General features: G+C 41.4%; 1 protein-coding gene across 1 annotated transcript; it reads left to right on the top strand.

The window, feature by feature from the left end:
• Positions 1 to 16032: 16032 nt before the first annotated feature.
• kcnj9.L (potassium inwardly rectifying channel subfamily J member 9 L homeolog) lies at positions 16033 to 69534 on the top strand. The gene is made up of 3 exons (XM_018226642.2): positions 16033 to 16344; positions 64056 to 65012; positions 68977 to 69534. The coding sequence occupies exons 2-3, from the start codon at positions 64076 to 64078 to the stop codon at positions 69294 to 69296; spliced, it is 1257 nt and encodes a 418-aa protein (XP_018082131.1). The 5' UTR covers positions 16033 to 16344; positions 64056 to 64075; the 3' UTR covers positions 69297 to 69534.
• The last annotated feature ends 2555 nt before the right edge of the window (positions 69535 to 72089 follow it).

The raw sequence follows: 72089 nt of genomic DNA, 5'->3' as shown, positions 1-72089 counted from the left end.
AGAGATTTTTCATTACACAGTAAAAGAAAAGAGTATGGAAAGTAATGGCAATTATCTTCCAATTACAGGATTGTGCCTTCAGATATAAATCAAATTTCTAACCACCTTTTATGGAACCTACATTTCCATCCGTCTAATCTGAAGGGTCTGATAGGAAAGCAGCTTTCAGTCCACCGCCATAATAGGCCGCACAGGGTGTTACAGTTAAAGGGGTTGTTCACCTTTAAATTAACTGTTAGTATGATGTAGAGCGTGATATTCTGAGACCATGTCCAATTGGTTTTCATTTTTTACTATTTGTGGTTTTAGAGTTACTTAGCTTTTTATTCAGCAGCTCTCCAGTTTGTCATTTCAACAATCTCGTCGCTAGGGTCTAAATTACCCTAGCAACCATGCATTGCTTTGAATAAGCCGGTAATGCCCGTCACTTGAGCAATAAAGGCATTTTAACTTCTATTACAATTGTGGTGCTGTTCATTTCGTACTTTGACTGCATTTGCTGGTGGAAAGTGGCCACTGGAGAACTTGCACCCATCCAAAGAAAGTAAGAAGATTTAACAAGGTTGTGCTGACTATTTTTGTCTGCATATTGCTTTGAATAAGCCACTGGACTATGTATAAAAAGACGAGTAATAAAAAGTAGCAATAACTATAAATGTGCAGCCTTACAGAGCATTTGTTTTTAGATGGGGTCAGTGACCCTCATTTGAAAGCTGGAAAGAATCAGAAGACGAAGGCAAATAATTCAAAAACTACAGGAAATGAAAAAAAATCAATTCAAAAGTTGCTTGGAATTTGGCATTCTATAACATACTAAAAGTGAACTTACGGGTAAGGGCACATGTGGAGATTCGCCACTTCTTCTGGGCCCCTAACCTAAAGGTGAACTACTCTTTTTGTATATTTGTATTTTAAAGTTTCCTTTTTGTTTACTCTGCTTAAAGGAACAATAGCATCCAAATATATATGTTTATAATGCAGTATTGCCCTGCACTGGTAATACTGCTTATTACAGAAACAGGACTATAGTTTATATAAACAAGCTGCTGTGTAGCCATGGGGGCAGCCATTCAAGCACAGGATACACAGTAGATAACAGATAAGTACTACTATAGTTTATATAAACAAGCTGCTGTTTAGCCATGGGAGCAGCCATTCAAGCACAGGATACACAGTAGATAACAGATAAGTACTACTACAGTTTATATAATCCAGCTGCTGTGTAGCCACGGGGACAGCCATTCAAGCACAGGATACACAGTAGATAACAGATAAGTACTACTATAGTTTATATAAACAAGCTGCTGTGTAGCCATGGGGGCAGCCATTCACGCACAGGATACACAGTAGATAACAGATAAGTACTACTATAGTTTATATAAACAAGCTGCTGTGTAGCCATGGGGGCAGCCATTCAAGCACAGGATACACAGTAGATAACAGATAAGTACTACTATAGTTTATATAAACAAGCTGCTGTGTAGCCATGGGGGCAGCCATTCACGCACAGGATACACAGTAGATAACAGATAAGTACTACTATAGTTTATATAAACAAGCTGCTGTGTAGCCATGGGGGCAGCCATTCAAGCACAGGATACACAGTAGATAACAGATAAGTACTACTACAGTTTATATAATCCATCTGCTGTGTAGCCACGGGGACAGCCATTCAAGCACAGGATACACAGTAGATAACAGATAAGTACTACTATAGTTTATATAAACAAGCTGCTGTGTAGCCATGAGGGCAGCCATTCAAGCACAGGATACACAGTAGATAACAGATAAGTACTACTATAGTTTATATAGACAAGCTGCTGTGTAGCCATGGGGGCAGCCATTCAAGCACAGGATAAGCTGCTGTTTAGTATACAATGGGATACTAGAGAGCCTGTCATCTACCATGTATCCTGTGCTTGAATGGCTGCCCCCATGGCTACACAGCAGCTTGTTTATATAAACTATAGTAGTACTTATCTGTTATCTACTGTGTATCCTGTGCTTGAATGGCTGCCCCCATGGCTACACAGCAGCTTGTTTATATAAACTATAGTAGTACTTATCTGTTATCTACTGTGTATACTGTGCTTGAATGGCTGTCCCCATGGCTACACAGCAGCTTGCTTTATATAAACTATAGTAGTACTTATCTGTTAGCTACTGTGTACCCTGTGCTTGAATGGCTGCCCCCCATGGCTACACAGCAGCTTATTTATATAAACTACAGTAGTACTTATCTGTTAGCTACTGTGTATCCTGTGCTTGAATGGCTGTCCCCATGGCTACACAGCAGCTTGTTTATATAAACTATAGTAGTACTTATCTGTTATCTACTGTGTATCCTGTGCTTGAATGGCTGCCCCCATGGCTACACAGCAGCTTCTTTATATAAACTATAGTAGTGTTTCTGAAGCAAACAGACCAGTTTTAACAGTGTATGGCAACATAATATACATAACAAAATATATATAAGTTATATAAATAACTACTTTAAAACACTTAAATTTTTTGGTGTTACTGTTCCTTTAAGAAAAATTGCCCTAACTCATTGCTTCACCCTGTAAACCCAGTTGAGTGCCCGGCTCTTACATAAAGCAGATTAGCGTTTTTTTCCGATTCTGTTTTTTCCCCCAGTCATTACAACAAATAACAACTATAAAACAAATGTAACAAATAGGAAACAGCGGACTTCATAATTCAATTAACTTTTTAGCATTTTTAACATCAACCTGCCAATGTGTAATTGGGGGGGGGGGGGGTCACAATTAGAGCCTGTGCTGTGCTGATACATTCACTAATGGGGTAGCTGTCATTCTGAGGGTTCAATAAACAATTACTTACAACTAAGACTTTTTAATTACAGTGAGATACAGAAACAAAACAAGACTCTCATCAAGGGTAAAATGTGGAGACTAGAAACACCTAGCAACCAATCAGATGCCTCCTTTCAACCACTAGTTCAATAAAACTCATTGGTGCATTATTATATATCACTAGCCCTGAGTCCTGTAACCCATAGCAACCATTGGGTTGTTCCCATTATTATAACTGTATTAAATGAACAAGACAAACAAGATCTACTGATTGGTCGGGGAGGTTGTAAAAGGCCGTACAAACATCAAACAGGGATCAATGCTCCCCCCACAAATAACTCCATTGACGGTTGACTTAGTTATCCATTTGCTTCAAGCTGAGCCTATTGTTTGCACAAATATTTTGACAGCTACAACCATGATAGCCGGGACTCCTCCTTGCTGGAAGGCTTTAATTAATGAATCAAATAGTATATGTGAGCAGAGCCATGCATCTGGGTAATGGGATATGGCTCGGAGATTACAAGGAAGTAATTACATTTCTGTAGAGTAAGAATATAAAATATAATAATAAAATACATGTCACAGCGAGCAGGCATATTAATGATATTGTTTCTGCTGCCTGCGTGTGAATGAAAAACATGTTTTTAATTTTTCCGGATGAAATGCAAGAAGAGCAAGTGATGAAATAATTTACTGCATAAAGGAACCCTTGCAACGGTGGTTCCTACACGGTGGAGTAGCCTTCCAAAAGCAGGATTAGGGGTGCGTGCTCCATGAAATGACTGCAAAGGAGGGGCTTGATCACAAAGCTAAAGGGGAGCTGGATCAAATTTTGGACTGCAAAGGGGGTTTAAACCCAAACCTCTGCTTCATATCTCAACCTTTTATCATCCCGTCCTATATGTATTTTTCCTTTTTTCCTCAACCAAAAGTTATGAAACATGGTCCCTCCTCCAGCTCCCCGGTGATATGTGGAAAATTGCAAATTTTCGATCCACTGACTCAGCAACATGGGTCTTTAATCCAATGGAAAGTACAAGTTCAACTTGCTTTCCCAACCTCATGAAAGGATCAGTATCATCATGATACAATTAATGTACCAACATGTTGTGGACATTATGGAGAATATTCAAACTCAATGTAGACAGTGCCTGGGACAAAGGACCTCAGCATTGTTTGATCCATTTGTTAATAATGACTTTGGCAGTGTTACTTGGGTTGCCTGTGACTGTTCTATGTATACAGTGGGCTATACTCTGGTATCTTCTGGTCCCTTTAAGGGAAGACAAATGTTTTATAAACTCTCCATGCAAAGCAGCTTATAAGGGTTCTTGGCCTCATACTCTACTAAATATGTCACTCACCAACCCCTTGGATGTTGCTCCCAGTGGCCCCAAAGCAGGTGTTAATTTTTGAATTCTTGGTTTGGAGGCAAGTTTTGGTTGTATAAAAACCAGACAAACTTCCAAATAGAGTCTCCTGTAGGCTGCCAGTCCACATTGAGTCTATCAAATACCAGGGTTGGACTGGAGCATTTGGGGACCCACTGGGGCTGCAATATGAAGGGCCCTTCTGGTAGTCAGCGGGCCCCCTCCCAACCTCCAAACTCCCGCCCTCACCATGCGCATGCGTGACACCTGTTCTCTATGGGCCAGCTTATTGGGGAGCAGCTCTGGGCCGACTGGGGCCCATGAGAGCTGGGTTTTTTCCCGGTGTCCCGCCGGCCCAGTCTGAGACTGTAAATAGCCAAACACAGCCATTTTTGGCACCTACCTGGAACTTGTTTCATGCGTGTGTTGCTCCCCAACTCCATGTTTGAATGTGGCTCATGGGTAAAAAAAGTTGGGGACCGATTTAAGCAGCGGTCTTTTACCATGGTTGACACCATGAGTTTGGGAAATTACTGTGATACTGGTATTCAGAAATTGTGGGGACCCTGATTTTCCCAACTCCATCCAATCCACCCAAACTCTGGCCCTTTCATTGTAGTCCAGTATCCACTGGTGATGGGGCCCCTGCCTGATAGTTACCTATTGGGTCCAACTGGTAGTGGTACATTTATACTGCACCCTATGAACCTATCATGTTATCCTGCAGTCCTAGCATGCTGGAGGGAAAAAGAGTCTGCAGCCGGCCCAGACCCGATCCCTGCCTGAAACCATTGTTACTGCCCCTGACCTCCCTCCTTTGCCCTGGTCATGGCCATGAGAAGAAAAAGGTACACTAGGTGGGGTGGCTGGAGGGTGGTTGTGGCTGGGGCAGGTGACCCAGGGGGTGTGAGGGCCCCTGAGGCAGGACCAGTCCTCAATCCGACACTGTAGAGATTGTAATAAGGGAATAACCCAACAGCCCCAGGGATTGTTCCAAATTAACCTGACACAAGTCCTTTCATTGATGGAAAGTGACACTATCCCTTTAATCTCAGGGGTATTTCAATGGATGAAGGAGAAAAAACTGAAAGGTCAGTATCACAGAGGCTTTGTTTTCTATCTCAACAGGAAATAAAGAATCATATTTAGTGGGATCTGAGTTAATACATACAGTATTATAGCTGAAGCACAAAGTATAAGCGATGCTTGAGTTCCATGCATACTGGCATTTAATGGATGTGCTTGCTGCTCCACACTCCCTTTATCACTGAACAACAGACTAAAGGATGAACAAGAAAGAACCTGAACAGAACACAAAGCGATAGAAAAATAGCAATAATAATCTGTCAGCTTTGTGTTTGCTATGGACATTAACTAGGAAGGCATTCCTTATGATTATTGCAAATTTTAGTTTACCTTTAGTATATATTTGTCAATCCAACTAATCCAACCAATAAAATCACTTGTATCGGGCTGCCACCTTTTAGTTCTGTCCCTACCAGCCGGTGGAGTAGAGGTTGGGGGCGGGACAGAGAGGTGGGGCTGTGACATTTTGGGGGCGGGATTATGACATTTTGGGGGCAGAGTCAAGGAGTTTTGCAAGGAAGGGACTGCAGCCCTTGGATTAGATGAGTAGGGGAGCGGGGGAGAGGGGCGGATCTGAGGAGGGCCAGGGGCGGAACAAGAGGGATTACAAATTTGCCGGCTACCAATGGCACACGACAGGGGTGCCCTTTGTCCCCCCTGCTCTATACTTTAAGCATAGAACCCTTAGCAGCCAGTATAAGCCAGATATTAATGGACTGAGGATAGGTACTGAGCATCTTAAAGTAGCGTTATATGTGGATGACGTTATTCTGACCCTCACCCCGCCCCAGAGCTCTCTTAGAGCACTTCATGAGCTTTTGGAAAGATCCAGCTCAATTTCTCATTATAAAATTAATATAGCAAAAACTGAAGCTTTGCCTATACATATGCCTAACGCTAGTAATGCTATGAGTTTGGGCCTACAATCTACCTACACTTATAATTGGAAAACAGACTATATCACATATTTAGGTACTAAAATTACTCCTAGATTTGAGGACCTCTTTAAACAGAATTGTCCCACTGGCTAAGATAGTTAAAGGGATCCTGTCATCAGAAAACATGTTTTTTTCATAACGCATCAGTTAATAGTGCTACTCCAGCAGAATTCTGCACTGAAATCCATTCCTCAACAGATTTTTTTATATTCAATTTTGAAATCTGACATGGGGCTAGACATTTTGTCAGTTTCCCAGCTGCCCCTGGTCATGTGACTTGTGCCTGCACTTTAGGAGAGAAATACTTTCTGGCAGGCTGCTGTTTTTCCTTCTCAATGTAACTGAATGTGTCTCAGTGAGACATGGGTTTTTACTATTGAGTGTTGTTCTTAGATCTACGAGGCAGCTGTTATCTTGTGTTAGGGAGCTGTTATCTGGTTACCTTCCCTTTGTTCTTTTGTTTGGCTGCTGGGGGGGGGGAAAGGGAGGGGGGTGATATCACTCCAACTTGCAGTACAGCAGTAAAGAGTGACTGAATCAGAGCACAAGTCACATGACTTGGGGCAGCTGGGAAATTGACAATATGTCTAGCCCCATGTCAGATTTCAAAATTGAATATAAAAAAATCTGTTTGTTTTTTTGAGAAATGGATTCAGTGCAGAATTCTGCTGGAGCAGCACTATTAAGTGATTCATTTTGAAAAAAAATTTTTTTCCCATGACAGTATCTCTTTAAGGGGAACCTACAGAAGTGGACAAATATGGTTTGGCAAAATTGCCTCAATTAAAATGAATATACTCCCTAAATTTCTATATCTTATTGAAACTTTACCAATAGAGATTCCGGTTTCTTTTTTTAAGGACTTACAAACTACTTTTCATAAATTGATATGGGGGGGGGGTAAATCCCATAGAATTAATAAACAGACCTTAGGAACATCAACAAACCAAGGAGGGCTGGGATTACCTATACTACAGATATATTATGATGCTGCCCAATTGCGGCAAGTGTTAGCGTGGACATATTGGTCCTCTGAACTTATTTGGGTGAAAATTGAGAATGCATTGTTTTAGCCATATTGGTTCTGGGAGCCTTTAAAAATTCCAAAATTAGATATACCAATGCTTAAAACAACACGGCTAACTATAGCAGTTTGGAATAGAACAAAACTGAAATCCAAATGATGCTCTCCTTATTTCCCACTATTAGCACTTTCAGGAAATCCCTTATTTCATCCAGCCATTTCTGCTCATTTTAACAGCTTTGGGGAGGTCACTTCTCTGTTTAAAGTCAAGGATGTTTTGGATAATTCTCTGAAGAATATGCTTAGCTATGACAATCATAAAGGGATACTGTCATGGGAAAAAAACTTTTTTTTCAAAATGAATCAGTTAATAGTGCTGCTCCAGCAGAATTCTGCACTGAAATCCATTTCTCAAAAGAGCAAACAGATTTTTTTATATTCAAATTTGAAATCTGACATGGGGCTAGACATATTGTCAATTTCCCAGCTGCCCCAAGTCATGTGACTTGTGCTCTGATAAACTTTAATCACTCTTTACTGCTGTACTGCAAGTTGGAGTGAAATCACCCCCCTCCCTTTTTTCCCCCAGCAGCCAAACAACAGAACAATGGGAAGGTAACCAGATAGCAGCTCCCTAACACAAGATAACAGCTGCCTGGTAGATCTAAAACAGCACTAAATAGTAAAAACCCATGTCCCACTGAGACTCCTTCAGTTACATTGAGAAGGAAAAACAGCAGCCTGCCAGAAAGCATTTCTCTCCTAAAGTGCAGGCACAAGTCACATGACCAGGGGCAGCTGGGAAATTGACAATATGTCTAGCCCCATGTCAAATTTTAAAATTGAATATAAAAAAATCTGTTTGCTCTTTTGGGAAATGGATTTCAGCGCAGAATTCTGCTGGAGCAGCACTATTAACTGATTCATTTTGGGAAAAAAAGTTTTTTCCCATGACAGTATCCCTTTAAATTAAAGCTTCCAAATGCACAGTTACACTGGTTTATGTATTTCCAGATGAGGCATTATGTGATACCATTCACTCAATATTTCAAGAATAACTCGCCAACCGACTTTGAACAATGAGCGTACAAAGGCCTTCCTCAAAAGAAACTAATATCGAAAATATATGCTTTGGTCGATGACCCCTTTGGGATACGAGACTATAAACATTCTTATATGGTGAAGTGGGAAAAGGCACTGAATATGGAAATTGCCCAGGAAGACTGGGAATCAATGTGGAAAAATGCTAAATGCAGTGAGCTTGTACCAAGCAGAGGGAGAATATCTATAAAATATGAATGCATTGGTATTTAACCCCAGTGAGGATACACAAAACATTTCCTGAGGTTTCTCAGATATGCTGGAGATGTGGCGAAGCCCCAGGAGATGTCCCTCACATATTTTGGAACTGTGTGCAGATTCAGCCGTTTTGGGAGGAAATTTTGGGCCTTGTCACACATGAGAACATACAGAAAGATATTCTTCCATTCTTGCTGGGCAAAACCGGTTATAGGGCTCAATAAGGCACAACAAAGGCTACTAAATCATGTACTTACAATAGCTAGAATATCCATTGCGGCTAAATGGAAAACGTCAAACCTTCACTCACTAAGGGAAATCTATCAGAAAGTAAACAGTAATAAAGATTTTGAGCATATATTAAAAACACAGTTTTCTGAAAGTGAGGACAGCCTGGGAGCTAATTTCAACTGTATAGTAGTTAGAGGTACTTACAAAGATAATGAGGCAGCAGCTTGATGATTAAAATGATGTATGGCTACAACTATTATTTTATTTTATTTTGTTATCACTGTTCATGGTCAATGCGTTTGGGTTAATTATAAGAAAACGCGTATAGCATTTCTATGTGTGCCTTTACTCAATACTTATAATAAGCATTATGAACAAGAAAGTGGCTATTATGAAAGAAGCATTCTCTACCAATTCCGATCTGGTGCATAAGCTAAGAGGATCTTTTATTTAGCTATATTTAGAGCATACTGTTTGGAAGGTATTACATGGGAGAAGGAAATAAAACACAAAATGCTCTTTTATTTATGTCTGATAATGCAATAATACATGTTTTTTGCACATTGTTAAAGGGATACTGTCATGGGGAAAAAAAAAATTCAAAATGAATCAGTTAATAGTGCTGCTCCAGCAGAATTCTGCACTGAAATCCATTTCTCAAAAGAGCAAACAGATTTTTTTATATTCAATTTTGAAATCTGACATGGGGCTAGTCATATTGTCAATTTCCCAGCTGCCCCAAGTCATGTGACTTGTGCTCTGATAAACTTCAATCACTCTTTACTGCTGTACTGCAAGTTGGACTGATATCACCCCCCTCCCTTTCCCCCCAGCAGCCAAACAAAAGAACAATGGGAAGGTAACCAGATAACAGCTCCCTAACACAAGATAACAGCTGCCTGGTAGATCTAAGAACAGCACTCAATAGTAAAAACCCATGTCCCACTGAGACACATTCAGTTACATTGAGAAGGAAAAACAGCAGCCTGCCAGAAAGCATTTCTCTCCTAAAGTGCAGGCACAAGTCACATGACCAGGGGCAGCTGGGAAATTGACAAAATGTCTAGCCCCATGTCAGATTTCAAAATTGAATATAAAAAAATCTGTTTGCTCTTTTGAGAAATGGATTTCAGTGCAGAATTCTGCTGGAGTAGCACTATTAACTGATGTGTTATATAAAAAACATGTTTTTCCATGACAGTATCCCTTTAAGATTATGGCATATGTGTCCTTCACTATGATTGTATTTTTATGAAAACAAATAAAAATATAAGTTACAAAAAAAAAAACAAATTTGCCGGCTAATACATTGACGGTAAATTTGTAATTCTGGCCCCGGGCCTTGGCTGGTATTTTACTGGCTGGGCCGGTGAAATAGCGGCCAGGTGGCAACCCTACTTGTGTAGGATGATCTGTCAAGATAAAGTATGGCGATGGAGAGAAAACAGGGAAGGACAATTTAATTAATACGCTAATAAAGGATTTCTGGTGAAAACGGTAGTGAAACCAGTCTGGGGGGTTTTCTGTTGGAAAACAATAGGCTGCTAGAGAGGCGGAAAAACCTGGGGGTGGGACTAGGATAATATGCTACTTATGGGGGAATGTAATAAAAGTCGCAAAGAGCAAAACACTTTGCACAAATAAGAATAACAATTAGCATTTTGCAATGTAATATTCTTCCTCAAACTGTTATTGCATTGCGAGTTTTCATTGCACATTGCGAGTTTTCATTGCGCATTGCGAGTTTTCATTGCGCATTGCCAACTCTTAAGAAGTGCTTGAAGGTGTCGTAATCTTTTGGAGCAAACATAACGACTTTTTCAGTAAGAAGTTTTATTACATTCACTGCACATTGGCGCAAACTATAAAATTCGCAAGTGCTCTTCCACCCTCGGAAGTGGTCGCTAAACAGTTTTTCGGGTTCGCAAAAGCTATATTAAATTTGCACAAAGCAAAATTTGTTCACACAGAGGCATAACTTTTCGCATTACAAATATTTTTACCCGTTACCTACTTTTATTACATTCCGCCATTAGAGTGATAGTAGACAGAGAGGCATCATAACTAAAATGTGATGACGCCAATGCGGGGCCCCATGTTGTGCTTGGAAGGCCCTGGAACTGTGTGTGGTAGTGATGTGCACCCGCCTGATATCCGACCTCCCACCACCTGCACCCGCCCGAGGCTGACTTCCGAGTTCCTATTATAGACCCTGCCCTGTCCTGTCGATGACATCACAAAAGAGGCGGGGGAGCGGGGGAGCAGGGACGCGGCTATAAAACCAGAAGATTTTAATAAATTTGACCTCCCCCTTTCTTCCAAAACTAATTGTGTTGTCTGAGTGGTTTCTTTTGATTATCATCTTATGGGAAAATTTGGTCATGTGGGTTTTAGCTTTGAGTGACAGGAGGCAGGTTACACACTACAGACTTTATCCAGACTTTAGATGCAACACTCTAGCCTAGCGTGATGGTGGAATGTCTATACAGTATATAGACCAAGGCCGATATATAAAGCAGGTGGTAAGTACACGGCCCCATTTTAGCCTCTATCTAACTACAAGTTATGGGGTGGTTAGGGTACTGGAGGGGGGATCCACATGTGCCTCTATCTGCCCCTAATGAATAAAACAATGTCATGTAGGCAGAGCTGTAGTCCATGTTCCTCACCCAGGTTCAGACTGAGCCTACAGAGACCCACTCCCCATGGCCTCCTGAGATGCTGCACCCCTATGAAAAGGTAAGTGCTGGTGGGAATGAAAAAGGGGTTGCAACTAGGGTGAGGGGGGAAGGGGCGCCTGGGGGAGTCTGTAGGCCCCCAGGCTCAATTTGCAAGAGGGGCACCCCAAGGCCAAGTCCAGATTTGCCATCCGGGTGCCCCTCACATAGGGCTGCCACCATTTTTTTTTTTGTGAAAATGGGCAGGGGGGCCAGTGACGTTGGGAGGCGGGCTCATGACATCGGGGATGGGGGCAATGATATCAGGGGTGGGACTGATGATGTGACAATCAGTAATGTCATGTCATTTACTTCAATGTCCTGTCCGGATTTCCTAATTAGGAACTTTTCACCCAGGCAACCCTTCCAAAAACTGAGCTATCCAAGTGAAATCCGGACAGATGGGAACCCTACCCTCACACTTGTGTTCTGTCACTTCTGCTCTTCAACCACCCCCCCCCCCCGTGCTCAATCATATGCGCAAATTTCTATTACTAAGACTTCAACTTTCAACAGCGAAATCTCCTGCACACCCAATTTTAAAAACGAAATAAGAAAATCTAGAAGCAGCTGAAAGGCATGTCGCCCCTTCATTTGTGGCGCCCTAGGCCTGGGCCTTTGTGACCTTCCCACAAATCCGGGTGTGCAGGTCCCTGATGTATCATACAGCTGCCTCTTGTACCTTCCCCTGGGACCGGCCCTGTCTGTGGCAATTCATATAGAGCTGAAAGTGGGGTGCAAAGAGCTAAATAATGCCCCCTGCCTTTCCACAGTATTGACCAATCATAGAAAAGAATGCCACCAATCCACTGAAAAGATGGGACTGTGAGCTCAAATAGGTAGAATATATTTCTCTTCTAAATACGAAATGGCTCGGCTTGGGGGGGGGAGCAGAATTATAAACAGCAAATTCATGTTTAGCATGGGCTGCTTTTTATTTTTAACTTTGTTCTTTCAATTCATTGTGTCTCTGTTGCCGGAGATCAATACAGCACTTAGCAACCGGAGGAAGTAGATTCCTACAGGGGTGGATCATGTTGAGACCACGTTTTACAGCACAGAACGGGTTTGAGGCCCAACAGCGGCAGGGAGATTAAGGAGGAACGTGCCATTGTGCGGCACCAAGGAGAGGACGGGTTTGTGAATTGTGTGACTGGGACAGGCTTTTCATTTTAATTACCCCCGCTGATCGCTCTGCCGACTGAGCCAAAATACGGAGAGTGCCATTAAATCTCTGCTGTGACAGTACAAAGTCCTGCGTGAGTGAGAGGCAATTAAAGCGACATGTTGATGCAGGAGTCATGTACAGGCTTCAGAAGAGTGTGATGGAATGGGAGGTGCCACGGAACCAGCCATTAAAATAAAATCAGAGGAATTAGCAGAGAAACACATTCATGAAGTGTTATTTGCATTTATATATATATTTGATTTGATGTCTGGACTGTGAACATTTCAGCAGGATGACCTGAAGGTTCCATTTCCGGCCATGGTGAAACTCAGCAAGGGCCACTTTGCTTCTAAGAGGGGCCACATTCACTGGCCTGGATTTGTGGCAAAGCCTAAGGTGCATGTAGGGTTGCCACCTTTTTAGGAGGAATTCACTGACCAGGTGGGGGGGCAATGACAAAGGAGCTGGTCCATGATGTCATAGGGGTATGTAATGATGAAAGGGGCAGAGCCATGATGTCAACGAAGGATCGGGGATGAGAAAAAGGTACATTTCTGCTGGATTCTGGGCAGATCGAGGGCAGGCTAGAGGCTGGATTTAAATGTATTATAAATTTACTGTTTATTACATTACTGGTGAATTTGTAATAACTGCCCCTGCCTTGGCAGGTATTTTACTGGCAGTGGGGACTGCTGTCCAAATCTCCTGCTCACCCAGTCCAGGATAGAATAAGCTGAGTACTGGGGATTGCAGAACTACATCCAAAATCAGGGTACCAGAGGGGTCAGACAAGTGGGTCACACAGAGGTTTGAGACAGGCCTGGGCAGCAGAAGGCAAGTGTTTTCAGGAACAGGCCAATAATAAAAATACCAGAGAGTCAATACAGGATTAAAGTGCATTAAAGTAACTTATGGGAATGAGGCCTACAATGGGACAAGGAATTCTAGACTTTACTTTGAATTCTTGCTCCAAAGTTCCAGCATCACAATTATGTCACAAAACAGCCACTGCCACCACCATATTGGAAGAAATTAACCGCCTGAAGCTGCAGATCCTACTGATAAAGTGAAGGATTGGTCCAGTGGCACAATGTAGGAGAGAGGGCAACTGACCTGCCTGCTGGTTCTAGGCCCACTCCATGCCTTACAACAGGACAGTGGCCATACACGTAGAGATTTCGCCAAACAAGCAGATCTCTCCCCAATATGCCCACATTGAGATGGACGATATCGGACTGATCATAATGTAGCTAATACGGGCGGTCGGATCGCGGGACCGCATAAAATAGTAGATACAAAGGGATTTTTAACCCTGCCCGATCGATCGGGAAAGCCCATCAGAGGGTCCTGCACACGGGTCGATAAGCTGCCGAATCGGTCTGTATGTAGAGAGGAGGAAGAGACTCAAATGAAAAAATTAGATCTGCAAGAAGTGATGATGGAAAGCTGCAGTAGATGGAAACGCACTATTTATTCAAGGGTACAGCAAGGCACCCCCATACCCAACCTGTACCCCCATACCCAACCTGTACCTCATCTTTACCCTAGCAGACCTGTCCTGTTCAGTGGAGAAAGCTGTTCATGTATCTAGAGCAGTGGTCCCCAACCAGTAGCTCGTGAGCAACATGTTGCTCTCCAACCCCTTGGATGTTGCTCCCAGTGGCCTCAAAGAAGGTGTTTATTTTTGAATTCCAGGCTTGGAGGAAACTTTTGGTTGCATAAAAACTAGGTTCACTGCCATACAGAGTCTCAATGTTGGTTGACAACCCACATAGGGGCTACTAAATGGCCAATCACAGCACTTATTTGGCACCCCAAGAACATTTTTCATGGTAGTGTTGCTCCCCAATTCCTTTTACTTCTGAATGTTGCTCACGGGTTCAAAAGGTTGGGGATCCCTGATCTAGAGAATAAGTAATGTATGGAAAGGAAGAAGTAGGACAATGACTATGGAAAGAATATTAATTGGAGAGTAGATGACTATTGAAAGATATGTCTACCTGTACCCCACCCCTTTGAATTTCTATGTAAGTTTTTACCAATGTATAACTGGATGCTTTCATGACTTATACGGCACAATAAAAAGGATAAGGAAGGTATCAGGATGGAATAAAGGACACGAGGGAGGAAAGTGACCATCTTAAAGAAAGTTTGGTGGCTGCTGTGGAAGTAACAAGACAATGGAGATAATGTAAAGATGAAAGGTGAAAAGAAATAAATACATTGAATGGATAAGGAATTCGAATTTAGTAGTTTAAAGGAAAGTTAGTTATACAAGCAGACATGTGAAGTAATAAATCTAGAAATAAGAAGAGCAGCAGGGATGAAGAAACGTATTGAAGAAGGGAAGAAAGGAAGCAAAGAAAGAAAATTAGGAGGATGGAAAGAAAGTAGGAAGTTCAGGAGGAAGGAGAGTTGGGGAATCCAGGGAGAAAAGGACAAATAGGTTGGTGTCTGAAATAGCAATGAATTCTATGACACGTATAGAAAGGAATAGCAAGAGGAAGGAAAGGAATGGAAATGGATACGAATTTAAAACTGATGTATCAATGAGAAGGAGAATCACAATGAACATGGATAAGAGCCGGGAGCAACTGGAGAGCTGGAGCTGGAGAACCACTCGGTGTGAATGAGCATGAATTCTACTTTATAACCCTCCCCCATACTTGTAATTCTATATACATTCTATATTGTACTTCTATATAACCCCCACTCCCATACTCATATTGTACTTCTATATAACCCCCATTCATACACAGATTGTACTTCTATATAACCCCCATTCATACACAGGTTGTACTTCTATATAACCTCCATTCATACACAGATTGTACTTCTATATAACCCCCATTCATACACATATTGTACTTCTATATAACCCCCATTCATACACATATTGTACTTCTATATAACCTCCATTCATACACAGATTGTACTTCTATATAACCCCCATTCATACACATATTGTACTTCTATATAACCCCCATTCATACACAGATTGTACTTCTATATAACCCCCATTCATACACAGATTGTACTTCTATATAACCCTTATAGACAGAGTACTCCTGACTGTATATGTATATGTATGTGGCTGTATATAGAGGGCTCTCAATCACTCACTGCTCCCCCAAGTGACATACTCTTGTTCCATTCCCCATTCATTGCTCGGATGCTGCTGCCCCTCGGCTCACCCTCTCCCTTCAGCTCCTCGCTTCGTCTAACAAAAAGGACATATTCCTGCTTTTTCTCTTGTGTGATCCCAAATCCTTCATTTAGAATCCCCAGTGCCCTCCCATTTCCCAGCATAAGTCTTTGTGTATCCCTCCCTCTCTTGACCTGCTCTCCTCCTCTCCTGCCTCCGATATCCAGTGCCACTCGGGCTCCTCTCACATCCCTGATGGGATCTCCCCTCTCAGCCCCCCTCCCTCTCGCATCCTTAAATTGTGCATTTTCCTCCCATTCCTTCCTCTTCTGCCCAGTGAGAAGCATTGATCTGCAGCTCTCACAGCTCCTGTCCCTTCCCCTCCCTCCTCCCTGGCTCTGGGTAGCAGCATCCCTCCTGCCAAGCATCACTTTGGGCTCCTAACACTTGGACTACCTGTGCCAACCTCTTACCCAGCTCAGTGGCAGCTCACAACATGCACACCCATCCCTGGCACCACAATCACCTCTGCATGTAGCACCTAAAGGTAAGTCAGCATGGGCTACCAACTTGCTTAACCCTTCCAGCGCCGCCTGCAACCAGCACCTACATTCCACTTCAGCTTGCATTAACACCTTTGTTGCTGGCTGGCTTTAGGAACCGTTCCTTATTTCCATGCTACCTCCCTTTTTTTCAAAGGCACAAATCTCTCAGCTGTGTAAGGGGAGATGTTAGCAGGTTTCCAAGGGGTTAATTTCATTGATAAATATGATTTGTCTGTGCCGACAACTTCATTCTCATTAGTCTTCCTTATTGAGCGCTTGTACTAGTGACTGAACTAGTGGGCAGGTGCTGGATATGGAACCCAAAATTCAAATGTCGAGAGATAAAATATAATTGAATCCAATATACATTCATTCTAAGTTTTCATGTGTAAATATAATCCCTATAGAAAGCAGTGTCTGTTCTCTGTCGTTCTGGTTCTGACTTCACTGGCTTCAAACAATGTAGCGGAATCCAGCGGCTCAGCACATGGGCGACTTCTGCTGCATCGATTCAAGAAGTAGAATCAGCGCAGGACAGACAGGCGATGCTTTTAATTGCAATTACATGTTCACAAACCTTTAAAACCCATAGAAAGTTGCATATTATAAGATTTTCATTAATTAGGGAATATTTTATTGAAGGGTTCACATCCTCTTTAAGAAGAGGTTTTCCACCAAATCCATGTTGACTGTTGTTTAGATACTTTGCATGTCTGACATCATAGGTGACATCACAGCAGTATCAGTGACTTCATAGCTGCTCTTTCAGGTCGCAATGACCTCATTTTACTCATTGCACACAATAAATAACGATGTTGTAGATTGTAATTACAATAAATCCCCACTGCCTTTGGCCCAATTCCAATGATGGGAACTTTAGAGCCAGAGACAGGGTTTGATATATTCTGAATGTATTATCATTATTATGATTGTGTTTTATTGTTAAGAGGCTGATGATGAATGTTTTTGTCCGGGATCTGATGATTGCCTGGCCGTGTGCCGGTGACGTGAGAAGTGTAATTATGATGTATGGGGTTTTATTGCAGTTCCCGTGGTGCTCGTAGGTGATTCGTCATTTCATTCCATTTGTGACTGACTAATGTTACATTTGGTACCGCGAGAAGGGACATTTACTAACGAGCAACTGAAGAAATAAGAGACAAAACAACCTGGGCTGTTTATAAAGTAAATGGCACGACTCTCACTGCTCTTTCTTATTCACTGATCACTTTATTCATATTATATATATATATATATATATATATTTATATACCAGTTAATCTCATAAACTTTGTAGAACTTTAAATAACTTTATTTGAACCATTTCATGCTTGGTACAGACACTATAGGAAATAATGCAGAACATATATATATATATATATATATATATAGAGGTATGGAATCGGTTATATAGAAACCCGTTATCCAGAAAGCTCCAAAATTACGGAAATGGCCATCTCCCATAAACTATTTTATCCGAATAATTCTGATTTGTAAAAATGATTTTTCTTTTTCTGTGTAATAATAAAACAGTAGCTTGTACTTGATCCCAACTAAGATATAATTAATCCTTATTGGAGGCAAACCCAGCCTATTGGGTTTATTTAATGTTTACATGATTTTCTAGTAGACTTAAGGTATGAAGATCCAAATTACAGAAGATCCATTATTCAGAAGCCCCCAGGGAATGGTGCACTCCGTAGACAAAATTAATACGTGGGTGCCAGCATGGGAAATAAGCAGTGAAAAAGGATTGCGGCACTCACAGGGTTTTAGTGAAAAAACAAAAAAATGTTTTATTATTAAGCCTCAACGTTTCGATCCCCCACAGGGATCTTCGTCAGGTTTTTGCTCCTGACGAAGGTCCCTGTGGGGGATCGAAATGTTGAGGCTTAATAATAAAACATTTTTTTGTTTTTTCACTAAAACCCTGAGAGTGCCGCAATCCTTTTTCACTATATATATATATATTGGACAGAACACACTCTTAAACAACTAAGGGGGTTATGGAATAGCTCATTCTAAGCCACCTTTCAAATGGTCTTCCTTTTTTTCTTTTTTTTTGATAGTTTTTAAAATATTTGCCTTTTTCTTCTGACTTTTTCCAGTTTTCAAAATGGGTCACCGACACCCAAAAACAAATGCTCTGTTAAGCTACAAATGTATTGTTATTCCTATTTTTTATTACTTGTCTTTTTATTCATATTCCAGTCCCTTATTCGTATCCGTTCATGGTTGCTAGGGCAATTTGGACCCAGGCAACCAGATGGCTGAAATTACAACCGGAGAGCTGCTGAATAAAAAGCTAAACATCTCAAAAACCACAAACAATAAAAAACTGAAAAACAATTACAAATTGTCTCAGAATATCACTCTATACGTCAAAGTACAAGTGAATTTCAAGGAATAAGAGAAAAAGCTCCCAGCCTTACATCTGTTGCCTTATAGTCATAGTAACTCCTAAAATGTTACCAAAATGTATTCCTGAGAGGCAAAGCAAGACCTTATTGAGAGAGGAGGAGCTACTTCTAGTGGAGGTGTGGCCAATTAGACAACTGGCTGTTGAGGTCTGTGTTGCAAATATCAAAATTTTAGCTGTAAAATGGGTGGCGCACACATGAAAATTAGATAAAAATTATGACTGTGCTACCTGCTCACTTAAAGAAGAAGCAAACCCTAAAGTTAAAAAAACCCTACCCTACATACACCACCCTCAGGGAGTGGGATCTATGTAGGGTTTTTATATCTTTAGGGTTTGCTTCTCCTTTAAAGGGATTCTGTCGTGATCTTCATCATGTAGTTTTTATTTCTAAATTACATTTTTTACACTGCAAATAATTCACTCTACAATATAAAATGTGATTCCTGAACCAGCAAGTGTATTTAGTTGTAATATTGGTGTGTAGGTGCATCTCAGGTCATTTTGTCTGGTCATGTGATTTCAGAAAGAGCCAGCACTTTAGGATGGAACTGCTTTCTGGCAGGCTGTTGTTTCTCCTACTCAATGTAACTGAGCGTGTCTCAATGGGACCTGGATTTTACTATTGAGTGTTGTTCTTAGATCTACCAGCTGTTATCTTGTGTTAGGGAGCTGTTATCTGGTTACCTTCCCATTGTTCTGTTGTTTGGCTGCTGGGGGGGTGATATACCTCCAACTTGCAGTACAGCAGTAAAGAGTGACTGAAGTTTATCAGAGCGCAAGTCACATGACTTGGGGCAGCTGGGAAACTGACAATATGTCTAGCCCCATGTCAGATTTCAAAATTAAATATAAAAAAATCTGCCTGCACTTTTGAGAAACGGATTTCAGTGCAGAATTCTGCTGGAGCAGCGCTATTAACTGATGCATTTTGAGAAAAAAAAAACATTTTTTCCCATGACACTGTCCCTTTAAGCCTGGGTGAACGAAGTGTGACTCAAGGCTATGGGAGGTCCTTAAACTCTAAAATGGCAGCTTACAGGGAAGAGGCTTGGACGTGATGTACAGTTTAAAATAAAAAAAACGAATTTTGTCACATGGGAAACACCTTTCACCTGTGAAGTTTGGTTCCACTTTTAACCAGTTGGGTCATTCTCAGAATATTATACCAACAATGTGCAGCCTTATTTTTCCCAGCATGCCATATGTTATCAGTAGGATCTGTTTGTGTGGAGCTATTTGAGGAGTGCCCGGTGCAGTCACCAGGGGTCTTACAGGTGGCACTTAGTGGGTCTCCCCTTCCTTCCCATCTGTCAGTGGTGTAACTGCCCAGGAGGTATAGGGGCCCCTTGAGGCCCTAATTCATATACAATTTCATTAAATATCTCTAGAAATTTTGGGGTCTTGATATATAATTTGCTGTGGGGTCCAGTAATATCCAGTTACACCACTGCCATCTGTATAGTGCTGAGTGCAAGAAGGGTCTCCTGGCACCACCCCAAGAGCAGAGGAGTGAAATGAACAATATCTGAGGTTGGCACAATGTACCAGGCTCTCTGTGCCGCTCAGCAAGCTGTCAGTCTTTCAGGAACCTTTGCTTCTATTTAAGGCCTTTTTTAGACATCCCTTCTGCAGAGCTCTTTTACTTTGGGGGCCCTGCAGGAGATGGGGGGAGGGGGTGGGCAAGACGAACTGCACTCAACCGATTCTGCCGCTGACGTCCATAGTTGGCATAGCAGCCAGTGCAATTATGGGCACCCATTGTGATGCAAGGTTAGGAGAAAAACCTGTGGCATCTTGTTTTAGGGATGGAATAGAATTAAAAAGCCAATTTCAACAGTCACAAAATATCCATTACTTCCTGCATGGAATATAAATAAGAATAAGCCATATACTGATTTTCCTTCTCCAATGATCCAGCAGCAGTGCTGCATGGCTATTGTTAAACTGGAAATCTCAGGTATTACCAGGAAAGATACACAAATAAATTTTTTTGGCTCGGCATATTGCGCTGGGATCGATCTTGAGCTGCTCCCTATCTGTATGGAGTTTATCTGCAGGGTCCGACTGGCCCACCGGGAGACTGGGGAAAATCCTGGTGGGCTCTAGTCCTGCTGGTATGCCCAGGGTTGGACTGGTAGCCTCTACATAAAGGTAATAGGTACTAGCGCACCTCATAATCCTAATTCTGATGCACCAACAGCCTCCTTTTAGGGCACCTCTTGTGGGGTCTGTGGGTTGGTGGGCTTACATGAGTATTCAGGGGGATCTAGTGGGCCCCAGTCCAACACTGTTTATATGTTCTGAGCCTGTGGGCACTCCAGTTTCTTCCCATAGTCATAAAACCCACAGACAGGTTAACAGGCACCTGCTGAAACTGGTCACAGTGGGGCATATGGACCTGATTGTAAGCTCCATAGAGCCAGGGACAGATCAGTCTCTGTAAAGCAGTGATCCCCAATCAGTAGCTCGTGAGCAACACGTTGCTCTCCAACCCTTTCGATGTTGCTCCCAGTGGCCTCAAAGCAGGGGCTTATTTTTGAATTCTTGGCATAAAGTTTTGGCATAAAAAACAGATGTCCTGTTAAACAGAGTCTCAATGTAGGTTGACAATCCACATAGGGGCTATTAAATGGCCAATCACAGCCCTTATTGGCACCCCAAGAACATTTTTTTATGCTTGTGTTGCTCCCCAGCTCCTTTTACTTCTGAATGTTGCTCACGGGTTCTAAAGGTTGGGGATCCCTGCTGTAAAGTAACATATTGATGCCATGTAAATAAAGCATAATAAAAAAATACTGCATATAGACCTCCCTCTACTGGGTTCTTAGGGAAATACCTTGGGTTGCCAGATGAGAAAAAACATGTTAACGCACCCCTATATAACATAAAGATCATTTGATAACTAAAGCATGCGATACAATATCTTATAAAGATAATCCTCATAACAGATAAGGATTACTCATATGAACTGTTTTATACTCCCCCTCACTGGCCCATTATACTATATAACTGTCGCGGTATAACTGAAAACTCAGCTACTGTAGTTCCTTTTAATACTCGCTTCATGTGAAATTCCCATGATCCATAATCAATCTGTTGGCATGCTTCATGGCTATGTCGATATCCGTGCAGCCCGCAGCATTTGGAATTCATATGTAACCGGTGTTAAAGGCCACTCTGCATAAAAATGACTTGTTTTATGAGAGCTGCAGGGAAAGCGGAGGTTAGATGCATGTCTCAGTCATGAAATGGAATTCTATGTAAATTTGTACTGACAGAAAGCAGAGCCATCAGTTGATATATATATATATTGCCTTTAACAACTTTTTTGCTGCTGTTTAATCACTCCCATTGAAGATTGCTCCATGCATCATTATAATCACCAGCTTTAAATTCTGATGTTGTGCTAATGCTAAAAATGTTGGCCCTGTGTCTATTTTACTGCTTTGGCTTCGGATAAAACAGTTCATGGTTATTTAGCCTGTTGTGTCTGGAGTTAAAACAGTTCATGGTTATTTAGCCTGTTGTGTCTGGAGTTAAAACAGTTCATAATAGTGATGCACGGAATCCAGGATACGGTTCAGGATTCTGACAGGATTTGGCATTTTTCAGCAGGGTTCGGATTCAGCTGAATCCTTCTGCCCGGCCGAACCAAATCCAAATTTGCATATGCAAATTAGGGGCAGGGAGAGAAATCACGTGCTCACAAAACAAGGAAGTAGAAAATGCTTTCCCCTTCCCACAGCTAATAGGATTCGGATTTGGTTTGGTATTCAGCCGAATCTTTTGCAAAGGATTCGGGGGTTTGGCCGAATCCAAAATAGTGGATTTGGTGCATCCCTAGTTCATAGTAATTTAGCCTGTTGTGTCTGGGGTTAAACAGTTCAAGGTCATTTAGCCTGTTGCGTCTGGGGTTAAAACACTTCATGGTAATTTAGCCTGTTGTGTCTGGGGTAAAAACAGTTTATGGTCATTTAGCCTGTTGTGTCTGGGGTTAAAACAGTTCATGGTAATTTAGCCTGTTGTGTCTGGGGTAAAAACAGTTTATGGTCATTTAGCCTGTTGTGTCTGGGGTAAAAACAGTTCATGGTAATTTAGCCTGTTGTGTCTGGGGTAAAAACAGTTTATGGTCATTTAGCCTGTTGTGTCTGGGGTTAAAACAGTTTATGGTCATTTAGCCTGTTGTGTCTGGGGTTAAAACAGTTCATGGTAATTTAGCCTGTCTGGGGTAAACAGTTCAGCATCAGGTATTACACCTCTTACTATTAGCAATAGAAAACTATAAGTGCAAAATAAAGAAAAAAAGGCAGTGTTATGTCAAATGTTAGTTGCCCCAATAACCCCTCAGGACAGCTGGCCAGTGGCACAAACCATGTGAAGGGGGGAGCGGAGGGGAGAAGGAGAATAAAGAGATCCCTGGAGAGAACATGGAGCTCATAGATAACAGAAGGCATAAATCTGGCCAACAGCAAACAGAAGGATGTTTCTCCCTTATCTCAGAGATGCACGCGGGTGTATTTGCTGGGGAGCCATTCAGTTCTGTTGGAATTCATTATGGGGTTTGTTGTGCTACAGTTCTCCGCTCAGTGAGAAAATAATCTTACAGAAAAGATGAATCACTGCTTTATGTGACTCTCATCAGCCAGGGAAAAATCTTATTTACACTATGGCTTATTCCCAGTGGAGGCTCAGATTGATCTCAAGCCCAGTGCGTGGGGACACTGTACCTTCCTGGCTCAGGAGAGAATAAGATTGTGGGGCAAAAGAATGGAATGTGCCCCGGGGAAAAACATTCTGGGGAACCATAACTGATATAAAGTAGCACCGTCACACTTATGAACCTTTACTCCTTTAGAACTGAAGTTACACCAACTCCCCACCAGCCTGATTATATATGATTATATATAGTTACTGTTACCATCTTCTACTACATTATGAAATACAATATGGGCTATTGCTCAGGCTATTAACTCTGCTACTATAGGCACCATCTCTCCCTACTATACCTGCTATCCCACAGTCACACTCCCTTCCCAGAGACTATTATCCACTGTTACTATAGACACCATCTCTCCCTACTATACCTGTTATCCCACAGTCACACTCCCTTCCCAGAGACTATTATCCACTGTTACTATAGGCACCATCTCTCCCTACTATACCTGCTATCCCACAGTCACACTCCCTTCCCAGAGACTATTATCCACTGTTACTATAGGCACCATCTCTCCCTACTATACCTGCTATCCCACAGTCACACTCCCTTCCCAGAGACTATTATCCACTGTTACTATAGGCACCATCTCTCCCTACTATACCTGCTATCCCACAGTCACACTCCCTTCCCAGAGACTATTATCCACTGTTACTATAGACACCATCTCTCCCTACTATACCTGCTATCCCACAGTCACACTCCCTTCCCAGAGACTATTATCCACTGTTACTATAGACACCATCTCTCCCTACTATACCTGCTATCCCACAGTCATACTCCCTTCCCAGAGACTATTATCCACTGTTACTATAGGCACCATCTCTCCCTACTATACCTGCTATCCCACAGTCACACTCCCTTCCCAGAGACTATTATCCACTGTTACTATAGGCACCATCTCTCCCTACTATACCTGCTATCCCACAGTCACACTCCCTTCCCAGAGACTATTATCCACTGTTACTATAGACACCATCTCTCCCTACTATACCTGCTATCCCACAGTCACACTCCCTTCCCAGAGACTATTATCCACTGTTACTATAGACACCATCTCTCCCTACTATACCTGCTATCCCACAGTCACACTCCCTTCCCAGAGACTATTATCCACTGTTACTATAGACACCATCTCTCCCTACTATACCTGCTATCCCACAGTCACACTCCCTTCCCAGAGACTATTATCCCACTGTTACTATAGACAAAATCTCTCCCTACTATACCTGCTATCCCACAGTCACACTCCCTTCCCAGAGACTATTATCCACTGTTACTATAGGCACCATCTCTCCCTACTATACCTGCTATCCCACAGTCACACTCCCTTCCCAGAGACTATTATCCACTGTTACTATAGACACCATCTCTCCCTACTATACCTGCTATCCCACAGTCACAATTTGTTCCCAGTATAATCCTCTTACACACTGCCACAGTGACTGTCTCTTATACATTATTGAAGAGTAATGAGACATCAGCTGCAGGTGGGAAAATCATCTGCAAATTGAAAAAATATCTATTCCCCCGAAATGAAAGCAAGTGGAATTTCAGCGCCTGGAACATGCAAATGACTGGAAATCCCAATGTAAATTCATTCTTACTGACTCATAATTTCATTTCATTCCCACGATTCATAATTGTATATTTCAGATGTTCTTGCCTTGAGGTTCCCAAACAAAGGAAAGAAAGCTCAGCCTGACATCTCGGATGAGACCCAGAGGATTCCGTGAGATGCCAGGCATATATAGTAAATTTAGTAGAGAGAGAACCAGTTACAAACGTATCATTTCTTGATAGTAAATCTGGCTCATAACCTGCAGCATGAAATTTCCCCTTGAATTGTGACATCACTTTGTTCCTGGATATTTCCATGCCCGTGTTTCCTAATGATAAATACGTGATACTTATGGGCAAGATCTAATGCAATCCCAGGAATACACCTTGGGATGTCTCACAATGAATTCAGTATAACACTAATTTATGTCTTATAATTACTTGCCATGTACCCTCCTCCGGAGAGGAAGCTCAGGTACACATTGCAGGTAGTATTGCCAGTGGGGATAGAAGTTGCTACTGCCCATTAGGTATAAAGGCAACTGTCTATTTTACAAAGGGCAGATTATTCCATTCCAGTGGTCTCCTAGGATCCTCAACATCTCAGGAAGGCTCACATTCCTGGCACAAAGCTGTTAGATGCAACTTTGTAGGCCATCCGCTGCTCTTCCCAACAAAGGAAGCCCTCGCCTTGCTCTCCCATGAAGCTTTGTAGCAGTGGAGACTCTTTAAAAAGGGTTGTGGCTCTTCATTTCTTGGTGGCTACCAAGTTCAAGCTCATCCTTGACCCCTACTCTACTCACATTGCTCCTTTGCTGGTCAACAAGCCCAACCAGTTCCAAGTCAGTTGGTTCCTCCTCTGGGAAAGCTGAAGAACCTGGGATTTAGGATGCGCCCCCCAAAAATATTTGCCACCACTAAATATAACTCTCACTTCTATGAGCATTTCATAGAGTCTGTAGTTCTTTATTAAATCCACTTGTCTGTGTTTTTAAAGAACAAGTACTCCTGCATGGAGAGATGGTTCCCCTTGGAACCATTCCGCAGTTATTACAGCTCCGCCGAATAACTTTGAGGTTTGCCAGTCGAAAACCCTAACTAACCACATGCGATCTCCGGAGTCTAATGCTGATACATAATTCAGGACTTTTTTTACCTGATAAAAGAGCCCGAGTCACGAGAACGTCAATGAGCCAATTAGTAACTGTGTCATCTGTTCAATAATCTGCTCTTGGGCCGAGGATGATGGCTGGTGGCACTAGAAATCTTAGCAGTGCTAAGACGTCAGGATGTGTAAAGATTTGTTAGAAAATCAATTGAATTTTATTGTCAAGTCAACGAAAACATAGCTGCTTGGTGAGGATCAGGCTTAAAGGGCAACTAAACCTTAAAAAGAATTAGGATTTGCCTCCAGTAGACACCAGCTTGTGCTCTGGGCTCTGGGCTGCTGTCACTTACTTGAGCTTAGGGACCAGCTCACAATATCATGTGTATATACAGAATATAACAGTCATAATTAATTCAGATTCTTATTTCATGGCAGCATAGAAATCAGTGCAGCCTACTTCAGAATTAAATAGTCAGCTCTGTGGCATCAGCTTCTATAACAGATGAACCTCATTTTCCAATTGATGATTTCCCATAAGCCCTAAGCTTAGTTTCTCAGCTGCAGCCTAGAGCACACTGAGCATGTGCAGTGCCACTGACACACAAAAGAAGATCCAAGATAGTGATCTCCTGTAGACATCTTTGAAGGCCTGGATCATTACTGCTGATCCTGTGGGTTCAGTTTATAAAATACAACATTTTGAGCCATATTCATTTTAAGGCTTTAGTTCTCCTTGAGAGGGGTTGTTAACTTTAAGTATGATGTAGGGAGTGGGGACAATTTGCAATTGGCATTCATTTTTTATTATTTGTGGCTTTTGAGTTATTTAGCTTTTTATTCAGCAGCTCTCCAGTTTGCAATTTCAGCCGTTTGGTTGCTATGGTCCAAATCACCCTAGCAACCATGCACTGATTTGAATAAGAGACTGGAATATGAATAGGAGAGGCCTGAATAGAAAGACAAGGAATAAAAAGTAACAATAACAATACATTTGTAGCCTTAAAGAGCATTTGTTTTTTAGATGGGGTCAGTAATCCCCATTTGAAAGCTGAGTCAGAAGAAGGTGGCAAATAATTAAAATACTGTAAAAAATAAATAACGAAGACCAATTGAAAAGTTGCTTAGAATTAGCCTTTCTATAACATACTTAACATACAGGTGAACCACCTCTTTAAAACACCATGTCAATAAAATATGTATAAAAAGATGTATTTTCTGGAATCTTATGTATGTCAGTTTTGGAGCAGATTTCAGTCCATATGTTGCATCTGAATATAAATGAATAGGGGGTGCGTGTGTTTGTGTGCAACGACCCACATTTATTAGATGCCATCATTCGTTTGGTAGTGTTAGTTCCCCTTTAAAAGAGCAGCTGAATTCACCTTGCTTTGTGCTTGGGAGAGGAGACAACCGATTGGAGCAGTGATTGATGCACTCGCAGTTCCCTCGTCTCCGCTCCTTTGAATAACTTGTATTGAATGTAAATGGGTCAATATCATGTGCCCGGAAAGAATTCTCATTTGACAAATTGTATTTTGCCGACTGAGAGCCCTCCGACCATATGTCACTTCTGAGTGATCTCGACGCCTTCCCTTTAATGTGTGACAGTGATTGACAAGCGCGTCCATGGCTGCAGAAAAATCAGCTGTTCTACATTTTATTTATATCAGTTTCCCCAGGGGGAAGGTATTGCTTTTGGCTCTGACTGCTGAAACTATGTAGCAGAAGCCAATTAATTAAGAGAGCTGGAGGAAAACTGACTCCTGTTACATTGATTCATGAGTCACAACCAGAGAACAGAAAAGGATAAACCATTCCAATACTGCGTTCAGTTACATTAAACATCAGCCCTGGGACATGTCACTGAGAGCTGCACTGTTTGTACAGGAGGAAGTCAAACATAGGAAACAGCACATGATTGATACTCGCAGCACAGGGATCCCCTTTATTATGAGCGACAGATAATTGCATATCCAGCAAAGGGCACAGGTCAGGACTCCTCCAACAAATCCAAAAGCACAAACATCCATATCCCTTGTTATCCCACTGTAAAGATCGTTCTACATCCCCCCCCCCACACACACACACACCAGCCAGGATAAGTGATGGGGGCCCTGCCGTGTATATAATGATAATGAGCGCTATAATAATGATGTTGGGCTGTCATTATACATATTGCCTGCCATATGCCCGGGTGAGGGATGAGAAGATCAAGCACAAAGGCAACACAAATACAGTTAATCAAATAAGCACTTTTATGAGATGATCATAGAGCATACAGTAGGTCCTGTTCATGGGGTCCCCTAAATAATATTTATTCTGCATGGTATTAGTAGGAATACTGGGGCAATATGAAGACCACACAGCAAATGGCAATAGTTGGGAAAAACAGGGACATGAGGATAAGATACAGTGGGGCGGTTGGGCAGAATTGGTACAGTTGGACAAGATGGAAATTAGTGGTGTAACGAGAGCACACAAGGCCCCTCTGAAGATGTTTTTGGTGGGGGGCTCAGTGCGCATAACTACCCCAGCCTGCAACTCCACCTCCCCTGCCCCATACTTGCACAAACGTCAGCGCAACAATTTAAAGAAGAAGAGCTTTCTCTATAGTTCCACCACTGTAATGGCAATAGCAGGGCAATGTGGAAACAGTAGGACAAAAGCTGGAAATTATGGCAAGATGATAATAAAAGGGTTGTAGGGAGACAGCGGGACAAAATGGAGACATTAGGGCATGATAAGTAATGGGGCAATAGGAAGAGAGTAGGGCAAGATGGGGACATTAGGGGAAGATAGTAACAATGGGGCAACAGGAAGACAATAGGGTAAAATTGAGAAATTAGAGAAAGATAGTAACAATGGGGCAATAGGAAGACAGTAGGAAAAGATGGTGATAGTAAGCATAGATAGTGGTGGTAGAGCTACAGTAGATGAAGATACTAGGAAAAGATGGTGACAGTAGGCACAGATAGTGATGGTAGAACTAGATGAAGATATGAGGAAAAGATGATGACAGTAGGGCATGGGAAGACACTAGGGCAAGACAGTAGAGATGACAGTGGGGCAAGATGATGATACTAGAGAAATATGGAGACAGTTGAGCAAGATGGCAATAAGAAAGGCAATAGGAAGAACAGTAGGGGCAAGATGACGACACTAGAGTAACATGTTGACAGTAGGACAAGGTGGTGATAGTAGGACAATAAAAAGTAGGGCAAGATGATGACAAGACTTGATCACTAGAGCATGATGGTAAAAATACAGTTGGGCAGGATGATGACAGTAGTGATACAATGTAGATAACTGGACAAGATAGTGATGATAGGGTATGATGGAGACAGTAGGGAAATATCCTAACAGTAGGACAATAAAGAGACAGTAGGGAAAGATGCAAATAGTAAAACTTTATATCTTTGCTGTCCATCCTACAGGCTTTAAGCTATTGGAGGGAATAGGGGTGACTGCTCTGGGTTCTATATATAGAAAGGCCCTACAGCTGTTGTAGGTTGTAAAGATGAAGGGTAATAGATATATTAGGGTAAGATAAAGACAATACCACTTTGTATCAGTGTTGCCCAACCAGCAAAAATGTTAGGCACCCCCCCCCCCCCCAGTGATTACAATACATTACCTGATACCCCAGGCCAGAGCTCCTGTTTGCTAAAAACTGCACCGGCGCAGAATAGGCACAACTTTTTCACTCTGCTGCCTGTGCTCTGAGAAAAGGAGACCGAAGAGGAAAGAAGATCAGGTGACGAGATTCTACAGAAATATTCCAGGCCTGGGTATTGGATAAGTGATTAAAAATATTGATGAGCGAATCTGTCCTGTTTCTCTTCACCGAAAAATGCAAGAAACTCGGAAAAAATTTGCGAAATGGCGAAAAATTTGCAAAACACATTGAAGTCGATAGGCGTCAAAATAATTTTTATACGCACGTCTCTTTTATCCAATAGGTCAATGTGAAATGATTTTTTTTGATCTAGTTCTCCTTTAAAGGTACATAGATAGAACTGTCTGACTTTTGGAGCTGAAACTATGCTGACAGTATATATATATATATATATATGAATGCTAAAGAGTGTTGATTGGCTGGATAAAACAGCTTCTGTATATAAGGAATGCAGCAGCCCAGGCCAGTGTTCCCAGTATGTCTGGACCAGGTCTATCCAGCCTTCAGTTATACCTTTTCATCTTTGGAGCCTGTTGAAACATCTTTGATCTGCTGCCATGGAGTTATATGGATATATATATATATATATATATATATATATATATATATATATATATATATACAGTATATATATATATATATACAGTATATATAAATAAGATATTCTCAGAGACCTCCAGCAGTGCAGCACAATGACATCCAGCAGGTCCTTTCATCTTGGTCACTAATCCTCATCTTGCCGGGGTTCTAATTAATCACCAGGTCCCAGCAGCTCTAAATTAATTGGTTTCCCCAGTCTCCATAGCACCCAATGCAGAGGGAACAGGCGGCCAGTGGCAGATCGATTGAAGCCAACTCCAAGATTAAGGAGGACATTTCCCAATGGGTCAATTCCCCATCCAACAAAGGGCAAATCTTTTCCTGTTCCTCGAAGAGATAAGACAAATACAAAATTCCTCTGCACTCAACCCATTATCAATATATTTAACACAGAGACAGTTTGTGCATACTGCTACTGAAAAATGCCTTACCCTTTAAACAACACAGGGATTGTTTGTCCATATATTGCAATATATTTAAGCTGAACAACTACGTCAAAGTCATCCCATATCTGGCCAGTCCTATGCTCAATTTTCATCTGATTCATTAAGAATTCTATGGTTTAATTATACATTTTATAAAAGGGACGAATACGTTTTACCTGCAACTTACTAGCTGCTTTCAAAGTAAAACTCCCAAACTTGGCTGCCCTTTTATTAGACACCAGTGGGATCACCTGACTATAGCTGGGAAGGGTGGGAGCTACAACATGGAGATGGTCACTGCTCCTGTATAACTATAACAAACAAGGGAAAGTTGTGCTCACCACTAGTTTTTAAAATCATTAGGCGGGGGTGCAATGAGGGTGTGACCACAAAAAACATATAGACAAATACAAAATTCCTCTGCACTCAACCCATTATCAATATATTTAAGACAGAGACATTTTGTGCATACTGCTACTAAAAAATGCCTTACCCTTTAAACAAAACAGGGATTGTTTGTCCATATATTGCAATATATTTAAGCTGGCCAACTACGTCAAAGAGATAAAGCGGATAGAGATATCTGTGTCATGTTGATCTTTTCAGGGAAAGACTCTGAATCTGATGCCAATTAGGGGACACGTTTATACCATTAACAAATAGAAATGGGTATTCTCCTGTACTAAGCACAATTCAGCAGGAACAGTCCCTAAGTTTGCTCATAGTCTGTACAGAGAGATCCCATAAAACTATGGCAGCATAGGTATTCCCTGTACTAAGCACAATTCAGCAGGAACAGTCCCCTAAGTTTGCTCATAATCTGTACAGAGAGATCCCATAAAACTATGGCAGCATAGGTATTCCCCTGTACTAAGCACAATTTAGCAGGAACAGCCCCTAAGTTTGCTCATAGTCTGTACAGAGAGATACAATTCAGCAGGAACAGTCTAGGGTTATGGTGGTTGTTATAGTGGCCACTGAAAAATAATGTATATAGATAGATAGATAGATAGATAGATAGATAGATAGATAGATAGATAGATAGATAGATAGATAGATAGATAGATAGATAGATAGATAGATAGATAGATAGATAGATATGTGTGTGTGTGTGTTTGTGCATAATATATATATATATATACATTCTTTTTCAGTGCCCACTTGCTATTTCGTACTTTATTGCCCATCTGTCTGTTAGCCTTTCCAGGAAGGCGATGCTATTCCCAGGGGATGAAGGAGCGGATCAAAGAAGCTGGCATGAAAACAGATGAGACATGAGCATCCTATAGATACAGTGTAGCACTTTCATGTTCCTTTAAGTGTCATTTATTCTCCTTGGGGGACGCTGGCGGCTGGCTGCTCTCTGCATATTTACCCTGTTCTCAGAGAATCCATTACAGAAGCTTCATAGGGAGCCGTGTATCAGTCTGTTAGACACACAGCCAAGTGCTGGGAGCTGCACTGGATCCAATTAGTACTTGTAGAGCGTCCAACTGCAACGCCGCTCATGTAGTGACAGAGCTGATGGGATCGGCGCCCATAAACTTTTTTTTAGTTGGAAGGGTTACTGTCTGCTCTGTTCTCATTTCCCTACAGAAATAGGGATTGGTAGCACTAGATAGGTACCTAATATATAGAGACAAGAGGAAAGTGTTGGAAGGGTTACTGTCTGCTCTCTCTCATTTCCCTACATAAATAGGGATTGGTAGCACTAGATAGGCACCTAATATAAAGAGACAAGAGGAAAGTGTTCAAAGGGTTACTGTCTGCTCTCTCTCATTTCCCTACAGAAATAGGGATTGGTAGCACTAGATAGGTACCTAATATATAGAGACAAGAGGAAAGTGTTGGAAGGGTTACTGTCTGCTCTCTCTCATTTCCCTACAGAAATAGGGATTGGTAACACTAGATAGGTACCTAATATATAGAGACAAGAGGAAAGTGTTGGAAGGGTTACTGTCTGCTCTCTCTCATTTCCCTACAGAAATAGGGATTGGTAACACTAGATAGGTACCTAATATATAGAAATGGAGTTGGAGACAAGGGGGAAGTGAAGGGGAATGTTGATGAGCCTTTACAGTGACAGTGAAGAAAATACTGAATCAGCATAACAGTTATTCTCTTTGTTAGACACCATCACTGTACCCCCATTAAACTGATAATGGAAGCATGACCCAGCAATAAATTAAATGTTATATGGATCAATAGAATGTCCTTTACATTCCTTGAGAGACATTTACTGATTGGCCAGAATCTCCCCTGTTCTCCAGGTTTATAAAGACATTTATGGGTTATTTTAAGGAAAGCCACTAAGTTTGCACCAGGTCTAGTAACCCGTAGCAACCAGTTAGCAGGAAACAGCTATATATATAACAGGCTATATCTATATATTTTTATATTAAAAGAGGACACATTGCAGCATTGTCATAGCAGAGAGAATGGGGTGTTTTACAATAGGGCAGCTCCATAGGGGCCAACTTGCAAACAGCTGCACAAAATACATAAAGCATAAAGTTAATAACTGTAAGATATACCCACTGCCAACACTATATTAATATTACAGCAAATTATTAATGACATACCTCCCTGAAACGGGATTTCTTTGGTTTTAAAGTGCATGCCTTTATTTATTATTTGGTTTAGTTTTAGAATTATTTTTCTGACTCTTTCCAGCTTTCCAATGGGGGTCACTGACCCCATCTAAAAAAAAAGTGCTCTGTAAGGCTCCACATTTATTGTTATTGCTACTTTTCTCATTTTTCTATTGAGTCCTCTCCTAATTATATTCCAGTCTCTTATTCAAATCAGTTCATGGTTGCTAGGGTAATCTGGACCATAGCAACCAGCTGGCTGAAATTGCAAACTGGAGAGCTGCTGAATGAAAAGCTAAATAAATCAAAAACCACAAACAGTAAAAAATGAAAACCAATTGCAAATAGTCTCAGAATGTCACTCTCTACGTCATACTAACAGTTAATTTAAAGGTGAAAAGCCCCTTTAATATAAAACACCCAATGGTGATGAGATCACTACTGTGTGGTTGTGTCTCTTCCAGGATGGAACATTGAATCGGCTGTTCCAGACAGATGTACTGGGGATGGAGGAAACAAGATTAAATGTGAGATTATCGAGGTGGGAACAGGATAGGGAACATTGAGATTTAGCGAGGAGAGACGGCCGAGGAAAGGAACTGAGAATTTGCAATGAATTAATCAATGGGATTCGGGTGGTTCTCTATGTAGCTCTCAGTGCTCCATTTGTTACAGTTGGGATTGGGGGAAATGTAGATGCAGAGCTGTGCACTTTGGACTATCATATACCTTAACATAACGATAAATGTGAGTTCCAACAAAAAATAGGACAGCAAGTTAAAAATATACAAAATATTTGGCAAAGGCCTAATGCGTTTCGTGCCTGTTGGGTCACTTAAGGTGGCCATACACAGGGAGATCCGCTCGTTTTGGCGCCAAACAATCGGATCTCTCCCCGATACGCCCACATTGAAGTGGGCGATATTGAGCTGATCCAGTCATGTGCCCTGGGGCCCAATGATCGGATCACAATGGAGGCCAAATGGGCGGGCAGATCTCGGGACCACATTAACGAAAAAAGCAGCTGCGATCCGTCGGGATTTTTTACCCTGCCCGATCGGAATCTGCCCATCTTTCGGCTGCCGGATGGCCCCACACACGGGCCAATAAGATGGCGACTCGGTCTTTATGCAGCTTTTATCGGCCCATTGGTATGAAGGACTTAGCTCAACACAACAGGCATGAAACGCATTAGGCCTTTGCCAAATATGTCCTAATAAATATTTAGTATGTTTTTACATGCTGTCCTATTTTTTAGAGGAACTCACATTTATGGTCATGTTACTGTGTGCATGTACCCTGAGACTGGGGTGAACTGGGAGTATGCCCTCCTGCCAACATTTTTGGCTTTTTGCACCATTCGTTTTGTAGTTTACAATCACACACCTCTCAACATTTTAGAAATAGAAAGAGGGACAAAAAGATTTCAGAAATGTTTGACCACGCCCATTTTGTTGGCCACACCCCCTAATTACCATGTTCCGGTTATACAATTTGGCAGGTTATGAAAGTTTTGAACACATTTCTGTGGTTTTTATGTGTCATTACAGTGAATGAAGGTGAATGGCCCTTTAAGATGCAGTTTCCCCAAGAGGCCTGCTTATCTTAAATTGTTACAACTGGTTCTTTGCTTATCTTAAATGGTTACAAAAGTATCTGAGTGCACCTGCCACGTATTCTGGGTTCTCTGCCAAAAGCCGATTACTTTTTAGAAACTTATCTTTTTCTGGCTTTTCAGTGGGAGATCAAAGAGAAAGTCGGAACATTTCAGCAACAATCGGGGACTGCGGGTTGAGCTGTCAAAACTTGGACTAAAAACAGGATAGTTGGGAGGTATGCATCAATCAACATAGTTAAAGGAATTGTTCAGTATAAAAATAAAAACTGGGCAAATAGACAGGCTGTGCAAAATAAAAAATGTTTCTAATATAGTTAGTTAGGCAAAAATGTAATGTATAAAGGCTGGAGTGACTGGATATGTAACATAATAGCCAGAACACTACGCGGGTGAATGTCCCCTTTAATATAGGTATTGCTTCTATGATAAGCAAGAATTCTTTCATTTTCATCTAATTTCAGTCTTTTGCTCATGTCCAAACAATGGCAGGAACCAACTGTCACATAACACACCTCCCCCCATGCTAAAACCGCCATTGGGGACCTTATTTGCTGCCAGCCCTCCAGTCCCCCTAAAGCAATGCAAAGCTGGAATTAATAACAAGAAGGCCCTGGTACTGCAGAAATACTCTGGACCCCAGATCATGAATCATAAATGTCCATTTTTCTGTTGACCTATAACTCCCAGCACCCCCGCCTCCCACCGACCCTGAAGAGCCTCTTGGAGCTCCCTGCCTGGATATAGTCATATTTGCAGCTACAATGGCTTCAGGCAACTGCAAACAGGCAGGATTCTGGGTAATAAAAAAAAGCGTCACGGATGCGTTACGGCTGAATGATAAATGACCCCCAGTGAGTTGAAATTTGTATTTTTGCTAATATTTGCATCTCGTCTCTTTCCCATCGAGCTTCTCCCAATAAATAAATGATGATATCAATTAATATGACGGCAGCGCGTGCAGCAAGATTGATATTCGCTCCTGGGGAGGGAGGAGTGCTGTGAATTTAATGAGGATTATATATTAGATACATTCAGAACGGATAAGGTTTATTCAATAAGATGGATTATTTTCATCAATCTCATTGTTTTATCTGTACACGTTTACGCGGGGTTAACCCCCGGCTCACAACTCTCAGCTCATTAGCGACGCAGTTTCATTGTACGATTGGATTGTACTAAAGCTCCAATTGCCATATATAATTAGCTGATTTCAATCTCATATTTATATGGTGTAACCCAGTTATGGGCAACATTTCATGTGTGGCCCCTGGCTACTCACAAGGGCCACATGTCAGATCTCATGTGTTTAACAGAGCAACATCCCAGGCTTAATGGGAGGGCCGCAAAAAGAGATATGGTGCATCCAACCTATGTAAGAACTACTAGATTTAATACAATTTCATAAATAGAATATGAGTAAAGAGGACATACTCCCAGTTCACCCCAGTCCAAGGGTGAATACACATAGGAACCAAAACCAACAATGTGAGTTCCTCCAACAAAAATGTTCAGGCGGCGAGTAAAAAAATATAAAAGTTTATTAGAACATATTAGGACAAGGCCTGACGCGTTTCGTGCCTGTTGGGGCACTTACTCAATGTGAGGGCCAAATGGATGTTCACCTTTAAATTAACTGTTAGTATGATGTAGAGATGGATATTCTGAGACAATTTGCAATTGGTTTTCATTTTTTATTATTTGTCGTTTTTGAGTTATTTCGCTTTTTATTCAGCAGCTCTCCAGTTTGCAATTTCCTCAATCTGGTTACTTGGGTCCAAATTCCCCTAGCAACCATGCATTGATTTGAATAAGAGACTGGAATATGAATAGGAGAGGCCTGAACAGAAAGACGAGTAACAAAAAGTAGCAATAACGATAAATGTGTAGCCTTACAGAGCATTTGTTTTTTTTAGATAGGGTCAGCGACCCTAATTAGTGAAGACCAATTGAAAAGTTAGCTATTCTATAGCATACTAAAAGTTAACTTAAAGTTGAAACACCTCTTTAAAGCTTCCTAGGGTGGCAGCTTTAAGGGGTGGCCTCGGGTGCCTATATGGTAAAAGAAGTCCAAAAAAAAAAGAAATGATCCCCACTGCCAGCGGATACAGCAGGCAAATAATTAATACTGGTATAATTACCCTTAGCTTATAGTTTTAGGTATCAGAGGCCCTTGCATCCATCCAATGCGATAATTAAGTAGATCCAAAAATTGGGTAATGATACCATAGGCGCAGGATAATTGGAACACAAATGACTTGGTCCTATTGGCTCCCAGCAATTGTTGGTTGACCAATTAAAATGCAAGGGGGAGGGAGTTTGAGAATTTAAAATTTGCATCACTTTGTTGTTGTTCACACTTGATAAAGGGCTGAAAAGCTCGAAACATATCATGATCTGTTGAATAAAAGCACATTGCAGCAGAATTATGCTGCGCCTATGGTATCATTACCCAATTTTTGGATTTATTTACTAAACGCAGCAGCAGAGGAAGTGCATGTTAGTAAGTGTCATAATGCACATGCAAATGATGTCACACTCTACCTGATATGATGTCACTTCCTGTGCATGCGCATTGGGGCTTATGGTTGGGTGCTCTGACTTGTGGAGCCTAGGGGGCAGATTAACTAGCCAACAAAAATTCGCCAGCATCCACTTCGCAACCCAGCGCAAAACTTCGCCAGATGAAAATTCGCTCAGACTACGCTAATTCACTATAATGCAGAGTTTCGCCGAATGCTGGCAACTTTTCGCTAGCGTTACTTCGCCATTTTATAGAGTGCAAATGAACGTTAGCGCCTGTCTGTTTTGCTAACGAATTGTCGCCTGTGCCCGTTAGTAAGTTGGCAATGTCCCTGCGAATTGACGCTAACATTAGTCACTTCGCTACACTAGCCTGCATGTGTAAAATACATGGTTGTCAGGGTCACTGACCCTGGCAACCAAATAACACATGAACTGAAAGCTGTAGCGTAACCCACAGGCCCTAGTCCCCTCAAGCCAGTACTAAATGTAAGTGCGAGAGGGTGAATGATTGAATCAGGGTGTCTCATGGGTAGCGATGGGCGAATAAATTTACCAGACACGAATTTGCGGCGAATTTCTGTGTTTCGACGCAAGCGAATGAAAACTGCAGCGATAATTCGCTGGCAAAGAATCTGCCGCTTCAAAAAAATTGTCGCAAGTCAAAATTGGGGCGTGCATAAAAATTGCCACGCGTCAAAATAATTTTGACGCCCCTTGTCTGTAAATGCGATTCGCCCATCACTACTCATGGCTCCTTAAAGGGTTACAGGGGTGCAGTTGATGGGGAGGTACAATCAGAGGGTGAGCGAGCAGACGGGAGGTGGTGATGGAGATGTTTTTTGTACAACAGGGATGTGAATGAGTAGCTGGGGTGCTAGTTACACCATGTAGCATTTCCTTGGGTGCTTTGGTATTTTTTATTGCTTATCCTTCTTTTCAAGCATCTCCTATTCATGGTTCATTCTGACAAACTGCTGTCACTTTGCTCCAGCCATTAATCCCGAGCAACCAGATAGCAGATGAAATTCCCACCCTGAGAACTGCTTTGTGAACACAGTAGAATGATTCTTCCCGTCTGAGAGGTGTACTTCCCCTTTAATCCCAATGCTTAGAGTCATTGCCAAAGAAGCACGAGGCAGAACAGATGCGATTACCCGAGAGCCGGGGATGAGAGAGTCTTGAGGTCACAGATTTGGGGCTTTGTGCGAGTAATAAAAGATGTGGCAGCCCCCGGGGAGCACTTGTATTGGGATTGCTGAGATCACTGCAATATTCCTATATATTGATTTAGTGGCCAAGCACCTGTTCTACACAGCAAAGCTTCCGCCGCTCACATCAAGGAGATTTTCCTGCAGAAATGTGAAATATTAATAGTGCAACCTGCCAGGGCCAAGCTCAGACCTTACAAAAAAAGAAAACCGATGAATAATAAATACAGAGATATTTCATAGTCTGCAAAGGGAATTTTTTGAAGGTAGAATAACAGCTGAAGACATACACTGAATATTGTGCAAGTGCCATACACTGAATATTGTGCAAGTGCCATACACTGAATATTGTGCAAGTGCCATACACTGAATATTGTGCAAGTGCCATACACTGAATATTGTGCAGGTGCCATACCCTGAATATTGTGCAAGTGCCATACACTGAATATTGTGCAAGTGCCATACACTGAATATTGTGCAAGTGCCATACCCTGAATATTGTGCAAGTGCCATACACTGAATATTGTGCAAGTGCCATACACTGAATATTGTGCAAGTGCCATACACTGAATATTGTGCAGGTGTCATACACTGAATATTGTGCAAGTGCCATACACTGAATATTGTGCAAGTGCCATACACTAAATATTGTGCAAGTGCCATACCCTGAATATTGTGCAAGTGCCATACCCTGAATATTGTGCAAGTGCCATACACTGAATATTGTGCAAGTGCCATACACTGAATATTGTGCAAGTGCCATACACTGAATATTGTGCAGGTGTCATACACTGAATATTGTGCAAGTGCCATACACTGAATATTGTGCAAGTGCCATACACTGAATATTGTGCAGGTGTCATACACTGAATATTGTGCAAGTGCCATACACTGAATATTGTGCAAGTGCCATACACTAAATATTGTGCAAGTGCCATACACTGAATATTGTGCAAGTGCCATACCCTGAATATTGTGCAAGTGCCATACCCTGAATATTGTGCAAGTGCCATACACTGAATATTGTGCAAGTGCCATACACTGAATATTGTGCAAGTGCCATACCCTGAATATTGTGCAAGTGCCATACACTAAATATTGTGCAAGTGCCATACACTGAATATTGTGCAAGTGCCATACCCTGAATATTGTGCAAGTGCCATACACTGAATATTGTGCATGTGCCATACACTGAATATTGTGCAAGTGCCATACACTGAATATTGTGCAAGTGCCATACCCTGAATATTGTGCAAGTGCCGTACACTGAATATTGTGCAAGTGCCATACCCTGAATATTGTGCAAGTGCCATACCCTGAATATTGTGCAAGTGCCATACACTGAATATTGTGCAAGTGCCATACCCTGAATATTGTGCAAGTGCCATACACTGAATATTGTGCAAGTGCCATACCCTGAATATTGTGCAAGTGCCATACCCTGAATATTGTGCAAGTGCCATACACTGAATATTGTGCAAGTGCCATACACTGAATATTGTGCAGGTGCCATACCCTGAATATTGTGCAAGTGCCATACACTGAATATTGTGCAGGTGCCATACACTGAATATTGTGCAAGTGCCCGTACACTGAATATTGTTGCAAGTGCCATTACACTGAATATTGTGCAAGTGCCATACCCTGAATATTGTGCAAGTGCCGTACACTGAATATTGTGCAAGTGCCATACACTGAAATACTTGTTGCAAGTGCCATACCCTGAATATTGTGCAAGTGCCGTTACACTGAATATTGTGCATGTGCCATACACTGAATATTGTGCAAGTGCCGTACACTGAATATTGTGCAAGTGCCATACCCTGAATATTGTGCAAGTGCCGTACACTGAATATTGTGCAAGTGCCATACACTGAATATTGTGCAAGTGCCATACACTGAATATTGTGCAAGTGCCATACACTGAATATTGTGCAAGTGCCATACCCTGAATATTGTGCAAGTGCCGTACACTGAATATTGTGCAAGTGCCATACCCTGAATATTGTGCAAGTGCCATCCATACCCTGAATATTGTGCAAGTGCCATACCCTGAATATTGTGCAAGTGCCATACACTGAATATTGTGCAAGTGCCATACCCTGAATATTGTGCAAGTGCCATACCCTGAATATTGTGCAAGTGCCATACACTGAATATTGTGCAAGTGCCATACACTGAATATTGTGCAGGTGCCATACCCTGAATATTGTGCAAGTGCCATACACTGAATATTGTGCAGGTGCCATACACTGAATATTGTGCAAGTGCCGTACACTGAATATTGTGCAAGTGCCATACACTGAATATTGTGCAAGTGCCATACCCTGAATATTGTGCAAGTGCCGTACACTGAATATTGTGCAAGTGCCATACACTGAATATTGTGCAAGTGCCATACCCTGAATATTGTGCAAGTGCCGTACACTGAATATTGTGCATGTGCCATACACTGAATATTGTGCAAGTGCCGTACACTGAATATTGTGCAAGTGCCATACCCTGAATATTGTGCAAGTGCCGTACACTGAATATTGTGCAAGTGCCATACACTGAATATTGTGCAAGTGCCATACACTGAATATTGTGCAAGTGCCATACACTGAATATTGTGCAAGTGCCATACCCTGAATATTGTGCAAGTGCCATACACTGAATGGAAATCCACTTGTATCGGTTGTGTCGGGTGGTTTTCCATTATGACAATGACAATAACAATTAATTATAAGAAAAATAGAAAAAGAAACCCCACCAATAGTTGCTGTTACATAATTATCAAGTTTGACAAAAAATTCTGCTAGGTGTTCTGCCTTGACAAAGCTTTTTAGCGAAACGTACATCGGCGTTCTCTGAAATCTTCTTTGATTCAAATCGATACTCTTTTACAAACTTAATTTAAAATTAACAGTCTGGTTCTGATTTCAACGAAAGTGGGGTTAAGTGTTATTGGGTCAAATCCTTACCTTGTCTTTACAACCTCTCTCATCTTCCTTCTATTCTAAGGGGCAGACGGTTTGTAGCTTTTTAGGGTTACTTATCCTCTATAAACTTCTAGGGCAAGTTAAATACCAAGGCCACAGCCCCGGTTACCCTGTCCTGCTTTACCTTAGTGGTGTCCCAGGTTCTAGAAAAAATCCGGCAGCTAGTTTACGGGACAACTCCACCATCTATTTTTCCTATTTCTATTAACTTTTTTATGGATTGTGACTACAGATTTTTTTAACCCACTATCAAGTTTGGTCATTTTTATACTACTTTTTAATTAGCTAATGAATTATCTAGGTCGAACACTTTTAAACTTATTGCACTGCACTTTTATTTCTAGGAACGTTTCCCGCACTGCCTCAGCTGTTTAGTAGAATCCAATCCTCCACGGGTACACCGCTATCCCGATATATACTTAAAGATTTCCAAGAATGAGGAGAGCACTCATAAATAGCAATTTATGCTGTGATGTGTTTATTCAGGCTACTACTGTAGTAGCCTGAATAAACACATCACAGCAAAAATTGCTATTTATGAGTGCTCTCCTCATTCTTGGAAATCTTTATGCACTGCACTTTAATTAGATAATCAATTTTTTGTTAATTTGTGGATGAATTTATGAGGTATTATTAATTTATAGATGAATCGAATTGATTATTCTTATCAATTTTTTCACTTGTTTAGGATAACTTAATGTTATTATAACTGCACTAGCACTTTAATTCAATTTTTAGCACATTATTTATTCAATTAATTCTCCATACAAGTACGGTGGAACACCTATCAGAATTTTTTGTCAAACTTGATAATTATGCCACAGCAACTATTGGTGGGGTTTCTTTTTCTATTTTTTCTTATAATTAATTGTATTTTCTGACTTTGTCAGACCTCAACCAATAGCTGAGAAATAAAAAGTCGTTTTTGTTCGAATAAGGGCACCTAATTTGGGTTTTATTTTTAATGACAATAACAAGGGGCACTGCCAGTATGGGGTGTTCCCCGTCCCCAACAGAGAAAATGCCGTGTGTTCCAGGAGACTTGTTAATTAAAGGAAAACTATACCCCCAAAATGAATACTTAAGCAACAGATAGTTTATATCAAATTGAATGACATATTAAAGAATCTTACCAAACTGGAATATATATTTACATGAATATTGCCCTTTTACATCTCTTGCCTTGAACCACCATTTCGTGACTCTATCTGTGCTGCCTCAGAGATCACCTGACCAGAAATACTACAACACTAACTGTAACAGGAAGAAGTGAGGAAGCAAAAGGCAGAACTCTGTCTGTTAATTGGCTCATGTGACCTTACACGTGGTTTGTATGTGTGCACAGTGAATCTTACGATCTCTGGGGGCGGCCCTTATTTTTTAAAATGGCAATTTTCTATTTATGATTACCCAATGGCACATACTACTAAAAAAGTATATTATTATGATAATGGTTCATTTACACAAAGCAAGGTTTTACACATGAGCTGCTTTACTCAGTATCTTTTAACAGAGACCTACATTGTTTGGGGGGTATAGTTTTCCTTTAAAAGGCAAATGTTAGGATTTCCCAGCCTGCGGTTCTACAGCGCTGAGTTGTAATGAGCAGTAAACATCAAATAGGGAATCCCACGGCTCCTCTTTTATAGGGGCATGGAATTGGGGGGGAATGAGATATTACTGCAAACAGGGCCGCCATCAGGGGGGGACAGGGGGGACAAGCGTACCGGGCCCGGGCATGAAGGGGGCCCGGCAGCGCTGCATTTTTTTGAAGATCCGGGCCCCCCTTACGAGCGCCCGAGCCGTACGTCTTGCCTCTTCAGTGCCGAATGCGGAAGTGCCGAAAAGCCGAAGCCGATGCGCCGAAAAGACCCGAAGTCCCGGAAAAAGCCGAAGTCCCGAAGTCACGAAGCGCCGAAAAGACCCGAAGTCACGAAAACAGCCGAAGCCGAAGTCCTGAAGCAGCGCAAAGACCCGAAGTCACGAAAACAGCCGAAGCCGAAGTCCTGAAGCGGTGAAAAGACCCGAAGTCACGAAAGGAGGCGAAGTTGAAGTACTGAAGCCATGAGTTCAATTCTACTGAACACCAGTTTGTGTTTTTTTTTTTTTTAATCCCCTGGCCACCAATGTATTATTTTAATATTCTATAGGCCCCTGCCACCAATCTTTTTTTTAAAACTTTTGTTTTTGGGGCCCCAATTTTTTTTTTAACTCGTAAGGGGCCCCTTGCCACCATTGGTTTTTTTTGGGTTTTTTTTAAAAAAAAAAAAAAAATTTTCTTTTTGGTGGCCCCAAATTTTTTTAACTTGTAAGGGGCCCCTGCCACCAGTTTTTTTTTTTTTCAAAAAAAAATTATTTTTTTTTTAAATTTTTTTTGGGGCCCCAATTTGTTTTTAACTTGTAAGGGGGCCCCTGCCACCATTTTTTTTTTTTTTCAAAAAAAAATTAATTTTTTTTCAAATTTTTTTTTGGGGCCCCAATTTGTTTTTAACTTATAAGGGGGCCCCTGCCGCCAATGTTTTTTTTTTTTTTCAAAAAAAAATTATTTTTTTTTAAATTTTTTTGGGGCCCCAATTTGTTTTTAACTTGTAAGGGGCCCCTGCCACCATTTTTTTTTTTTCAAAAAAATTTTTTTTTCTCCAAATTTTTTTTTTGGGGCCCCAATTTGTTTTTAACTTATAAGGGGCCCCTGCCGCCAATGTTTTTTTTTTTTTTCAAAAAAAAATTAATTTTTTTTCAAATTTTTTTTGGGGCCCCAATTTGTTTTTAACTTATAAGGGGGCCCCTGCCGCCAATGTTTTTTTTTTTTTTCAAAAAAAAATTAATTTTTTTTCAAATTTTTTTTGGGGCCCCAATTTGTTTTTAACTTAGAAGGGGGCCCCTGCCACCAATGTTTGTTTATTTTTTAGTTTTTTTTAAATTTTTTTTTGTTGGGGCCCCAAGTTTTTTTTAACAGGGGGCCCCTGCCACCAATGTTTTTAAAAAAAAAAAATTTTAATTTTTTTTTTTTTGGGGCCCCAATTTTTTTTTAACTTATAAGGGGGCCCCTGCCGCCAATGTTTTTTTTTTTTTTCAAAAAAAAATTATTTTTTTTTTAAATTTTTTTTGGGGCCCCAATTTGTTTTTAACTTGTAAGGGGGCCCCTGCCACCATTTTTTTTTTTTTCAAAAAAATTTTTTTTTCTCCAAATTTTTTTTTTGGGGCCCCAATTTGTTTTTAACTTATAAGGGGGCCCCTGCCGCCAATGTTTTTTTTTTTTTTTCAAAAAAAAATTAATTTTTTTTCAAATTTTTTTTTGGGGCCCCAATTTGTTTTTAACTTATAAGGGGGCCCCTGCCGCCAATGTTTTTTTTTTTTTTCAAAAAAAAATTAATTTTTTTTCAAATTTTTTTTGGGGGCCCCAATTTGTTTTTAACTTAGAAGGGGGCCCCTGCCACCAATGTTTGTTTATTTTTAGTTTTTTTTAAATTTTTTTTGTTGGGGCCCCAAGTTTTTTTTAACAGGGGGCCCCTGCCACCAATGTTTTTAAAAAAAAAAATTTTAATTTTTTTTTTTTTGGGGCCCCAATTTTTTTTATAAGGGGCCCTGACCATCAATAGCTTTTTACAACTTGTGTGTGGGGGGGGGTTACTTTTTTAGCGCTGATGTCTGTGTGGTCTTTTAACTGCGATGTGGGCGGGATATGGGGCGGAGCTTGGTCGTCAGTGTGGGCGGGGCCCAGGGGGCCCCAAAAATTTTGTTGTACGGGGCCCCGTGATTTCTAATGGCGGCCCTGACTGCAAATAATCAGACAGGTGACCCCACTCTCCTCTGCTGTTCCGCAGGAAATTTGTAATCAAAGGCGATATCTACTGAAACAACATTCGGAATAAATGATTCTTTTGGGGCAATTTCATGCTACAGTTCCATCCTGAAACCCATTACTCTCGTGTTACACTCCTGAATGACATTAGGGATTAGGAGAGGCACATTTCCATGCAAAATGTCTCCCTGGCCTGGCCTACTGAGTACAGCAAAGAGTACAACAAGCTTTCCTATTTACAGAACCTCCGTGATTTCATCTCACCTGAACCCATGGCCAAGTTTATTTACTAAAAAACACACATTTATTTTCAGAATCGTGTGAGTGACATTGTGGCTGCAGATCTGGGCTCCAATTACCCCTGAAGGACACGGTGTTCTCACAAGCTGCTCCCATGATAATGAAATGCAGAGCTACACCCTATTACCCCCAAACACACATCCCAGCTACACCCTATAACCCCCAAACACACATCTCAGTTACACCCTATTACCCCCAAACACACATCCCAGCTACACCCTATTACCCCCAAACATACCCCCAGCTACACCCTATCACCCCCAAATACACATCCCAGCTACACCCTATTACCCCCAAACATACCCCCAGCTACACCCGATCACCCCCAAATACACATCCCAGCTACACCCTATTACCCCCTAAATACACCCCAGCTACACCCTATTACCTACTAAACACACATCCCAGCTACACCCTATCACCCGCAAACACACACCACAGCTACACCCTATTACCCCCAAACACACATCCCAGCTAAACCCTATTACCCCCAAACACACATCCCAGCTACACCCTATTAACCCCAAACATACCCCCAGCTACAACCTATCACCCCCAAATACACATCCCAGCTACACCCTATTACCCCCAAATACACATCCCAGCTACACCCTATTACACCCAAACACACATCCCAGCTACACCCTATTACCCCAAAACATACCCCTAGCTACACCCTATCACCCCCAAATACACATCCCAGCTACACAATATTACCCCCTAAATACACATCAGCTACACCCTATTACCTCCTAAACACACATCCCAGCTACACCCTATCACCCCAAAACACACACCACAGCTACACCTTATTACCCCCAAACACACATCCCAGCTACACCCTAGTACCATCAAACACACATCCCAGCTACACCCTATTACCCCCAAACAGACATCCCAGCTACACCCTATTACCCCCAAACACACATCCCAGCTACACCCTATTACCCCAAACATACATCCCAGCTACACCCTATTACCCCCAAATACACATCCCAGCTACACCCTATTACCCCAAACATACATCCCAGCTACACCCTATTACCCCCAAATACACATCCCAGCTACACCCTATTACACCCAAACACACATCCCAGCTACACCCTATTACCCCCAAACACACATCCCAGCTAAACCCTATTACCCCAAAACACACATCCCAGCTACACCCTATTACCCCCAAACATACCCCCAGCTACACCCTATCACCCCCAAATACACATCCCAGCTACACCCTATTACCCCCAAACATACCCCCAGCTACACCCTATCACCCCCAAATACACATCCCAGCTACACCCTATTACCCCCTAAATACACCCCAGCTACACCCTATAACCCCTAAACACACATCCCAGCTACACCCTATTACCCCCAAATACACATCCCAGCTACACCCTAGTACCCCCTAAATACACCCCAGCTACACCCTATTACCCCCAAATACCCCCCAGCTACACCCTATTACCTCCTAAACACACATCCCAGCTAACCCCTATCACCCCCAAACACACACCCAGCTACACCCTGTACACTGTACGCATCCATTTATTATGATTGTAGGTTACAGTTAGTTGATTATCGGCTGAGTTCAGGGCAATTACAATAGATAATGAAGTGATGTTCTGTGCGTGAGATCAATGTGTTGGGCTCTGCTGCAATTGCCGGTATTGAATTCTTAATTATATGTAACAAGTTCTATAAATGTTAATTAATGACATTAAAGGTAAAGAGGAAAGAGCTTGAAGGGGCAATAAAGTCCCACCTTGGGTTAAACGGTTCAATTTAAAATTCCTATAAAATGAGCAGTTTTGCTGTTATCAGTGTTTATCTTTGTTATATTGTTACTACAGGTGTAATTGAACTTTACCCTGCCCATTACCTACTAGTGTTTTGTATAATTCCAGTTTAACATGAGCACAACGAATAAAACTTGTGCTGAACACAATTTTGCAAGTTGCTTTAACCACAAAAAAAAATCTTTTTTGTTATTTTCTTTAAGAAATTGAAATCATATTTACTTTAAAACTAAATATTTTTTTGCTCTGTGCTTAATAATTACAAGATATCAGAGGTAATATTGATTTTCTTTTATTGTCACTGTGGGCTACAAGACCTAGTACAAAATGTGCCACTGTTATTGCATTTTCATAGTCAATTATGGGCTTGAGTGCAGTATTTTTTGGGACCCAGGAGGAATTTCCCTAGTACCCCCAATACATGAAAGGCACAGTCACACTCCCTTCCCAGAGACTATTATCCCACTGTTACTATAGGCACCATCTCTCCCTACTATACCTGCTATCCCACAGTCACACTCCCTTCCCAGAGACTATTATCCACTGTTACTATAGACACCATCTCTCCCTACTATACCTGCTATCCCACAGTCACACTCCCTTCCCAGAGACTATTATCCACTGTTACTATAGGCACCATCTCTCCCTACTATACCTGCTATCCCACAGTCACACTCCCTTCCCAGAGACTATTATCCACTGTTACTATAGACACCATCTCTCCCTACTATACCTGCTATCCCACAGTCACACTCCCTTCCCAGAGACTATTATCCACTGTTACTATAGGCACCATCTCTCCCTACTATACCTGCTATCCCACAGTCACACTCCCTTCCCAGAGACTATTATCCACTGTTACTATAGGCACCATCTCTCCCTACTATACCTGCTATCCCACAGTCACACTCCCTTCCCAGAGACTATTATCCACTGTTACTATAGGCACCATCTCTCCCTACTATACCTGCTATCCCACAGTCACACTCCCTTCCCAGAGACTATTATCCACTGTTACTATAGACACCATCTCTCCCTACTATACCTGCTATCCCACAGTCACACTCCCTTCCCAGAGACTATTATCCACTGTTACTATAGGCACCATCTCTCCCTACTATACCTGCTATCCCACAGTCACACTCCCTTCCAGAGACTATTATCCACTGTTACTATAGGCACCATCTCTCCCTACTATACCTGCTATCCCACAGTCACACTCCCTTCCCAGAGACTATTATCCACTGTTACTATAGGCACCATCTCTCCCTACTATACCTGCTATCCCACAGTCACACTCCCTTCCCAGAGACTATTATCCACTGTTACTATAGACACCATCTCTCCCTACTATACCTGCTATCCCACAGTCACACTCCCTTCCCAGAGACTATTATCCACTGTTACTATAGACACCATCTCTCCCTACTATACCTGCTATCCCACAGTCACACTCCCTTCCCAGAGACTATTATCCACTGTTACTATAGCACCATCTCTCCCTACCTATACCTGCTATCCCACAGTCACACTCCCTTCCCAGAGACTATTATCCACTGTTACTATAGACACCATCTCTCCCTACTATACCTGCTATCCCACAGTCACACTCCCTTCCCAGAGACTATTATCCACTGTTACTATAGACACCATCTCTCCCTACTATACCTGCTATCCCACAGTCACACTCCCTTCCCAGAGACTATTATCCACTGTTACTATAGCACCATCTCTCCCTACTATACCTGCTATCCCACAGTCACACTCCTTCCCAGAGACTATTATCCACTGTTACTATAGCACCATCTCTCCCTACTATACCTGCTATCCCACAGTCACACTCCCTTCCCAGAGACTATTATCCACTGTTACTATAGCACCATCTCTCCCTACTATATACCTGCTATCCCACAGTCACACTCCTTCCCAGAGACTATTATCCACTGTTACTATAGGCACCATCTCTCCCTACTATACCTGCTATCCCACAGTCACACTCCCTTCCCAGAGACTATTATCCACTGTTACTATAGAGCACCATCTCTCCCTACTATACCTGCTATCCCACAGTCACACTCCCTTCCAGAGATAATCACTGACTATACCCTTCTCCTACTTACCTGTATCCCACAGTCACCTCCTTCCAGACTATTCCAGTTATATAGCCATCTCTCCTATATACTGCTATCCACGCACACTCTTCCAGAGACTATTCCTTTACTATAGCACATTCTCCTATATACCCTCCCACGTCACCTTCCCAGGACTATTTCCACTGTTCATAGCACATCTCTCCTACTTCGCATCCAGCCACTCTCTCCGAGACTATTATCCACTGTTACTATGCACATCTTCCCTACTTACCTGCTATCCACGTCACACTCCTCCAGAGACTATTATCCTGTTACTATAGACATCTCCCTCTATACTGCTATCCACAGTCACCCTCCAGAACTATTATCCACTGTTACTATAGACACATCTCTCCTACTTACCTGCTATCCACATCAACTCCCTTCAAGACTATTATCACGTTATATAGCACCACTTCCCTACTATACCCTATCCAGTCACACTCCTTCCCAGAGACTATTATCACTGTTACTATAGACACATCTCTCCCTACTATACCTGCTATCCACAGTCACACTCCTTCCAGAGACATTATCCACTGTTACTATAGCACCATCTCTCCCTACTATACCTGCTATCCACAGTCACACTCCTTCCCAGAACTATATCCACTGTACTATAGACACCATCTCTCCCTACTATACCTGCTATCCACAGTCACACTCCCTTCCCAGAGACTATTATCCACTGTTACTATAGGCACCATCTCTCCCTACTATACCTGCTATCCCACAGTCACACTCCTTCCCAGAGATATTATCCACTGTTACTATAGCACCATCTTCCCTACTATACCTGTATCCCACAGTCACACTCCCTTCCAGAGACTATTATCCACTGTTACTATAGCACCATCTCTCCCTACTATACCTGCTATCCACAGTCACACTCCTTCCCAGAGATATTATCCACTGTTACTATAGGCACCATCTCTCCCTACTATACCGCTATCCCACAGTCACACTCCCTTCCAGAGACTATTATCCCACTGTTACTATAGACACATCTCTCCCTACTATACCTGCTATCCACAGTCAACTCTCTTCCAGAGACTATTATCCACTGTTACTATAGACACCATCTCTCCCTACTATACCTGCTATCCACAGTCACACTCCCTTCCAGAGACTATTATCCACTGTTACTATAGGCACCATCTCTCCCTACTATACCCTCTATCCCACAGTCACACTCCCTTCCCAGAGACTATTATCCACTGTTACTATAGGCACCATCTCTCCCTACTATACCTGCTATCCCACAGTCACACTCCCTTCCCAGAGACTATTATCCACTGTTACTATAGCACCATCTCTCCCTACTATACCTGCTATCCCACAGTCACACTCCCTTCCAGAGACTATTATCCACTGTTACTATAGACACCATCTCTCCCTACTATACCTGCTATCCCACAGTCACACTCCTTCCCAGAGACTATTATCCACTGTTACTATAGCACCATCTCTCCCTACTATACCTGCTATCCCACAGTCACACTCCCTTCCCAGAGACTATTATCCCACTGTTACTATAGACACCATCTCTCCCTACTATACCTGCTATCCCACAGTCACCTCTCTTCCCAGAGACTATTATCCACTGTTACTATAGACACCATCTCTCCCTACTATACCTGCTATCCCACAGTCACACTCCCTTCCCAGAGACTCATTATCCACTGTTACTATAGGCACCATCTCTCCCTACTATACCGCTATCCCACAGTCACACTCCTTCCCAGAGACTATTATCCCACTTTACTATAGGCACCATCTCTCCCTACTATACCTGCTATCCACAGTCACACTCCCTTCCCAGAGACTATTATCCACTGTTACTATAGCACCATCTCTCCCTACATTATCCTCTATCCCACAGTCACACTCCCTTCCAGAGACTATTATCCACGTTACTATAGGCACCTCTCTCCTACTATACCTGCTATCACACAGTCACACTCGCTTCCCAGAGACTATTATCCACTGTTACTATAGACACCATCTCTCCCTACTATACCTGCTATCCACAGTCACACTCCCTTCCCAGAGACTATTATCCCACTGTTACTATAGACACCATCTCTCCCTACTATACCTGCTATCCCACAGTCACCTCCTCTTCCCAGAGACTATTATCCACTGTTACTATAGCACCATCTCTCCCTACTATACCGCTATCCCACAGTCACACTCCTTCCCAGAACATTATCCCACTGTTACTATAGACACCATCTCTCCCTACTATACCTGCATCCCACAGTCACATCTCTTCCCAAGACATTTCCACGTTACTATAGGCACCATCTCTCCCTACTATACCTGCTACCCACAGTCACACTCCCTTCCCAGAGACTATTATCCCACTTTACTATAGACACCATCTCTCCCTACTATACCTGCTATCCACAGTCAACCTCTCTTCCCAGAGACTATTATCCACTGTTACTATAGACACCATCTCTCCCTACTATACCTGCTATCCCACAGTCACATCCTTCCAGAGACTATATCCACTGTACTATAGGCACCATCTCCCCTACTATACCGCTATCCCACAGTCACACTCCCTTCCAGAGACCTTTATCCACTGTTACAACACATCTCTCCCTACTATACCTGCTATCCCAAGTCACACTCTTCCCAAGACTTTATCCCACTGTTACCTATAGTACCATCTCTCCCTACTATACCTCTATCCCACAGTCCACTACCCTTCCCAGAGACTATTATCCACTGTTACTATAGACACCATCTCTCCCTACTATACCTGCTATCCCACAGTCACACTCCCTTCCAGAGACTATTTCCACTGTTACTATAGGCAAACCATCTCTCCCTACTATACTGCTACTCCCAGTCACATCATCCCTTCCCAGAGACTTTCCACTGTTACTATAGCACCATCTCCCTACTACCTGCTATCCCACATCACACTACCTTCTCAGTACTATACCATTTGCTATAACACCCACTCCTCCCTACATACCTGCTATCCGCACATCACACTCCTTCCCAGACTATTCATCCACTGTTACTATATGACCATCTCTCCCTACTACCCTGCTATCCCACAGTCACACTCCCTTCCCAGAGACTATTATCCACTGTTACTATAGACACCATCTCTCCCTACTATACCTGCTATCCCACAGTTCACCTCTTCCCAGGACTATTATCCACTGTTACTATAGACACCATCTCTCCCACTATACCTGCTATCCCAACATTCCACTCCCTTCCCAGAGCTATTATCCACTGTTACTATAGACACCATCTCTCCCTACTATACCTGCTATCCCACAGTCACACTCTCTTCCCAGAGACTATTATCCACTGTTACTATAGGCACCATCTCTCCCTACTATACCTGCTATCCCACAGTCACACTCCCTTCCCAGAGACTATTATCCCACTGTTACTATAGACACCATCTCTCCCTACTATACCTGCTATCCCACAGTCAACCTCTCTTCCCAGAGACTATTATCCACTGTTACTATAGACACCATCTCTCCCTACTATACCTGCTATCCCACAGTCACACTCCCTTCCCAGAGACTATTATCCACTGTTACTATAGGCACCATCTCTCCCTACTATACCCGCTATCCCACAGTCACACTCCCTTCCCAGAGACTATTATCCACTGTTACTATAGACACATCTCTCCCTACTATACCTGCTATCCCACAGTCACACTCCCTTCCCAGAGACTATTATCCCACTGTTACTATAGGCACCATCTCTCCCTACTATACCTGCTATACCACAGTCACACTCCCTTCCCAGAGACTATTATCCACTGTTACTATAGACACCATCTCTCCCTACTATACCTACTATCCCACAGTCACACTCCCTTCCCAGAGACTATTATCCACTGTTACTATAGACACCATCTCTCCCTACTATACCTGCTAAATTAACAACAGCAGATCTGTACTATGAAGTGCTGGGAAATATTCAGAATCCTTCACTAAACCAGCTAATGACCCCACAGATCATGAAATGTATATTTTAAGCCAATATGTCACACAGAAGCCATTACTGCTGCTCATATTTTTAATGAAAAAGACAGAAAGACACATTTGCTAACTCGGGCTCATCTTCTGACCGAGGGCCTTTTGTTTCCAGAGATTAACTTCCTTTCATAAAAAACAGAACAATTTTCTTGATCATTCCATCCGGTGTCCTTTTATTATTTTTAGATTGACAGCAGCCCAGACACATGTGATAGTGGCAGAATAATGACTGTTAGTGATTGATGCTCCCATTCCCATCCATCCTTCAGCAATTCTGTCTGTCTGTCTGTCTGTCTGCACTGAGGGAAAGCCTGTAATACTGAGCAACAGATGGGCTCACATTGTAAGGTAGATGATAGATAGATAGATAGATAGATAGATAGATAGATAGATAGATAGATAGATAGATAGATAGATAGATAGATAGATAGATAGATAGATAGATAGATAGATGGATGGATGGATGGATGGATGGATGGATGGATGGATGGATGGATGGATGGATAGATTAGATGACAGATAATAGATAGATAATAGATAGATGATAGATAGATAGAGATGAAAATATATTTGTGCTTTTGGCTGCTACAATATAGTGGTGCTGCATCAGTTATATTTCTCCCATAATCAGGCCCGGACTGGTAACCTGTCCGTTCGGGCAAATGCCCGAGGGGCCGCATCTATATTGTGTTCATGTGGGCCGCTCCTGATCATAAGAAACTCATGCCACTGGGGGCCCCGCACCCGACTGCAGCGCTGCCCTGCAATAATAATCCTCCACCTACTTGCTCGAAGCAGTGTCCCCCTCTTTAATTTTTCACATGGAACAGTCCATTCTCATATATACGTGCTTGTGCTGCGCACACGTGCGCAGGATTTGACCCGTGATGATGCGACGCAGGCCCCATGCGTTACCAGTACCAGCCTCCCCCAGGCGCGCTCAGTCAGGAAGGACCGGTCAAAGAAAGTGTACCGCACCATCAGGCACCAGCTGCTCGCCGGTCGAACTGCCACTGTCTCATACTAGCCTGGCTGGCTGCAGCATCCACCACCATGTCTTTGGATAGGCTATTCGGCATTCGGTCGACTCCTCTTTTTCTCCAGTCAGCACCTGCTGCACCCAAGCCTCCTTCCAGCTCTGGGCCTCCATAATATCTTCCAGTAGTAAGTTAGGGTGAAAGACTCAGTCAGAGACTCCTCTCCTTACCTCACCCCCTGTAACATGACTTTCTACTGCTGTAATATCCATGAATCATTCATAATTCATGGATAATATACAGCATAGCATGTTAATTGTCTGATGATATTTTCTGGTCTGGTACTTCCCTCACACCTCCACCTGTTATTGCACAATAATTAGTTACAGTTTTTATTTTATAAAATTTTTTGTTTTATGCCTTATTTTTTTATTCTGGCTATTTGTTGTCTTGCCTATGCCTTATATTGTTCTATTCTGCTCCTCTCCTATTCATATTCCAGACTCTTATTCAAAACAGTGTCTGGTTGCTAGGGTAATGTGGACCATAGCAACCAGATTGCTAAAACTGCAAATGGAGAACTGCTGAATAAAAAGTCCATTGAGTGTTTACATGTGGGCTGCTTTGATTTGTTTGCCCGGGCTGCTTTTTACTCCCAGTCCGGCCCTGCCCATAATGTTCTATGAGACACAGAATAACAGAGGCTGTGTTCACTGAGGCTGGAAAAGTCAGTGCAGGTGTTGAGATTAATGAGTCATTGCCTGCTGAAAAGGAGAGGGGCCTTGTGTGAGATCTCAGTGATAAAAGTAGAAGCCAAGAAGTGAGAGGGTAACGCTGAGAAAGATAAAAATAAAAGCTAAAATAGTTCAATATCTGTAATTTTCCTGGATTTATTTTCCTAAGACTGGCTGAGTCACCATCCAAGAGTAGGTTTCATATATGAATATATATATATATATATATATATATATATATATAGAGACAGCCAGTGGACCAGTTTGTTCTGTTCTCACAATTAACTTTAATTTATTTTTTGCATAGGCTGTGTAAAAATGAAATCTTTGTTTTGTGGAAAATCTTGCTGTGAATCAAACACAGGCGTTTACTGTCTTGAATTTACATTGAGTGCAGCTGACTCTTACTTTACACAAGGTAATGCCATTTCTGACCAATGTATAAAAAATGACATTGATCAGCCTTCATCAGATGCTTTACGCTCAACATGAAATTCAGGTTGTATATAGATTTATCAAGATATTGTTGAACTGTTTTAACCCTTTCTTAAGCCTGCTGTTGTTGCATCTCTTTTCTCTCCTCATACAGTACCGTATATACTCCAGTATAAGCCGTCCCGAGTATAAGCCAAGGTACCTAATTTTACCTCCAAAAACTGAGAAAGCTTATTGACTCGAGTATAAGCCTAGGGTGAGAAATGCAGCAGCTTCTGGTAAGTTTTAATCAAAAAATTGAGGGTTTCTGCTCCCATTGGAGGTGCCGGCGTCTCGTTTTTGGATGCCGGCGACCATTCTTGGACGCCGGCGAATATTCTTGGAGACTATTCTTGTACGCCGGCGACTATTCTTGTACGCCAGCGACTATTCTTGGACGCCGGCGACTATTCTTAGGCGCTGGCAACTATTCTTAGACGCCGGCGACCGTTTATGCGCTTGACCCGAGTATAAGCCAAGGTAGCGTTCTTCAGCATATTTTGGGGGCTGAAAAACTCGGCTTATACTCGAGTATCTACGGTAATAACTCCACACTTAATATGCTGCATATCCTTCATATAACGGTTGAATTGCCTTATTCTGTCCTTATAGTTTATCATTGCCAATGCTGAACTGTTTTGTCTGATAAACCAGAACTCTATTGAACTGTTTTGTTCTCCTTTAGAACTGAACTGGGCTGAGTTTATACAAATATTAGTCTTCTACAATGATATACCAAACTAACTGCTGAATGTTATTCGTCTCATAGGTCAGTAAGGTGCAACTTTTGAACCATTTTGTCCTCTGCATTAAATCAGCCCTGGCACTGATGAACTGCTGTGTTTGATATGGGTCAGACTTCCACATTGCTGAAATACTCTGTGGCTCTCATGGGCCATTAATCTAACACATTTTCTCACCTCACAAAGCAGTTTCTAATGTCGTTAAAGTGCTATATTTTATTCATATAAATACCTACTTCTGCATTGCTGAACTGCTCTATTTTTTTCATCAGAAACATAGCCGAATGCTGGTCTCGCCTCAATAAAACTCCCAGCGTTATTAAACCGACGCGTTTTCTTCATATTTATAATTGTCATTTATTCTCATTGCTGAAGAAGAAATGCTCTCTAGTCAGCAATTTGTCAGCGTTGAACTGTTTGTTCTCTTATTGCAAATACCTGTTATTAGCGCAGTAACATTCATTTTCAGTCGGTTTTGCAACTTAAAGGGGAACCAGAATTTGATAAAGAGGCCACATAACACAGAAACCCCTAATATACCCATCACAGTTACCTGTTTCTTCATAAAGTATAAATAAATGGCATTTTCTATGCTGAAATCCAGCTGTTTAACAGTTCTTCTCTTTCTGCATCACTTGAAATCCTGGCAGGGAAGGAGGGAATAAACACTGATGTTACAAATTGTACCAACTTCTCCACAGCTTACAGACAGCATGCAGGAACTACATAACCCACAATGCATTGCACTGGGATGTTCCTTTCCTTATTGAAATCCCGTGTGCAGGGAATTGTGGGGTTTGGAGGATGCAGGCTGAGGACAGATGGCTGTTGATACAAAGTAACAGTAGTCAGACAGCTCAGCAAAGTAGTCGGGTAGTTGGGCTCACTGTTATATTATTTATGTGTAATTTTTTGCATTTTCTTTACTTTTTTGTAATACATTTTTCTATTATTTTTTGAAATTGGGTGTGCTATCCATTATTTTGAGTATTTACAGCTCAGCAAAGTAGTCAGACAGATCAGCAGGAGAGCAGGGGACTAGGCTTAGGGAACTGTCAGAAACCATTAAAAATCATGAAAAGTCTGCATATATTTTATTTGATGTATATTGCAAAGTTGCTTGAAATTATGTTTACTTTTCAAAAAGCTCAAGTTGTGTTTTTGTGGAGATCCCCTTTAAGCTTTGTCTTACAATAAATTATGTATCTAAGGGATGAATTACTGTTGTCCCTTTAGGACAGGGGAGACACTGAGCAACTCTGAACAGAACGGGGACCCAGTGTTTTGCCAAATCTCTAGAGCACTTGCCACTGCTGGTGAGGGGGGAGTGAGAGGATAAGTCTGTCCCTTGTCAGGTCCATGTCATTAAAGTGTGTGAAATCCCTAAATATAAGGCTGACATTAAATGATCCGTAACATACCAGATGGCTGTCACCCGCTTCAAATGTGTTCGAGGTTTACAGACGGAAAATAACATCTATTATATACCATAAAGGAGAAGAAAATCTACAGAAGTAGTTTATTGCCAATAGATTAACCACAATAGTACAAGTTGTAACACTATATTTACATACCTCTTAACTGTCCTGTTTTTATAGGAACAGTCCGACTTTTGTCAGCTCAACCCACAGCCCTGCATTTGTACTGAAAATTTCCGATTTTCTCTGCACTGAACAGCCAGAAAAAGAAACAAAGTTTCTAACTTAATTGGCTTTTGGCAGAGAGCCCCGAACAGCCACCAGGTGCCACTAAGATACTTTTGTAACGATTTTGAGATAAGCAAATGAGTAATAACAACTTAGATAAGGCGGTCCCTTGGGAGAAGTTAGACTCACAGCTTAACAGACAGATAGATTAATAGATAGATAAATATTTGGATAAATGACGGATAGATAAATCAATAAATAGGTATAAAGATAGATGACAGATAAATAGATTTATGACAGATAGATGATGGATAGATGATAGATACAGGGGCGATTCTGGCCATTTTCCCAACCCATCCCCACGGCACTCACATTTTCAGTGCTGAACGGTCGGGGGGTCCACGTCGCTAGTGCAAAGAGTGCAATTGCCGGGTTGAAAAACAGAAAGATGACATAGATGTCAGGGTAATATATACCCCAGCAACCCCATGGCTGAAATTACAAACTGGAGAGCTGCTGAATAAAAAGGTAAATAACTCAAAAACCACAAATAATAGAAAATGAAAACCAATTGCAAATTATCTCAGAATATCACTCTCTACATCATAATAAAAGCTAATTTAAAGGTGACCAACCCCTTTTAGTCTGCTAACAATCATTTCAACATGAAATAAATTCAATAGGATTGTTTTGCCACCAATAGGGATTCATGCCTCTTTTTGGTAATTCCTTTTCATACTTCATTACTCCGGTAATTCTGAGCTTTCTGGAGAATGGATTTCCAGATAACGGATCCTATACCTGTACAGTGTGTATAATATATATATATATATATATATATATATATATATATATATATATATAGATATATATATAGATATATATATATAATGCCCCCAGAATACATGGTAGGATAAATACATTACCAACTTCTTGTATAATACAGCCATCCTTCATTTTATTAGCTTCCCTAAGTAATAATAATAATATACATATATAATATATATATAATATATATATATATATATATCAATTGAAGATGGACCAGCACTCCGTTTTCTTTGTCAAAAGTGTTTATTCAATACACTGTGCATCCATTGAATAAACACTTTTGACAAAGAAAACGGAGTGCTGGTCCATCTTCAATTGATACATATCTTTTTGACCGAGCACCCGGCAAGGAACTACAGAGGACAGAGTGCAGGTGTCTCACATTGAACTATATATATATATATATATACACACACACAATATATTGACTAATGCACCCCCTTGTTGTAAATTATAAGGACACTATGCATCATTTATGAGGATATCATTTACAGTATATTCATGGCTCTTGTGTGTTATATTCATTTTAATAGTGGCCATTGGTAATGAATGGTTTCCAGGCTGCGGATGTTGAGCTTTACATTGAGGCTTTATCCTTCTCTCTAACGATTACTCTCAAGGCCCATCATCCCCATACAGTATCACCCAGTTCATGGGCAGCTTTAGGGTTCATATGGACGATCAACCCTTTGCCCTAAACTGAAGGGGAAACTGAGAGAGCCGCTGATGCTTTTGCAGCAATGCTGTTTTCCAAGGATTTCCCAGTATTTCAAGCAAAAGCTCCACCTAGTGGCAGAATCTGTTAATAACCATGATTATTTACACCATTATTGCACATTGGCTTTAAATATAAAAATACTTTCAACAAAAGGAAAAATCATTGACTTTCGTGTCCTTTAAATAGTTAATTAGGCCATTAGCATATGCGTCTAGCTTTAGAGTATGGTAACCCTCATTCTCCAGTGCAAGCAATAAGCACTTACGCATTATGCATTATAGTTCCTTGTTCAGCGGCGCAGGGATAATACGGGGTGCACCCCATCATTAGAGACTATTGAACGGAAAGGGGAGCAGCACCTCCAGCAGGTGCATTGCTTGTGTCGGAGATATTTACACAAATAAATAAACACTTTACATTCAAAAAGAGAATAAATGATTTTTTCAGCAACGACATCCCCGTGCCAACGCCTCTGCCTTGAATAATTCATGTATTATAGAGAGTATGGAGTGGGACCTGGGGTGGGTTTATTGGCGTGTTCTACATAGGAACCCTGCAATCCCACTGAGCTCATACATACATAATGGGTAACACGGCCAGTAACATACATGTGTATTTTGTACATTTTATTCAACTTTCTGTCGCTGCTTTTAAAGCTCAAATACTTTTGAAGGACAACTAACATAATTCACTGGCACATTTAGGTTGGAGGGGTATCTGAACTGATTTGTGGATTGGAACTCTGTTATCCAGAAAGCTCTGTATTATGGAATGCCCATACGTCTCCCATAGACTCCATTTTATCCAAATAATCCAAATTTTCAAAAACAATTTCCTTTTTCTCTTTAATAATAAAACAGTAGCTTGTATTGATCCCAACTAAGATATAATTAATCCTTATTGGAAGCAAAACCAGCCTATTGGGTTTATTTAATGTTTAAATGGATTTCTAGTAGACTTAAGAGGTATGAGGATCCAAATGACAGAAAGATCCACTATCCGGAAAACCCCAGATCCCAAGCATTCTGGATAACAGGTCCCATACCTGTACTCGTCAGGTTTGCAGTCATGGCTCCATTTTCCTATAAGAGATCTATGAATTCTCTTGGTATGATCAGCATTATTAAGCCATATGATACTTCTGTAACTGGCAGAACTTTCCTTCCCTGTCTCAGCCCTTCCGCTGTCAACATTCCTGGATTTGATCCTAATGGATAATGTCTAAGCTACGGGGTTTCCCCCTCGAACTCGAGAGCAACTGTCAGCTGCATTCATTTTTAACAGCTCTGGTCCATGGGCTCTGGGTGGGGAATTCCTATACGTTGAGAATGAAGACGCGGCTGCTCACTCGCTGCTTCTAATTGGAACAGACTGCTCACAAACATCTGGGAGAGACAGCTGATACGGGAGAAACATGGCCGGATGAAGAGACGCTCCTAATAAGCGTCGAATTAGGAGCCGGTTCAGATGGTTTGCGAGACAGAAGTGATTGTTTTTATAATTCACTTCAACGAGAGTTTCGTGAAAATGCTTGTAACAAGCACAGTAGGGAAACACAACTACAACTATCAGCCTCATCAGTTAATTGGAGCTCCATATATTTATATTATAAGGGATAATGTACCCCCTACTGTAAATGATAAGGATATTAGAAGTCACTGAGGGGTTGTTCTGTGACCATATAAAGGCACAAGGCTGCAGGCTGAGTTATACAGGGAACTCTGAGTATCACTCATGTATTATAAGGGATAATGTACCCCCTACTGTAAATGATAAGGATATTAGAAGTCACTGAGGGGTTGTTCAGTGACCATATAAAGACACAAGGCTGCAGGCTGAGTTATACAGGGAACTCTGAGTATCACTCATGTATTATAAGGGATAATGTACCCCCTACTGTAAATGATAAGGATATTAGAAGTCACTGAGGGGTTGTTCTGTGACCATATAAAGGCACAAGGCTGCAGGCTGAGTTATACAGGGAACTCTGAGTATCACTCATGTATTATAAGGGATAATGTACCCCCTACTGTAAATGATAAGGATATTAGAAGTCACTGAGGGGTTGTTCTGTGACCATATAAAGGCACAAGGCTGCAGGCTGAGTTATACAGGGAACTCTGAGTATCACTCATGTATTATAAGGGATAATGTACTCCCTACTGTAAATGATAAGGATATTAAAAGTCACTGAGTTATACCCTTCCCTAGAAAGAGGGCAACTACTAACTATAGCATAACACTATCCCATCATATGTATGCCCTTGTACTAAGCATAAGTCAGCAGGAAAGTATGCAGTGACCAGGCCCAGACTGGCAATCTGTGGGTTCTGGCAAATGCCAGAGGGGCTGCTATAAGATCCCATAGAAAGTCAGTATTTAGTGGGCTGGTGGGGGCTGTTTGGGCCTCTGTGTACCTGAAATGCCAGGGCCTATTTAAATTCTCAGTCCAGACCTGGCAGTGAGCCTTTAATACACAGTAGGCAATGAGTTGTAAAATAAAATATCAGACAATTAACATTTACAAACACTTCAGGATCTAATGTGATTAAAGAAACCCCGTCTCACACAGCCGGCTGCTCCCCAATTCCGTGGATTGTTGAAAGTGGTTCCCTATATCCCGGCCGACAGTTCCTGCCTAATTCTGCCTTTATGTGTCGATCAATCAGCAACACAAAAAAGGCACCAGTTACTGAGGTATTAATAAAAGCTCAGCTCGTGTTCCAGTTTCCAGGGAATGGAACAAATAATAGTGGCTGAGCTGAGCTAAAAATGATCTGATAATTGGCCTCTCTCTGATCTTTGTTCAGGTAAAGCTGTTAGCAATTGCCCTCACTTAACAGATAATCTGGTGCCCCGAGTGCAAGCCATGATTATATGTGTATAACAAGGAGTGTTGTGTGGGTGCAGTAAGCTGTAATCTCACATTGTGCTGCTAAGGGAATCAATATGGCACCACCCACCAAGGAATGTTCTCTGTACATAAGCCCTACCTTCATAAAAAAGCCCAAAATCTGAGCCTTGGGGCCCACCTAGGGTCGGACTGGCCGTCAGGACACTGGGTAAAAACTAGGGATGCACCAAATCCAGGATTCGGTTCGGGATTCAGCCTTCTTCTGCAGGATTCGGCCGAATCCTTCCGCCAGGCCGAACCGAATCCTAATTTGCATATACAAATTAGGGATGGGGAGGCAAATTGGGTGACTTTTTGTCCTAAAACAAGGAAGTAAAAAAATGTTTCCCCCCTTCCCACCCCTAATTTGCATAAGCGGATTTGGTTTGTTATTCGGCCGAATCTTTCGCGAAGGATTCGGGGGTTCGGCGAAATCCAAAATAGTGGATTTAGTGCATCCCTAGTAAAAACCCAATGGACCTAACCCCAGTGGGCCCACAGACCCAGACACATTCAGCACTGGAAATCCTGGGCAACGCTCCCTTGCCTGCCCCTGGCCCACAGACCCAACAAGTTAAAAAATGTTTTAAAAATGAAGTGGGGTTGTGGCTTCTGCATGGGTCCTAGGGGTCAGAGGGGGTTTACAGCTGGTCGAGAGGTCCTGGTGGGTGTGGGCCCCGAGGCAGCAGCACAGGTGAACCCCAGTCTGACATTGTGCCCATCAGAGAACCTGACATCCTTGGCCCATACTAAATATTATAAGCCCTCATGTGGGTCCCTAATTCCCTGGTCCCACCACTAGATCATCTGGTATTCTGGCAACACAGTCTGATCCTGGACTCTATCTATTGTAAATATTACCCAAGACCGGCCAACCAGACTTTCTTTTTTAGACTATGTCATAGGATACAACAGAAGTAAAGCTATAATCACAACCTTCCTTTGGCGACCATCAAGTGACCATCAAGACATAGCAGCTTCATATCTCTTTCATCTTTAAATTGGGAGTAACTAACCAGTACCCAACTAGAACATTTGAGTAGATGTCGATGGGTTGACCAGAATCCAGGACTTTAAGTCTCAATCTTATCCAAAAAAAAGCCAGGCTCATCTCCAGATATAAAAGTAAATAAGATGTATAGGTGCCCCTTGAGATCCACGTACAGTAGATATTGACCACTTGCCATCGTCTAATGTTCTTCTGTCTTTGCAGGTCAGGAACTGGCAGGCATCATGCACTCTGAAGTCAACATGAGTTCTTGCAAGTTTATGAATCAGGACGTTGAGAACAGAATAAACAAGATTCCAAAACATGTCCAGGGCGGGCCGGTGGTGGTTACCAAACGGACTGTGGTCATGGCAGAACCAGAGAAAAGGCGACGGCAGAGATACGTGGAAAAAGACGGTAAATGCAACGTCCACCACGGCAACGTGCGGGAAACGTACAGGTACTTCACGGACATATTTACCACCTTGGTGGATCTCAAGTGGAGATTTAACTTGTTGGTCTTCACAATGGTCTACACCACTACTTGGATTTTCTTTGGGTTTATTTGGTGGCTTATTGCCTACATCCGCGGAGATCTGGACCACATTGAGGATTCCAGTTGGACGCCCTGTGTGGACAAGTTGAATGGATTCGTATCCGCTTTTCTGTTCTCCATTGAAACTGAGACGACTATTGGCTACGGTTACAGAGTCATTACAGACAAGTGTCCAGAGGGCATTGTCCTCCTGTTGGTCCAGGCTATCCTGGGCTCCATCGTCAATGCTTTCATGGTAGGCTGCATGTTTGTCAAAATCTCCCAGCCAAAGAAACGGGCAGAAACCCTTATGTTCTCCAACCAGGCAGTCATCTCCGTGAGGGACGGGAAGCTGTGCCTGATGTTCAGAGTGGGAGACCTGAGGAACTCACATATAGTGGAAGCCTCTATCCGAGCGAAACTGATCAAGTCCAAGCAGACGAAAGAGGGAGAATTCATCCCACTTAATCAGACGGACATCAATGTGGGATTTGATACTGGAGACGACCGTCTGTTTCTGGTTTCCCCGCTCATTATTTGCCATGAGTTCAACGAGCAGAGTCCCTTCTGGGAAATCTCCAAGGATCGGCTGGGGAAAGAAGAGTTTGAGATAGTGGTGATTCTGGAAGGGATGGTAGAAGCCACAGGTAAGCCACAGGCTGTATGACTAAGGAAATAAAACATTAAGGTCACTTCCTTTGGTTGATGGGGGAGTATATTTCATGGTGCACCTGACTGTCTCTACTTCCTTTCTGGCAAATAACAGTCTGTAGAGCAGGGAGGTGAGGTATACACTCAGTATATACAGGTTATTTGGGCCTTCTTGACTGCTTTGATGCTTTGATTGCAACCCAATGCCAAATTAAAGGAGAACTAAACCCTAAAAATGAATATGGCTAAAAATACCGTATTTTATATACTGTACTTATTGCACCAGCCTTGGACTTCAAACTTGTCACAGGGGGTCACCATCTTGGAAAGTGTCTGTGACACTCACATGTTCAGTGGGCTCTGATTGGCTGTTGAGAAGCTAAGCTTAGGGCTCGTCAATCGTCACTAATTATCCAGCAGAAAATGAGCTTCCCTGGCTGTAATATAAGCTTATGCTACAGGTTTGCTGATTATTAAATTCTGATGCTAATTGCACTGGTTTCTGTGCTGCCATGTAGTAATTATCTGTATTAATTACTAATCAGCCTTATATTGTGACATTTCTATTCTATGTGTACTGTATATTGTGAGTGGGTCCCTAAGCTCAGTAAGTGACAGCAGCACAGAGCATGTGCAGTGAATCAGCAGAAAAGAAGATGGGGAGCTACTGGGGCATCTTTGGAGACACAGATCTTTACTGCCAAAGGGCTGTGGTTGCCTTGGGCTGATACAGAAGCACAAAACATCATGTACAACATTTCTAGCTACTTCTTTAGTTAGGCTTTAGTTCTCCTTTAAGCCAGAACTGTCACATGACGAGCTAGGGGAGACCCAAGGTATCTACTAAAGATGTCACTGTAGCCACTAGCACTCGGGTCCCTATGAAGAAAATATGGACCTGTTCACAATGTAGAGCCCAAATGGTCAGCCGGCAACCAATCACAACTGTAGAACTGCTTAAAGTTAACAAGTACAGTTAATATATCCATCACCAAGACATGAATTTGTGTTGGATTCCGAAATACCAGAGACAAATTGATTATTCTTATATCCAGCCGTATAGTCGTTTCTATTATTATTTTACTGTGTTTCACGGGAAATAGAAACTTTTTTCCAGGTACCTCTTTCCCTAATACTACACATAGTTTTTAGGTGTAAACCAACCCTTTTTATTCATAGGGCCCTTTAACAGTGACTCAAACTGCCAGTTTCAGGTCAGTTCTGACCCCTAGTGTTCAGAATGAAACACATTTCCAGTGCGTACAAGGCTGAAATGTTAATTGGATTGGGGAACAGACATTTCTCCTTTCCTATTCCCAAATAAACAAAAAAATAAAATTAAAATTCCAACTAATAACTACAGTGAGACCTCAATTTTACATCCCCTGATTTTAAAATTTCCCCTCATTTTACACAAAGGGAAATTTACACCAAAAATTGTTTTTTAATTTTCATCTTAAAATCAATGTAAATTTGAAACTTGAAAAATTGTGTTTTTATGTGCCTTTTTGCTTCTTCCATACCATATGTCCTGGTGGTGATATCATTCATAATACAGGCAGGGGACCTGTTATCCAGAATGCTCAGGATAAAGGATATTAGTCTATTAGAAACACAAAATAAACCCAATAGGCTGGTTTTGTTTCCAAAAATGATTCATTGTATGGGACCTGTTATCCAGAATGTTCGGGATCTAGGGTTTTCTGGATAACGGATCTTTATGGAATTTGGATCTTCATACCTTAAGTCTACTAGAAAATCATATAAACATTAAATAAACCCAATAGGTTGGTTTTGCTTCCAAAAATGATTCATTATATCTTAGTTGGGATCAAGTACAAGGTACAGAACCTGTTATCCAGAATGCTTGGGATCTAGGGTTTTCTGGATAATGGATCATTATGTAATTTGGATCTTCATACCTTAAGTCTACCAGAATATCATTTAAACATTAAATAAACCCAATAGGCTGGTTTTGCTTCCAATAAGGATTAATTATATCTTAATTGGGATCAAGTACAATGTACAGGTATGGGACCTGTTATCCAGAATGTTCGGGATCTAGGGTTTTCTGGATAACGGATCTTTATGTAATTTGGATCTTCATACCTTAAGTCTACTAGAAAATCATATAAACATTAAATAAACCCAATAGGCTGGTTTTGCTTCCAATAAGGATTAATTATATCGCAATTAGGATCACGTATAAGAAACTGTTTTATTATTACAGAGAAAATGGAAATCATTTTTAAAAATTTAAATTATTTGATTATAATGGAGTCTATGGGAGACGACCTTCCGTAATTCGGATCTTTGTGGACAACGGGTTTCTGGATAACAGATCCCATACTGTTTTATTATTATTATAGAAAAAATGGAGTATATGGCCTTCTGGATAATGGGTTTACGGATAACGGATTCCATACCTGTACTTTATTCAAGCTAATGAAGAGCAGAGTCTCTAGCAACAAAACTCAAATCAAGATCAATTTAATATGGAAAACTCAGTTTTTCCATTGTTTACATGGCACAGCAGTGGATCAAGAAGGAACCTCCCTAATGAGCTGAGTAATTAAGCTTCTCCAGCCTAATTATAGACTGGGTTATTAATATTAAATGTAACACTTTCAACCATAACAACCACTTTTATTTTAGAGCTGTGTCACAATCCCAGATTTCTCTACTGGAAAAAACACGCCACAATTTTCCGTTCAGCTTTTAGTACGATGCAGCCGTTAGTAATTTAAAAGAATTTCCAGTTGGTCTTTTTATATGTTTTTATTCTTTGAAGTTTGTGACTTGTTATTTCTGCAGCTCTCCAGTTTGGAATCTAGTTGCTAGGATCTCATTTCCACTAGCAACCAGGCAAAAGTTCTACTGCAAGGTGACGTCTTCAGAATAAAGAACAGAAATTAAAAATATACTCACAGTAACCGTGAATATCTGATCAGCTAGCTGGTATCCAGGGTCAGTGACCCCAGAAAGATATAATAACAACAAGGCTTTCCGGTTTATAAGTCAGTGATCCCAGTAAAATATAAGGGCAACAATATAAAAATAAACTGCTTTTCGGTTTCCAGGGTCGGTAACCCCAACAAAATATAATAACAATACAAATCCAGCCTGCTCTCGGGTTTCCAGGGTCAGTGACCCCAACGAAATATAATAATATACTATAATATATATATATATATATATAATTCTAGCTTGCTTTCTTGTTTCCGCGGTCAGCGACCCCAGCGTCTTGATATTGTTTTAAATATCAGGCTGGAGAGAGGCAGGCCACGAAGGTAAAGTTCGAAAAACCACAAAACATAAAAACTGAAGACCATCTGCAAATTATTTCAGAATATCTTTGTGTATATAAAGCAGTAAACGGGATGAGAAAACGACCTCTTTAGATGCAGCTTTTTTAAAAGTAAATTGCTGAGCCTTCCATTAGTGCAATATATATCAGTTTGGACCACAAAAAAATTGAAAATTAGAATTTGAAATTAGAATTTTAAATTCAACCCTATGGAAATCCATTTATATATATATATATATATATATATATATATATATATATATATATATATATGTATATATTAGGGATGCACCGAATCCACTTTTTTGGATTCGGCCGAAAACCCGGAATCCTTTGCAAAAGATTCTGAGTTTTTTCGGAAAAAATTTAAAATTCGAATCATATTTTTAGGGTCGAATTCATTCATCCGAGGTTAAAAAAAAATTTTTTAATAAGTTTCAGTTGGTCGAATTTATGGGAGTTTAGGGGAGTTTTTGAAAATGTGCGAATTTCGAATAATAGTTGTTATAGTCAACGCAAAACCGACAGCCACTAGTTTTAGGTTTGCTCTCAAACAGGTGATAGGTCAATGCTGCCTGCTGATTGGTTGCTATGGGTTACTAGACCCACATATGTTGTAAGTGTACTAAATTTCCCACAATTCCTTCTCGTAGGCATGACGTGTCAAGCTCGGAGTTCTTACGTGGAAAATGAAGTGCTCTGGGGTCACCGCTTCATGCCCGTCCTGACCCTGGAGGAAGGCTTTTATGAGGTAGACTATGACACTTTTCACAACACGGACGAGACGCCGACCCCAAGCTGCAGCGCCAAAGAACTGGCGGAGCAAAACGCTAAAGGCGAGAACCTCCTGCTGTCCAGCGGCAAAAACAAGCCCCACCCGGAAGATCAAGTGCAGGAGATCACGGAACAGAAAGTGGAGCCCCTAGTGGCCAACGGGGATATGAGCAAGACCAAGCTGGATATTCCCCAGTAAAGAAAGGAAACCACATTGGGGCTTTTTAAAATCAAAAACTGTGCCTGTTGCTTTTTTTTGGGACCGACGTCTTATTCAGCGAGACTATTGGTTGTCCAATTTTGTGCCAAATGTGTAAACTATTCTGTATGTTGGGGAGTCCATCTCATCTGGTTTTTATATAGTAAACTTTTAGTATGTTATAGAATGGCTTATTCTAGGCAACTTTTCAATCTTTCTTCTTCCTCTTCCAGCGTTCAAGTGGGGGTCACTGACCCCATCTGAAAAAACAAATGCTACAAATGTATTGTTATTGCTAATTTTTATTACTCATCTTTCTATTCAGGCCTCTCCTATTCATATTCCAGTCTCTTATTTAAATCATTGCACGGTTGCTAGGGGAATTTGGACCCTAGCAACCAGACTGCCAAACTTGCAAACTGGAGAGCTGCTGAATAAAAAGCTAAATAAGTCAAAAACCACAAATAATAAAAAATGAAAAACCAATTTCAAATTGTCTCAGAATATCCCTCTCTACATTAAGGGGCCAATTCACCAAGCTCAAGTGAAGGATTCGAAGTAAAAAAAACTTCGAATTTCAAAGTGTTTTTTGGGCTACTTCGAGCATCAAATGGGCTAGGGATGCACCAAATCCACTATTTTGGATTTGACCGAACCCCTGAATCCTTCGTGAAAGATTCAGCTGAATACCGAACTGAATCCAAATTTGCATATGAAAATTAGGGGTGGGAAAGGGAAAAAATTTTTACTTCCTTGTTTTGTGACAAAAAGTCATGTGATTTCCCTGCCACCCCTAATTTGCATATGCAAATTAGGATTTGGTTCCGACAGGCAGAAGGATTCGGCCGAATCTGAATCCTGCTGAAAAAGGCCAAAACCTGGCAGAATCCAAACCGAATCCTTGATTCAGTGCATCCCTAGTTATTAATTATGACTCTTTCCAACTTTAAAATGGGGGTCACTGACCCCATGTAAAAACTATTGGACCCCAGCAACCAGATGGCTGAAATTGCAAACTGGAGAGCTGCTGAATAAAAATTGCAAATTGTCTCAGAATATCCCTCTCTAGATTACTTGAAAAGTTAATTTAAAGGCGACCAAACTCTTAAATTAAAGCTTTAAAAAAATATTTGATCCCATTATTTCCCTGGGACCATAAAATACCCCTTAGAGGGGTGGTTCAACTTTATGTTTGTTATAAAATGGCCAAATCTGAGCAACTTTTCAGTTGGTCTTCGTTATTTTTTTTTTTGTAGTTTTGGAAATATTTGCCTTCTTCTTCTGACTCTCTCCAGCTTTCCAATGGGGGTCACAGACCCCATGTAAAAACAAATTCTCTGTAAGGCTACACATTTATTGTTATTGTTACTTTTTATTACTTATCTTTCTATTCAGGCCTCTCCTATTCATATTCCAGTCTCTTATTCAAATCAATGCATGGTTGCTAGGGGAATTTGGACCCTAGCAACCAGATGGCTGAAATTGCAAACTGGAGAGCTGCTGAATAAAAAGCTAAATAAGTCAAAAACCACAAATAATAAAAAATGAAAACCAATTACAAATTGTCTCAGAATATCACTCTCTATGTCATACTAACAGTTAATTTAAAGGTGAACAACCCCAGCTCCAGTATAACATTTGTATCCCTCATTCACTCTCGGGTTTCCTTTATTCTCATACCTATCGATCCTTTCGCTTGCAGTCATTAGAAAAGTGTCCCCCTAATTATCTAGTTAAATTAAAGCAACCCTGACAGCAAGGGAGGAAAAGTCACACGTCATTATTCTATAGCCCTAGGACCCCATTGCTAATGATTATATTAAAGGGGAAGTCGACCTGAAAAAAAAGGAAATATCATTCCAATACACAGTCATTACAATTTTTGAAATGATGAGTTATGTGTAAATGTGTCTGTCTGTTTTTTTCTGTGCCCTCCCACATTGCCTTGTGTGTTGGGGCGAAGCTTGCAGGGCATTATGGGAATTGGAGTATTGGGTGGAGGAGAGTTGAAGCCTCCATAACCTTAACATATGAGATATTATGGAGTTCCCCAGCCTGGATGGCTCAGCCCACTGCCTTGTTAAGTCTATTACTTCCTGAACTATTTTTTTTTAGAAAAATAAAAATTTTAAAGGGCAACTTGTACACTCAATCGCAATGTTTCAGGACAAAATGTAACGTATTTCCTTTAAGTAGTAAAAAAACAAGCCCATCATCTGTTGGTACAGATGGGCGTCATTTATCAACACTGGGCAAAATTGCCTGTGGGCAGTTACCCATGGCAACCAATCAAATTGCTGCATTCACTGTTCTACCTGCAGCAGCCTAAAAAAAAGCCAAGCGCTGATTGGTTGCTACGGGTTACTGCCCATGTGCAAATTTGTTCAGAGTTCATAAATGAGCCCCGCTGTGTATTTGTGTTTATACATGTGGGTGGAAGCTGCCATAGTGTTTACTTTAAACCAGGGGTTTTCTTTAAACTTTTTTCTCAGGTGAGCCAGATTACGTCTCGGAGACCCAAGAGCTCATTTACAATTACTGCTTTTAATAACTGCTCTTTGCTATAGAAAGATATTTCTCGAAATAAAAGGGACGATGATGAGAGTTGCAGTTGGACCCACACTGTTAATAGAGACTCCGAATCACGCCCATGTTTGTGTCTTTTCATGTAAAGCTCCAGTAAGTCCAGTGCCGGAGAAGAAGCAAAAAATAAAATAAATAAACTTTTCCTATGTTAAAATAAAACCTTGTTGTTGACATTATCATTTCCTAATGTGTTACTGGCCCTTTAAC

The sequence above is a fragment of the Xenopus laevis genome, chromosome 7L, assembly GCF_017654675.1.
Source record: "Xenopus laevis strain J_2021 chromosome 7L, Xenopus_laevis_v10.1, whole genome shotgun sequence".
Taxonomy (NCBI): domain Eukaryota; kingdom Metazoa; phylum Chordata; class Amphibia; order Anura; family Pipidae; genus Xenopus; species Xenopus laevis.
Note: the sequence above shows the minus strand (reverse complement) of the source record. Positions and strands in the feature narration are given on the sequence as shown.

Excerpts from the sequence above, each read along its gene's own strand:
- kcnj9.L (XM_018226642.2), top strand. The coding sequence starts at position 64,076 with ATGCACTCTGAAGTCAACATGAGTTCTTGCAAGTTTATGAATCAGGAC. Across the intron at positions 65,013-68,976 it reads AGGGATGGTAGAAGCCACAG|GCATGACGTGTCAAGCTCGG; the intron begins GTAAGCCACAGG and ends TCCTTCTCGTAG.